Source organism: Archocentrus centrarchus, chromosome 16 (assembly GCF_007364275.1).
Source record: "Archocentrus centrarchus isolate MPI-CPG fArcCen1 chromosome 16, fArcCen1, whole genome shotgun sequence".
In the NCBI taxonomy this organism is placed as follows: Eukaryota; Metazoa; Chordata; class Actinopteri; order Cichliformes; family Cichlidae; genus Archocentrus; species Archocentrus centrarchus.
In genome coordinates, this window is record NC_044361.1 from 29,840,881 (window position 1) to 29,911,026 (window position 70,146).

A 70,146-nucleotide genomic window follows, 5' to 3' on the forward strand; every position below is an offset into this window, starting at 1 on the left:
ACAATCATAAACATCTGCTTAAAATTTATGAATCGTAATTAAGCAATATATTTACATTGTTTCTTATTCCAAAAATAAGTAAATATTAGTTACCTATAATCAAAATTTGTTGACAAACATTATAATAGAAGGATTTTATTTAACCAAGCCAGTGGTTAATTGCAATAGTTTAGTATTCACGTAATTGTCTCTGGAGCTTGAAAAAGGCGACTGGACTTGTTTTTGTTTCTTGAAGACGTTTCACCTCTCATCCGAAAGGCTTCTTCAGTTCTCAACCCAATGGTGGAGAGACCCAGGTATTTAAACCCCTGTGGGCGTAGTCCCCTGGAGGTGGTTATGACCCTGTATTGATCATGTGCGTGAACACATGTGCCCAGGTGTGAAGGGGGCGTGGGTCATATTTAATCAGTGGTTTCAGTTGAAACCAATTTAGGACTCCGCTCCATTGTTTCCTGTGGCCTATTGAGGTCACGGGAACAAAGGTGTGAATGGGGGTTGAGATGTCTGGGAAGGGAGCTCAGGACAGCACTGTAAGCGGGGGAAAGTTGGTGACGTAATCCACCTCCTCTGTTCAATGATGGTTGTTCACAGTGGACATAGATGGCTTCTTTCACTCCTCTTTCAAACCATCTGTTTTCCCTGTCCAAAATGTGAACATTGGCATCCTCAAAAGAGTGCCCTTTTTCCTTCAGATGCAGATGTACTGCTGAATCTTGTCCTGTCGAGGTGGCTCTTCTATGTTGTGCCATTCGTTTGTGAAGAGGCTGTTTGGTTTCACCAATGTAGAGGTCCGAGCACTCTTCACTGCACTGAACAGCATACACTACTTCGCTGATCTTGTGTTTGGCGGGTTTGTCCTTGGGATGAACCAGTTTTTGTCTTAGGGTGTGACTTGGTTTGAAGTATACTGAGATGTCATGCTTGGAGAAAATTCTTCTGAGTTTCTCTGACAAGCCTGACACATATGGGATGACAGTGTTGTTCCTCTTGTCCTTCCTATTCTCTGTAGTTTGTGTTTGGCCTTCATTCCTGTGCATCTTAGCTGATTTGATGAAGGCCCAGTTGGGGTAACCGCATGTTTTGAGGGCTTTCTCAATGTGTGTGTGTTCCTTATGCTTCCCTTCTGCCTTAGAGGGAACACTTTCCACACGGTGTTGTAGGGTCCTGATCACCCCAAGTTTGTGTTCCAGAGGGTGGTGGGAGTCAAAGAGGAGATACTGGTCTGTGTGTGTGGGCTTCCGGTAAACTTCAATGTTGAGGCTTCCATCTTCCTCGATAAGCACCGCACAGTCCAGGAATGGTAACTTGTTATCTCTGGTGTCCTCCCTGGTAAAACGTATGTATTTATCCACTGAGTTAATGTGACGAGTGAAGGCTTCTACTTCTTGGGTTTTGATTTTGACCCAGGTGTCATCTACGTATCTGTACCAGTGGCTAGGTGCCATCCCTTTGAAAGAACCAAGAGCTTTACTTTCCACTTCCTCCATGTAAAGGCTGGCTACAATGGGAGACACTGGGGAGCCCATGGCACATCCATGCTTCTGTCTGTAGAATCCATCATTGTATTTAAAATATGTTGTGGTAAGGCAGAGATCTAAAAGTGCACAAATCTGATCTGGGGTGAAGCTGGTTCTGTTCAGTAAGGAATCGTCTTCCTGTAGTCGTCTTCTGACGGTCTCCACTGCCTCAGTTGTGGGTATGCAAGTGAAAAGTGAAACCACATCAAAGGACACCATGGTTTCATCTGGATCCAGTACAAGATTCTGGACCTTGTTAGTAAAATCTATAGAGTTTTCAATGTGGTGGGGTGTGATGCCAACAAGCGGTGATAAGATGGTGGCGAGGTGTTTGGAAATGTTGTAGGTGACCGAGTTTATACTGCTGGTAATGGGTCGAAGTGGGACTCCTTCTTTGTGGATCTTTGGGAGTCCATAAATGCATGGAGTGGCTTCTCCAGGGTACAGGCGGTAGTAAGTGGGGCGGTCAATGGCTTTTTCCTTTTCAAGTTGTTGCAGGCAGCAAACAACTTTTTTCTTGTAGTTGTTTGTGGGATCACGTCTCAAGACCTCATAAGTATTGTTGTCACTGAGGAGTGTAGTAATTTTGTTGTGGTAATCCGATGAATTCAGCACAACCGTGCACCTCCCCTTGTCGGCTGGCAGTATGGTGATGTTTTGATCCTTGCTTAGGGCTGTGATGGCCTTCTTCTCCTGAATGGTGAGGTTGGATGGAGGAAGTCTTGCACTGGAGAGAGTGGCTGAAACTTTCATCCTGATCTGTTCTGCTTCAGGATGAGAAAGTTTGTTATTTCTTATAGCGGTTTCTGTTGCTGTGATGAGGTCTACTATAGGAAGCTGTTGTGGGGCTATGGCAAAGTTGAGTCCTTTGGCTAGCACATTTTCTTCTGGTTTGGTGAGGACCCTGTCTGATAGGTTCTTCACCCACTTTCCTTGGTTTCCATTGCTTATCGTGTCGTCCTGTTTGTTAACAGATGAATGGTATGCCTTGGTTTGCAGAGTTTGAAATTTACGTAGTTGTCTTTCCTTGCCTTTGATGTGTTGTGCGAGCTGGGCTTTGTCCACAAATGTAAAAACTTCTTCTGCGATGGTGTGAGGTAAGAGTGATGAGAGTTTCTGCTGAGTCTGGTGGATTTTGTTCTGGAGTGCATCTATGGTGAAATGGACCTGTCTTATCCTTTCACTCAAAAGATGGTTCTGTGCTCTCCATAGAATTTGGTCAGCTCTATGTCCTTTTACTGTGGACCCAAGGTGCAAACTCTTGGGAACCAGTCTGGACTGTCTGCATCTCAAGTTGAAACGAAGGTGGTTCCTGTAGTCCGCTAGCTTTCTTGAGTCCCTTTCATACTCCCGCACCAATTGGTTTCAACTGAAACCACTGATTAAATATGACCCACGCCCCCTTCACACCTGGGCACATGTGTTCACGCACATGATCAATACAGGGTCATAACCACCTCCAGGGGACTACGCCCACAGGGGTTTAAATACCTGGGTCTCTCCACCATTGGGTTGAGAACTGAAGAAGCCTTTCGGATGAGAGGTGAAACGTCTTCAAGAAACAAAAAGAAGTCCAGTCGCCTTTTTCAAGCTCCAGAGACTACTATGACCTGGATGACTGAGAATCTACACAGACCTATTCACGTAATTCATATGCACTTCGTTTAATTAACTTAAGACCATTAACAGCAATGAAGTTATAGTTATTTGTAATAGCTAAAACAATAAATGGAAACCGAACTTGTAAATAAAAACAAATGTTCCATTAAGATATCGGATTCAATAAATCAGTTATTTGTTAGAAAGGACATATTTAAGGCAAGACAGGAAAGTAAAACCTAGAACTCCAAAATCATGTATGTACAATCCCTCCTGATGTCATTCCTGATGACGATTGACTTTTTTTTTTTTTTTTTTATTCTGGGGTAATTTGAAATGCTTTATCATACAGTGACTGCCAAAGTGGCAGCTGTGATTAGGCTCCACTCTACAGCATCATACGGTGTTCACTTAGCAATCAAGGTCTCCTGCCTGTCTTTGATGCTTTTTTTTTTTTTTCACTTTTTCCCCCTCGGTCTCTTTTGTTTGTTTCTACAAAAACAAGCCCGTGTAGGGCGAATTTCTCTGTGAGTTTCTGACTTTCTCATTTGTCATCTTTGTCGTTTACCACAACAAATAGCCTGATTATAAATGTGATACACGTGTGAGTTTTGTATTTGGTTTCATTGTTTTAACTGATGTTATTTTTGCGAGCAGTTAAATTAGAAATCTTTAAAGTTTGTTTTGCATGTTTACCACTTGGTGTGTTCATTTTTACTTTAAAATATTCAATATATTTTTACTGTAAAGCAAAGCAACTAGCTCCTTTTTGATGAAATGGATTTGTAGCAGTAAGGAAGTCTTTTTCTTCTGCAGGCCTTAATCACCTGATCCCTCCCATAACTCTATATCTTGTCTGCTGATTGGCTCCCACTGTTGCGTCACCTAACTGAATATTGGTTTTCCCTGCCTTCTGGCACATTTTTAGGATAGAGTGAGCATTAGCATAATAATGAAATATAATTTTAAAACTATATAATGTAATTTAAAAACAATCTAATTAAAACCAAAAAGATCTAAAACAAAATCAACATGATGCAAAATATTTAAGGATACTGCAAGTGATAAATATCCAAATGAAAATTAAACCCCAAATATCCTGACTTGCATGCATGCATTGTGGTTGGTAGGTGTAACTTGTAAGTTAATGAAATGCTTCAGTGAACAATATAGAATAAACAATATAAAATAAGTCTGTATGACACTGGTTTAAAATGTTCTCATATTAAAGAAGGCCCAAACTAGCGTATTGTGACTATAGAAATATGAGCATAAGTATGAACACTATCACCAGTATCAAAATTTGCTTTCACTTGACCAGCCACTCTCATGGGACTTACTATGACTGGCTGTCTAAAGCATTTTTACTAAGTAAGGCCTTTGCATCTGTATGGCATTAGGGAATTGCATATTCCTTTGTTTAGATGACCTCAGTGGCAGCTTTCCTGAACAGTCCATGTTTCACACATTGTTGTTGACCTTGAAACGCCTGGAGGGGAGCTCCCCATGCCAGTAGACATTATACCAAGGTAGGCGTGGAGCTGAACTCTGCTATACAAAGGTCAGAGGCAGCAAAAAGTCAATTGTCAATCTTCAGGTTCACAAACCTAAAGTTGCATTGTTGCAACTTCCTGTTTTACCTGTCACTCTGAAACAGACAGCATACGAAACAGATGCCAATTTTATCAACTCTTTGTGTTACGTTTTTAAGAACATCAGTCCATTAGTGTCTTTTAGTAAAGGTCTTACAGCAGCATTGACATTTCCTGACAGTAGATAAGGCATTGCCCCCATGAAGCTGTGCTTGTTCCTGGAGTAGATTTCCGCTGCATTTGCAATACAGTCTCCCTTCACCACAAGGATGCTGGCCAATTAAAATCTCAAAATCTGTGTTATTCAGCACAACCAAATGGCTGTTGACTGCTGTGCAGGAGCCTACAGCGTGGAGGACAGAACTTCCTCTGAAAAGTTTAGCGGGTTGGCTTCCAGATGGTAGACAGATCTGTTTAATGCACCACAGGGGATGATGGGAATACTGCTGCAATAAAATTAGACAAGTCACATATTACACTTTCTAGGCATAAATAATCTTTGGTAAAGAAGAAGAAACTGCCTGAATTATAACTCATTTCTCATGTGGTGTCTGTTAGTGGGGGGGGGGGGGGGGGGGGGGGGGGGGGGGGGTGAACAGAAATAAGCTTATCAGACCTCATCAGTAAACTTTTAGCCTGAGGCTACAATAGCTGCTACTAGCACAGCTCACCTAAATCTAAATTTAAGTTGTATTGAATACAAGATATTGCTCATTACCTGAATGATCAAAGAACTCCAAGGCACTCTCTTTTCAAAATTTTAAATTTAAAACACTTTTATTGTCTTTTATTCTCATGATATGGTCGTGTTTAACTTGAAAACTCTGAAGCATTTCATCATAAAATCTACATCAGGGAGTTAAACAGTTAAACAGAGTTCATGAAAAAAATCTTTTCTCATGGTGTTGCACCAATAGGAACCTTCCATTTGTAGTGTCCGAGCAATGGCAAGCCTGAACATGAGCCCTATTCCAGGAAGTAGGTTTAGCTATTAACTCTGTGTTTGTTAACCCTGACATGAGAGAAACTCTGGGTTTTCTGTTCCAGAAAGAGAGTTAACTTCAGTTCGACAGGGTACGTTACTGTAGCAGCTACTGTTAAAATAAAACTTTTCTGTATAGAGCTTTATATGCATAACACACTGATCAATGATCAGTGTTGTGTTGCAAAAGGTCACAGCAGTTTTGAAATGCAGCTGCAAACAGTCTGTGTTCAGAACATTTTGCTGAAATTTATTAATAGATTGCGATTCATTAAATGCTGTCAACATTTTGAAAGTTATGGTGTCTAAAATTCAGAGTATGAATGTCAACATTTTTTCCACTGAAAATCATGTAAATCATTCTCAGTAGGCCCAGAACCAGATCCATTAAAAAGGAATCATAGGCTCTGTAACGGATCAGCAAACCACATCTGAGTCCACTTGCACAGCAGTGGATAAGGATCACAGATTCGGAGAAGATGAGGCCCAGATCCAGTTCTTACTCCAGTCATTTCCCAGCTCATCCCAACCGGATCGTTTACACAATGGCTTAATTTTTTCTGACATGATCTGCGTCCTTTATTTAAAATGGCTCATCCTCCCAAAACTGTACTGAAATATTTAAATCTATAAAAGTTGGGACATTTCTTATAACATGTTTGCCTTTGTTGATAAAACTTCATTAAAGACCTGGAAAACTGCCCTGCATTTTTTTTTCAGTTAAATGTGAAACTATTACTGAACTCTGACCTTTAACAGTAACTCAGGAAAACATCGCTGCTGTGGCTGTAAGAGAGCCATCATCAGTCACTGAAGCTGAGATTAGATCAGATTAGAAATGGTTAAACCAGGGATCATTAAAGCAGAGTTTTTCTGAAAATCTCATTATGCATTTGTATCCAGTAATGGCAGAAATAATGAAATTCTCTGTAATAATAATTTTAAAAAAGTAAGGTTGCTAAATTCCATCAGTAGATTACATTTTCACTGAATAATTATCCAAACAATGAAATTGTCATGAACTGTAGCAAAAACAGTTTTTATTTAATGAAAAAAAATTACTTGAGGGCAGATCCGCCCCGGGCTCTATTGCTGTCTGGGTAGTTTACAGGTCCATCAGTAAACTGTGTCTCATCTGTTTCTCCAGATTTTTATCTTCAGTTTCTGCCTCCTGCATTTTGTCCCTGTCAGGTTACAGCTGAATAAGTACATCTAAAAAAAAGATTTTAAAAATCAATTGCAAAATTAGGATTCCAGCTTCATTTAATGAAAATTCAAGTTAGGCAAATGATGACAGCAGATATTATAAAAGAAATTATATATTTTATATCAAACTGTTATTCTGTCTATGATGATGACAAAGTGGACCAAGCTTCCCCTCCCTATATGTTGTCTTCATATACAAGATCTTGCTGCATTCAATGTGAGATGACAACAGCCCTCTAGAAAATCACAGCCTGTACTAGTAATTATATAGAATACTTAGTGTAAAACATAGAAAGTGTAGTAATGAAAATATGCAAATTGTCAAATTGATTGTGATCCTGCTGATATGCACTGTGAGTGTATTGCATTTATAATTTTGTTGGGAAATCCAGTTGATTTTACTTTCATTTCGATTTACTTTCATGTTGTCTAGGAGGTAAAACATTGTGCCGTGCCAGGTCTAGAGGCAGAAGGGCAGGTGGGTGCTGACAGAGACGGGTGCACAGACACCATGAACAGAGAAAAAGGAGCCAAGACTTGCCAAGCATACACAGACACCAGCAAGCCCCCAAATGACACAACATATGGAGTACAGCTGAAAAATCCCTCCACCCTTCTCCACCCACCATCATCTCAGCGTCTTTTCCTGCCACACAGCAGCTCTGTGAAAAACAGGCACTGAAGCTGTGATTGCAAGTGGAGAATCTGAATATTTTTGCAACAATGGCAACAGTGTTAGGCATCCTCCGAAGACAGGCTAAATCATATCCCGATTCATACAGAGAGAAGCTCTGTTGAAAACATTTAATTTGTATAATAAGTGAATCAGTGAAGCTTGTTACCAATAACATTTTTTCCCTGCAGTGTCAGAGAAGGTGAGACGCCGTCTTAAGAAGATCGAGGGTATGCATGAATAGCAGAAAGTGAGTGTTGTAAGATTTATTTGTGATGTGTGTTACTCTTGGTATAATCAATATAGTCAATTTGCTGTCCTCTACAGCAGCTGTCCACCTCTCAATAATGAGTCAGAGGCCAGTTACCATCTAGATGACTATCCACCCGTTCATTAAAGGTGCACTCCTTGTCTACAGGCCAAAAAGGAAACAAGGGAAAGAGGGCTTGACCTTGACTTGGGATTACTCCATTTTTATCAAGGCAGATTTAACTGGAGGGTGAAAAAAGCTTTCTAAATCCTGTCTTTGTCAAAAAAATAAATAAACAAAAAAATGTATAACATTTTCAATAATTCAGAGAGAAAGTTGATCATGGCACAGAAGCAGTCTTGCAGATCAACTATCACAGCTCTACTAAAGAGCTCTCTGTCTTTTTAGTTCTCTCCATTCCTTTCCAGCCTTATTCCTCCCATCCCCACCTCCTTCTCCTACCATCACAGTTCTACTTAGTGGAACTCTGTGGTAAAAGCCTCCAAAACTTTACCACCAACCACGCAGCAGAATAGCTATGACTGCAGGACACATCCAGTTGTGCAATGTGCAGCACTGGTGCTACCAACAGACTCTGTGCCCACAGTCATTCAGCTGACTCACATGCTCTCACAATTATGAAGCACTCAAAGCTGAACCACGTTGAAGCAACTTCCTTCCTGCTGGCTTCCTCTCAGGAGTTCATTGTTGCTTCTGCAGAACAAAACAACAAATTCATCCTCAGATTTTTAAAACTAAGTTATATATCTCTAGAACCCTCAGTCGGCAGCTGATGCATTCAGTGACACCATTATGACCAAATATAGTTGCTCATACTGCTGTATACACACTTCTATGTGCTTCATCACTGATGGGGGTTTTTTGTGCAAGAGAAATGCTTGTCACCATCTGTCATCTCACACAAACACATGGACAAAATGGCTTATGGTGGGTACAACAAGAACATGGAAACAGCAAAGGTTTAACTATTTCATCATAAAGATCGGGATTCCCCCACAAGGTTTGCAGGCTGTTAGTTAAATTAAAATTAAATTAAATTAAATTAAACTGTACGAGTGTAATATAAATGCACTGGCTGAACACTAACTGGGAGTGAACTTGTATGCTTACTGCTAACTAATGAGAGTTTGATAAAGTCATGGCATGGCAAGAGTGGATTGATCATTATGAATTCATACATGATTTTGTGCAAGAAGAAGCATTAATCCATTAATGTAAAACCACAGGAACCTATCTGAATTAAGAGTATTTCAACATTTCAGTCCTCATGAATAATGAGTTATTAATCATGTTCATGTCCTGTTGAAGAGCGGCAATATGAAAAATATAAGAAAAATGTGCAGTACGTAAAAGCAGTAAGATGTGGTAAAATACACATCTATCATTTTAACTAACTTAAGTATTCAGTGGGGAATTATTTTAAAATTTACCTACAGTTAGACATGAGAGTAGTTTGTTTTTGCTGATGCACTTCATCTTTTCAGTATAAATGGTGTAATGGATGTGTTTAGCTTGCTTGAATAGCAAAAACAATGTGAAGAAGACAACTGTGGATTCATTACTCCTTTTTTACTTTCTTTCACTTGATGGCCAAACTTTGGTTTCTTGGCCTGTGTAGACCCAGACATACTGTGGCTAATTAATCCCAGACGCTGAGCCAACCATAGAGGGATAGTTTGGGACAGTACTATGCAAAGTAGAATCCACAGCACTGAGATTAATCCTGACAGGTGACTGGGCCCCCAATACAAACCACTGTATGCCCACTGAAAGCAGCCACAAGTCACATTTGTTTGGAATATCACAAGCAATATTTGCTGAGTGCTCCCTTTTCCTAATTGGTATATAATTTAAAGGAGCTATCGCAGTGGTGTCATTAGTATTTATACTTTAGGCCTTACAGCATCTTCTCATCGCATTTTTTCTCATTTTGGAAAGCCTGGAGAGAGGGACAGATTGCATGTAACAGTCAATGTTCAATTAGTTAAAAGATGAAAAAAGCCAGGCCCCCAAAAAAAGCCAAAATGAATCAAATCGCAGGCTCAGCATGCATGGTGAAGGCAAGTCTCTATAATGAATGTTGCATGAACAGGAGATGGATTGGAGGGCTTGCTAATTTAGTAATGTAGAAACTAATGGCTTGCTTCCTCTTGTATACTCTGCCATTTCTGTGGTTACCTCACTCAGCAGTGTTTTATATTTTGACCATTACTTTTTTGGAGGAAACTGTGTGTGTGTGTGTGTGTGTGTGTGTGTGTGTGTGTGTGTGTGTGTGTGTGTGTGTGTGTGTGTGTGTGTGTGTGTGTGTGTGTGTCTTCTTTCCCCTCGCTCCCTCTGCTGATTGTTATTCGTGTTTCGGAGGCAGCCTGAGCCCTAGAGCTCAAAGAGTTCAGTATCCACACAGTTATGAGAGAACAAATGAGGAGGTAGCAAGAAAAGAGTAGAAATGGGATGGACAAAAAAAAACAGGAATTCATTGAAATAATTACTAAGTCAATGAATACCAGTTTATTAATCTAAACAAGGCTCATGTAAATTTGCATAAAAGTTGACACAGTGCATCCATCTGGAACCTGAAGTTGCTGTAACAAAAGAAAAAAGCCGCTTCAATCACTCTATTTTTAGCCTTTATGACATTCAAACTTATATAATTTCTCTCAGACACTATTATGTGTACATGTGTGGTTTTGTCTGCTATCACAGCCTCAAGTTTAAATAGTGTGCTTCTTAGTTATTCAAGCTCTTTATCCTCTGGCTATCCACCTGCAACACATTTAAAAGGGATTTGTTTTTTGGTTTTTTTGGCTTTACACCTTTTTTTATAAACAATAATAATAAAAAAAACACTTTGATATTGTTTGTACACTGCCTTCAGCTGTCTTTATCTACATTTTTTTTCACTGTAATGCTACCATGTTTTAAAATAATAAAATGTAATTCCCAACCACCAATTCTCATGTGGTCTGCAACATCAGGTTTATGGTTGAATTCTTTAAGATATAAACATGCAAAACAAATGCTCGAAACCATACTGAAGATTACAAGGCTGCATATATTCTCACTCTTTATCTCCCTCTCAACTCATACATGCGAACATGCCGGCACACACACAAACACATGCGCACCTACACCTACACACAACCACTGGAATATCCACTCTGGCAAATACTGTTTACTGATATGCGGATTGGGTTTAAGAGCGGAACAGTGAGCATTTCAATCTAAACAGTAAACACTCTTAATTGGATTGTGTGCTTATGTGCTTTGATGTGAATCCTCTAAGGACTGTATATTATTAGGCCTAATTGATTCTGATACATATTTACACGAGTTTAGAAAATCACCCCCTCCCCTCCCAAATATGAATTTAAAAAAAAAATTGTGGTTTCATCAGGAGTCTAATTGGTTTTCAACCATTTGGCTGAAACTACCATTACTCAAACATTGTGTTTCCGGTGTCAGAGTTCACTTGACAGTCCAGTGAGGCTGCAATTACACTGCAGACCTCCTGTTTGTCACAAATGAGGGTCAGTGGAGGTGATTTGAGCCAAGCAAGAGGGCTCACCATCAACCTGAGGTTGAGAAGTGGTGCACTGGACCTCTTTTGCTGACCTTGAATACCATCACTTGCCTACAGAGAGCGTGTGTCAAGTAAGCCAACCTTTTACACCAGATATAAGTCTTTAAAGTCCCTAGAAATGTCAGCCAACACAAGGCCAATGCAGTCACTTTGGTGATGGATAAGACATCGCCACCAAAGTGTGTATTAGACAGTTTGAATGTCTGGCTGTGTGTGTGTGTATTGGGGCCTGTGAGCACTACAGAAATCCACAGGTCAGACAGCAAAGTTCAAGACCAGTCTAGCCCATATTTAACACTAGACAGATGGTCTTCCAAGTGCAGGCGCAAAGGATTAGGTCTGTAGGTTGATTGAGGGTTTGTGCCACTTTTTGGCACTGCTCTCCTCTGGGTGACACTGCGATGGAGGAAATAACACAAGCTTCTTGGCCAAGCAGGCATTCACATCTTTGGTTTCACATCACCTGCAATTTGAATTCCATTACTTGCCGTGCCACACATCAAATAAAGCTCGGTCCTATTAATTACCAAAGTATGGGTTCAGGGTAAAGGTGAACGTGCAATTACAGAATTAAATCAAGGCCCTGTTTAGCTTGTCAGTCCTGACAGAAATAATTTGGGTGAATTATTAAATGCTTCCACCGCTCTCAGCTGCTTCATTGCCACCTCAGACATATCAAGCAGCGGGAATCCAACCTCTGCTCTTTCTTCTCTAAATTAAAAATATTAATTGCGCTTATTTTAAAGCACAATTAATAGATTGTTGCGGCTGCATGTACACTGTGTACACTTTTATGTGTTGTCTATGCTCTTTGAACCTTTTAATGAACAAGGTCAAGTTTAATGAGATCATTCTAAATCAGTGGTGTTATAGTGATCCTGCAGACACTGTATATAATTAACATTCTTTTAGGTCCAGTGAATTAGAAGTTTTAATTAGCTACTGTTCAGATAATATTAAATTCTGAGGTTATGCTATAATTGGCATGCTGGAATTGCAAGAAGGTTTAAAACTTACATTTTACGATTCAAGCTTATGTTGCTGTGTGATAATAAAAGTCTACCAAATGTAGCTAATCTATGGTGTCAGAATGACCCCCACTCTTTCTTTAAAGTATGTGTTCCTTTTCCCTTAAATGTAAAATGTCAAAATGTTTTTGTAGAGTTCTGCTGCAAGCAAGCGTTTTAACTAATTTTCTATAATGAAGCAATTTCCCAGTGGCTGACTAGATTCAGTGGCTGAGTTTTGGTCTCTATGACAACCAGCTGTCTGTAATTAGTAAATCAAGCCAGGGTGAGGCTTTAGGCAGTCCGAGTGGCTACAAAAGAAGTCAAGTGGCAACTGTTTCAGTAATTGTGCTGTCATGAAGGTTATGTGGAAATAACTGCAGGAATGAGTGTGCTTCTCGTGGTTTTTCTCAGGTATTTAAAGCTTAAGGTTTTCTGTGGTTAAAAAAAAAACAATTATAGCTGCTCTGAGCTGTGCTATTTGGCTTACTGTGTTTTTGTTTTTTTTTGTGTGTGTGTCTTTTCCAGCACCATTGTTCTCCACTCTGTGTCAGCTGGTGGTGCCTATTGTGCTAAAACAGCAAGAGGTATGTAGTGCACTTCAATGGATGTTACTGCTTTTTATATAATTACCAATTAGTGGGTATATTTGACATTTCACAACAGTGAAGCAGAAAACACAGAATTGCTTTTTTTTTCCTTTTCCTTCTTGTTTCTGCTGTAGCTCGTGCAGCTGCCTTGGGTTTGGATTATCCCGGGGTTCATGGAGCCCCTGATCTCTCTGGACCAGCTCACCATGGAATTCCCCCTCACAGCCATGAATGGGTTGAGACTGAACCAAACATGGTCTCCTCTCAACAAAATTGGCCAACTTTTGATAACATGATGCACAAAGAAGCTAACCTCGGGATATCTGACGGAGTCATACTGAGCCACAGCCCTCACAGACCAGTTCAAAGCAGACACAGCACCAACTTGGTGCACAGCTTTCCCAGAGGACAGTCGGTTAGTAACCGCGAGTCCAGTTTTAAGGAGGTCAAACACTTTGCCCTACCAAGACTGGCTGAAGCCCCTGGCCAGTTTGCCTTTGTGAATGGGGATCCTGAAGGTCACTCATTTGTCTATAGTGAGCGTGATGTTGTCGTTGATGACTCTGTCCCAAATAGGCATGGCACTTCTCTCCATGCACTCCCCGTGCCCCAAAGCTGGGGTCATGGTGCTTACCAGAGAGGTCTAACTGCATATGGGCTAGGAAGAAACGTTCCTGTTCTTGGTTCAAATCGCTTTCTTAACAAAGGCCATGGAGCAGCAATGACTAGCTGGGGTTCTCCTGTGTTTGGTAGTTGGCGATATAGATTTCCTGGCCTCAATGTCAAACAGTTTGTTCAAGGTAACCCAACCCCTTGGTGGTCTTACAGAAGCAAAATCAGATCCCGTTAGACTTATTCAAATGAAAGGGTCTGACATGAAAGGGCCTGGCATATAGCTTTGCTGTCTTGTCAGATAGTGTCCCTTTGACAATTTCTTAAAGTTAAGAGGCAGGCATTTTGTGCAGGGGGGGGATCAGTACTTTGACTGGAGAGAGAGGATGTCCAATTTATCTGCACAAGCTCCTACACTGTAGCTTTTTCACCTGTAACTCCAAAACAAGTAGCATTACATTCCCTATTGAATATAAAATTTAAAAATGGTTGATTCTCTGCATCTTTTTTTCCTTTCCCTGCCCCCCCTTCATAAGCCATTAACTCAATGTGACCTGGATGTTACCAGAGTGCCATCTGTTGGTTCTAATGGGTAGAGATTCTTTTGCTCACATTGTTGTACACAGGTGCTGCTTAATAGAGGGTCAGCCTCTGACAAATCCATAATCTGTTTACAATCTGTTTGCAAGTACAACTAGTGACTATGCTAATTTCTTCAAATAGCCTTGGTGTTTCAGTGACATCTTACACTAGTGATCTGGCATCCCTAATAACAGTTAAAATTCAGTTTCAGATCTTGACATTTGATATTCTAAAAACTGCGCATTTATCTTTGTAATGATTCTTTCACCAATGCAGAACATGATCTGGAAGTGCAAATAGTCTACACGTGAGTAATTAAAAGCTTCACATTTCAGACCCTTGTCTTTATTTATTCACTGAAAGGGAGTTTGTGACGTGGCAGGGTGAGTAAGGTGATCCACTGATTGACCCCTAAATCAATCAAGAGCCTGAGAGTGAGTTGGGTATGAGTACTCAACCTGAATGTAAATAAGAAAATGAATGGCATAACACAATTAAGCAATTCACTGTTTATGGGAAGCAGGGAGGACGATGATCAAGAGTGTCTATATCATAAGGACCTCACACTGGCTGGAAGAAGAGGACCTTTCAGCAGCTGCAGAGAGTGAGTTTGAAGCCCATCTGGAAACCTGACATTTGCTGATGTTGGGCTAAATTCAAAGCCTACAAGTGATAACTAAATCTTGCAGAAAATATTTTCGATGACAAGGAAAGAGGACAAAAAACATGCTCTGATATCCTGTAATCATTTGCTTCCTTAACCTTGATCAATGGCTTAATGACCCATTCTACAGCTTTAAAAAGGAGGGAAAAGGTGAGAGGAGGTGCAGGAATTAGCTATGTATAAGACTGTGGACAGTAAGGACCCACTGCCAGCAGCTCGCTGTCATTAAAGTAATATGGCTTTCTGAATCTCTTGACAGAACTTTCATGCAATACAGTTTCATTTAGCTTTTGTAATAAACACAAGCTCTTGTTTAAATTAAACATGTCAAATTTATGACCGGTTATAGTTTGTGGTGTTCTATTTATTCTTACATGTTCCAGGAAATCACTGAAATGCCAATTTTTTTATTTTTATTTTTCTCCCCATATTTCTAAAAATTCTGCTGGTCTACACTGTGAGGAGTGAAGGCTCCAAGGGAGACTTAAGTCAACACCACCTTGACAGTCTCAAACACAACTAAATAGGCTCTTACTGCCAGGCTCTTACATCAAAATATATTTTACACATTTTCATTTGTACACACTGTAAATATTTGCACTATTGAATTCATACACTCCAACACTCCATTCCTTACTGACTAGACCACTATTGTGCAGGAAGATTTGTCTGCAAACCAGGCTAGACCAGCCTTGTCGGGCTCTTCATCATGTCTGCTAGAGAAAGCATTTCTGCTGGCCTGAAAAATGTACAAACGCTAAGGCACCGCATTTTCCCTCAGAATCCTAAACAGTACCTACAAAATGAAACAAAACTTCAGGACAGTTTTGTATAATCATCTTAGCAACTATAGTACCAGTCATGTTTTGACTGGTACTGTAAATTGGCACATTTTGGATTTTAAATCATCTGTTTGTAATTAATAGCTTGTGTATAAATTGAGGATATTGTAACTTTCACAATATACTTTCACTATATAAACATTACACCAATGTACCAAAATGCAAAGAGCTTTATAAATTAACTACATCACTCTGTGGTGAAGGCCACTTCATTTTAGGACCCAAGACCTAAAGTGATCAATAATTTTTTCTTAACCTTACTTAAATACACTTTTGAGTTAAATAAGCACTGCTTTGAGAATTGTTCTTTATGCTGTTTTCTACTTCTACTCCTCTGTTTGAGAAAATGATACTTTTACTCAACAAAATTTATTCAGCAGATGTTAATGCTAAGATTTAGTATTCCTTCTTTCATAATCATCTCTTGAACCCTCAGATTTATCTTCAGACTGCAGTGAAATCTACAGGCTAAATAGACATTTTATATAGAAAGGAGTACCCTAGTAATACCCTATGAGTAAGCACTTGGTAACAGCAAGAACCCTTCGGCAGAACCAGGCTCGGGGAGGGACGACCATATGCTGTAACTGGTTGGGGGTGAGAGCAAAGAGAAGAAAGCAAAGGGGGAACAGGACAAGAGACAGACTATGAGAGAGAGAGTTTAAAAATTACTAATTAAATGCAGTAGTGGTGTATACTGGGGAGCTGGTTCCACAGGAGAGGTGCATGATATAGCTGGAGGTTCTGCCTCCCATTCTACTTTTAGAAACTCTAGGAACCACAAGCAAGCCTGCAGCCTGAGAGCGAAGTGCTCTATTCGGACAATATGGCACTATGTGGGCTTTGAAAGATATGATGGGGCCTGATTATTCAAGATTTTTTATGTGAGAAGACTTAAGATAGCCAATGAAGAGAAGCTAATGTAGGAGAGATATTGTGTGTGTCACTCTCTAGTCCCTGTCAGTATTCTTTCTGCAGTGTTTTGGACTGAAGGCTTTTCAAGGAGCTTTTAAAGCAGCAGCCTGATAATAATGAATTTTGATATTCCAAACTAGACGTAACAAATGCATGAACTAATTTTTCAGCATCATTCTGAGGCAGGATGTTTCTAAATTGAGCAATATTGCACAGATGAAAGAAAATTACTCCAAGACTTCTCACAATGTTACTGTAAGCAAAGGCAGTGCCATCCACAGTATTACCAAGATTTTTAGGATCATGTACAGTAATTGATTTGTTTCATCTGGCTTCATAGGAAAATATAGCTTGGTATCCTCTAGATAATAATCAAAATGTTTGTAGAGGAGGAAACGTGTATAACAGAAAAAGTATTGGTTCCAGCACAGAACCCTGTGGAACTCCATAACTTTGTGTGTGAGGAAGGCTCTAGGAAGGTGATATCCTCCCAGACACTCTTTATTTAAAAGAGCCAAAGAAGTCTAAACAATTAGGTGTCATTGCCCTATTTTAATTTAGCGTTATCTTAAAATATTTCAAATATTTCCCTTTGTTGAACTACTTTGTTCTGCCTTTTAAGTCCCACCACTGGTTTATCTAGGTCTGGCAGGTTTGCCAGGTCCTGAGTGTGTTCTACTGCACGTTGTGACACACCTCCTTTAAAGCAATGCTGACTGTCTTCTGTTACAAAGGTTCAGTAAATAAGAACGTGTATGCGCTTGTGTGTTTTGAAATGTGTGTATTTCCTTTTCGTGTTTCTTCCTCTCCTCTTGTTGTCTCACACAAGGTTCTCACTGAGCTCACTATAGCCTGTCGGCACAACTGACCTGTGGTAAGGGGGAAATCAATAGTCAATTCCATTTTGCAGCCAGCGTGTGACAGGTACTAGATAGGAGTGGATTGGGTGCATGTAAGGAGCAGGAGCGTGAGTTGGAGCTTGTCTGACCCTCTCCTTTCTCTATCTTTCTCTCTCACACACACAGTGTCTCACAGGCTCACTCAACCAGCCCACAAGGTCGACAAAGCAGTGTAGTGCCAGAGGCCACGCTCAATAGTGTAACACAACTCAGGTGTGTATACACACATTAAACAGTGTGAATGCTGAATGTGATTATGTTATGAGTGAAATACGTAATAAGTACCATGAATGTGCAGAAAACATAACTACAAATTTATGGAGGCACATTCAAATTAGTGGGGATGCACCAATTTTAAAACTGGTGGGAGCAATATCATTGCTGAAGACTAAAATAATTTAGTTGATAGCCAATACTGACAATTTTTTTTTTGTTTATTGTTACTGTAACACATTTTAATATAATACAGTAACAGTCAAAGGTTTAGACACTCACCCATTCATATGAATGAGTGAATGACTGTAATGTTTATGAATATTTTTTTTTTCAAATTGTTAAAATTTTATTTGTGAACAAATTCATGAAGTCATTACTAGTTGAAGTGAAAGGAATACTCGGCTCAACAGAGCTCTGACTCTTGCTCAGCCTGGCTACAGTGCTGAAAAGAAACTTGGGGTGGTTCTTATTTTCTTCAATTAGTGATGAATAGTAAGATGCCTTTGCTTAACCGAGGGCTAAATGAAGATCTTCTAAATTAGTCAGACACTATTTCCTCTCCTGCTTACAGGTTATCTGCTTTAAACTGCACGTTTGTGAGTTATACCACAGAGTCAGGCACTTCTGATTTGAGGCTTTCCTTTTTAGAGGAGCCACAGTATCCTTTGACTTGAATGCCTAAGTTGAGCCTCAGACCAGCAGCTTGGCTGCTGTATTTTGAAGATATTTATTTTGAATGTCCATTCATTAATTCTTTGCACTGGTTCTTTCCACTTCCATTAGTTCTCTTTCAGCCTCTTCCTCAGAAAATGAAGGGCACTTAGCTTTTCTGGAGGTTGATATTTTAATGGTTTGAATTTTTCAAATGAACTGGAGGTAAGTTCACTTTGAAATATATTTATAATAGACCCTTTAATAAATAATAAAAAAAAAGAATGAGAACCATTTTATGGATTTTTTTTTTTAATTCATGGTGTTGTGATTCAGTTCAAAAGCAGATCAAAATATGGAAGACAAAACAGGCAGATGTAAGGGTAACAAAAAAATAAGCTTAAATAACAGAAGCAGTTACAAAGAACACACACACACACACATATCCATATATAAATAATCAGTAAATCCCGCATTAACACAGGTTCACAAAAAAGTTTAAAACACACAGAGAGTGACAGAAAACAACCAGAGCCCAAACCAGTAAACTGGGAAATAGAAATCAATACGACAGTGGAGAATAAAACAAAATCAGGACAAGACACAGACTCACACCAACTTACAGCAAAAAGATGAGGACTTTAAATAACAGAGAAAAAAGAAAAGAAAAGAAAAAAAAACAGGAAGTAAAACCAAAAACTACAAGAAAAATAGAGAACATAATGAAAGATTAAAACCCCCACCAAAACCAAAACCATAACAAAAAAACTTGTCTTGGTTCTTAAATTATTTTTCACATATTTGTTTTCAAGATAATTTACAGATAATAGTGGTATCTTGAAAACAACAAGGAAAATTAGCTTTTTCAGCCAATTATCAAACAAGTCTCTTAAATTTTTTGACCAGTTTTTTGTGCATATATTACTGTTAAAAAAAATATATAATTTATATACATTAAAGGAACACTTTTTAATCAGTGCACTCTTCTGGACAGAGATCTCGGCTGTTGTTCCAGGAATCTGCTGGAGCCATTCTCCCAGTTTGGGGGTCACTGCTCCGAGTGTTTCGATTACCACGAGGACCAGTGTTACCTTCACCTTCCACATCCTCTCTAGCTCTTCTCTCAGCACTTGATATTTATTGAGCTTCTTGTGTTCCTTCTTCTTGATGCTAAATGGGCCGGTTCTTATATAACGTTAGAGGACTCGAGCTTGGAGGACAAAGACCGCCCGCATGCTTTCATTCTGTTTCACTGTGAGCCTGAATTGTACCCGTTGTCAGCTGTACCCGCATTGTGCACAGATTACTTTCATTTGTATAACAAATTGTTAAAAATGAGAAGGTGAGTGTATCTTAATCGTAAGAGTTTTCATTGTTAAACTAAATTTCATCATTCTACATTTTTTCTCATTCGACTACAGTGTTACTATCTTGTTTTTTTACACTGAAGATATTTGAATATTTCATGTTACTTTTTGTTTCTTGCATGTACTTCCCATTTGAAATCCCCGTACAACATTTCCTTGAGATCTAGACCTGGGCTTAGACTAAGCAATTCCAATTTCTTCTTTCAGAGGTTCACTTCCCATTCAACTTGTCTGTGTAGGTTCTCAGTAATCAAGGTCCCTGGAGCTTGAAAGATCCAGAGACTCCCATTCAACTTCAAATTTGATTTGAGTGACTGTAAGCTTCCTCATCCTTAGGGCAGGACAGCAGTCCACCATGATGATTATCGCCCTCAATTATTATTATTATAATTGGACCAAACAACCCAGTCTTGAATTTGTTTGTCCAGAGCACATTATTCTGAAAAGCCAAGTCATTTTCTTTATGTTCACTATGATTTTGTTGACAAAAAACAGTATGTCAGGTATTTTTTTGTATATTTTGGCAATAGAAAATCTTAATCAATGCAATCACTAGATTGCTTAACTGGTATGTTGAATTTGACTTACTGGGCTGACTGTAGTGCTGGGATGTTGTTTGAACACAGGGTAGTTCAGTATTTCTATATTTGAATGTGAGCATTCATGATGAGCAGAAGTCGTGATTACAGCAGTTGTTATTGCAGTTAACTACAGTAATTCACTGTATAGAAACAGATAGCTGTGAGATCATATTTCCAGCAATGACTAATTTGAGCTTAGTCACATCTCTAATGTGAATAAGAATCTAAAGACGAGTACAGTACAAAACCTGTAATCAAACTTAGCAAAGCTTCATCGGTTCAATTTAACTTCAGGGCCCTCAGCTAATTTTACTGCTCACTGAAACATAGCATGTAATACCCAGTGGATGGAAACACTTCGTTCATTATTGCTGATTAGGGGGAAAAAAAAAGATCAAGCAAAATATGTCAACTCATGATAACCAGTTAATGTATTTTTAATTAATGCCTGCTTTTCTTTTCTCCGGTTGAGTCCTACCCTAAAACCTACCGCTGCATGCATTTAATTCCTCCTCCAGTGGCCTCGTGATTAACAGTTAGCTTACATTGTGCTTTTGAGGGCAGCAGAGTGACTGTGCAGGGATGCAGCTGTTGGATTAAAAGCTGAGTGAGTGAGCTTGCTGGGTCACATTGTGCACAATTTGAAATGAGACCTAAGTCGCAAATTCATTTTATAATTTAATAAGCTAAAAATCATGATATGGCAGCTAGTTTCAAGTGCCCTTCGGGGCAATCAGGGCACAGTTTACAATTCCATTTAAGAGCTTGTTCTATTACCATGCTTGCAAAGTCTTAGACGGGCTCAGAGAGGGAGACGACTGCATTTTGACACTACTTCAAAGGTCACACTCAACCTAGAGGGGTCAGCCTGAACCAGAATTATCACATTCTTCTTGCAAGAAGGCTCCCTGGAGTCCTACTGAAGGACATTTGACAGTTGCTGTATTAATGTCTTCGAGGAAAAGTACTGAAAATTCAATTCACTTGACATTTAACAAGTTTAACAACTATGAGTCGAGGTATAATGACTGTCCTTTTAACTCCATTAACAAACACAATGCAATATGGTAATGTGACAGAAATTAAACGGCCGAAATCACCTGTAAAGAATTTTGCTCTTTAAAAAAAAAAAGAAAAAGAATTTGAGCAATGTCAACTCCCTGCTCTTCCGTTCTATAACTGGGCCCCATCAGTCACATGTTTCTTCTTGGAAAATAGCACAGTTTCACAAATGCAAAACAAGGATGTTGCTGCCTCTGCTGCTTCTTGGCCGAGACACACACACACACGCACGCACACACGTCCTCCAATTTGAGCTGCTTTGAGCCACACTGTTTCATCTGGTGCTATCAGGGCTGATAAGAGCCTCTTGTCTTTCTGGGTCTGCTGCAGCTGCTGTGTGGTGAGTGGCAAGCCTCTCTGATGGCTCTCCTTTATCTTCACATCAAGCAATTTGCTGCTTCTTTCATTTTGATACTTGTGCCAGACTGAAAAGGAAAACTTTGCTAAACTTGTTTCTGAATGAGGTTAAAGCTAGGTAGCTGCATCCTCATCTAAGTTATGGGCCACTCAATTTATAAAAAAAAAAAAAAAAAAAAAAATTAAGTCATCTTTAATCCATGTTTAATCTGATTTTCTGGTCTCTCAGTATTGTAGATGAGACATTTATCATCCTTTGTAGTTTAATACCTAATAATTCCAGTTCACACCCTTTATACATTTAGGATTAAATAAGCAATACTAAGATAAGATGGTGCTTTATAGTCCTTGAAGCTTATTGTTTGAAACGTTTAAAAATAAGTTATTGGACCCTTGCATAATGCTCTTTGTTAAACATTTGTGCAAGGGCCTTTGTTAGATTTAGTACAGTATATGGCAATAATTTTCACATTTTTTATGATTGTAATTTTCTTCTGACCACCAGGGAAACAGTCTTAGTATTTTATTGTATGGAAAACATGTTCATGTTCTGACCATTTAAAAACAGGAACTGAAAAAGATTGGTCTGGGATTTTGGATACTGTTTACACAAAAGGTCACTATGTCTTAACCTCCACGGTTAATTAAGTTCAGGGGAAAAAAGTAAATCAATTCCTTAACTCCTCTTTAAAATAAATTTTTAAAACACAGTACATAGTGTGAGAAATAAAACCAAAAAGGGGAAATAGTGGTGAGTCTGTCATTGCATACTTTGTGAAGGATATTGCCAAATCCTTAAAGTGGGTGTTCAGTAAATCTGAACAGCAACAGGAAAAAGAAATCTACAGAAGTTGTAGCAAAACATTTCTTTTAACATGGAGACGGGGCTCACTGAAACACAACACTAAATCTACATAATGTATTCGCATCTATATGTTTGCAACATAATTGGCCAAAACACAAAGAATAGCCAGACTTCATTTATGCTGCCTTTATTTTAAGTATGTCATATTTTGTTGTTGACAAAATATACTCCAAGTCTAATATGGTTTTCTGCTCTCCACCAGCTCTCTCTCTCATTCTCTCTGTCTTTCCTTCAATTGCCTTTTGTCAGAGCCACAGGCAATTACCTATTAGTAGTAAGCAGAAATTCTAAAAGGGAAAGCACAGGAAAATGGGGGCCTTTTTGCACGATGCTGATAAGAAAAAGGGGAGAAAATTCCATTTCTCTCTCACTGCAAAACGCAGACTTCACCAAATTGTTATTTTGGACTGAGGGCAGTGATCGAACAGTTTGAGTGATAGCTGCAAATTATACAAATTTTAGGTTCTACTTCCTCATCTTATCGAGTTGTTACAATTTGACACTCTAGACGTAACATTTCTGGCCAAAGGCTGAATGTTATTCTATACCAGAAATGCCTAGGATAATGGAAATCTAATACATAATTTAATGTTGTCTTTAGCCTACAGAACAAATTGAATTGGACTCTGAACAGTCACTTGTTGTTGCCAGCGTACCACATGTTAACCTGAGGAACTGTGAATTTCTCAGTTTATTCCCAGAATCAGGCAGGTTGAGTGTTGTGAGACCACAGGAAGTTTCTCAATGTTGTGCCACTTAGTGGTTCTGGGTACATGTCTGTATGTTGGTGAGTCACGCACGCTCACACATAAAATGTCTTGAGCCACCACTCATTTCCTTGTATTTCACTAGGAAAATGGCTGTAGTGATTTACTGAAATGTGCAATCGTACATGTAAATACAGTATATAAGGCACAAAACTAACAAGCTTGAAAGTCAGTATTTTGTATGAGCACCTTTATTCTTCAACACAGCCTGAACTCACTTAGGCAGCTTTCTTTAAGTAGTCTTCAGGAATAGTTCTCCGGGCTTCTTGGAGGATATTCCAAAACTTTTCTTTGGATATCAGCTGCCTGGTGTTTCATTTTCTGTAAAGATGATCCAACACTGGGGTCCAGGCTCTGGGGAGGCCAGTCCATGACTGATAGTGTTCCACTGTGTTTTTCCAGGTATGTTTTTGCTGCGTTGGCAGTGTGCTTGGGATAATTTTCATGCTGAAAAATGAATCACACCACTGGCTGAAATGCAGCCCCAAACCATGACAGAGCCTTCACTGTGTTTCACAAATGGCTGTAAGCACTCTCTCCTGACCTCCTCAGTACATAAGGATGATGATTTGAAGCAAAAATATCAAATTTGGATCCATCACTCCATAAGACCTGTTCCCACTGATTTTCAGTCCAGTTCTTGTGTAATGTGGCATACCTCAGCCATTTCTCCTGTTTCCCTTCCTTAAGAATGGCTTCTTGATAGCCACCCTTTCACTGAGACCATTTCTGATAAGGCCTCAGCAAACAGTAGATGGATCAACTGAAAGGCCAGAGACATGTCTCAGGTCCTGTGTCAGCTCTTTGCTGGATTTCCCCAATTTCTAAAGGACTTTCAGATACTGCTCATCTGCTATAGTCCAATTTTCTCATTTTTATTTTTTTTTTAAGGACAAACTACACATACTGTTGAGACATGCTAAGTTTTCAGCTAATAGCTGTTAGAAATCTCCTTGTTGGTGCAAAAATAGTATGTTTTCCTTGTCAAACTGTGTTATCGTTGGCATTTTTCATAGGTCAAACTAAAGAAATGGGAACAAATTTTGTGGGTTTTTTGCAACAGGCTGCTATCAAAAAAATGCCTAAAGATACAGTTTAAAATTGGTTCTCTGCTAAATTGTCTGGTATGTGTAGACAGAACACTGGTTCATCCCATGAGTTAGGTGACTTTTTATGCTTGAATAGTCCACTGGTCAGTGTCAATTGTCGTATCAGACAAAATAGCATTCCTCTTAAAATGGCCATCACTGGACTGAAAAAGCAGCCAATGTCCAAAGAAGACTATTGTTGTAGACCATACAAAAAAAAGTCTGGCTGCTTTGAAGCAAAATCATTTTCAAAAATGAGGGGTGGCTCAAGACTTTTGCATGGTTCTCTATCTCTGTGAGAAATGTCCTTCTTATGAAGAAATAAGGGTAATCTGGCATACTTTTAGATAATATACAAGAGTTTTTGTTTTTATGTTGGTTCTAGTATTTAATGAATATGAATTTAGCATGTGCTGATATCATTTAGAATTACTATTAGAACTAAATAATAAATTGAAAACTTTCAACAATGTCTTAACATGCTGAACAGTACTTTGATCTTGCAGTAACAAAATCACCTTTCCTATGTGAAACATTATTTTGAATGTGTTTTAAGGCACATATGCGTGGCTTGATACATTAAATGCTGTAAAATACATAATCACATGAATATGTTTCACAAATTTTAAAATTGTTTGTATTGTATGGTGCTCAGTATGTGAGTCAATTATATGTGCATTCAATGTCAAGGAAAGACTGTATTCCATTGCTTTCTGTTACTCAGGTAAACAATGCTTTAGTACTCTAAATTATTTGTATTTCCTTCCATACAGTTACTGTACAGTTACAGAGAGACACATTCAGACTGTGATGGCATGTCTGGGTCTTGTTGGTGAAGCTTTGTGAACCAGAACGAAGATTTCCATGAATTTTAAACTTCCACGAATGTAATGGTGAGATCCTTAACTTATTCTGCAATTTAAGAACCAGACTGTAGACTTAATATGTTGCAGTATGTTGGAGAAAGTAAACAGAAAACAGACTCTAAAGAAAAATGTTTTTGTAGACCGTTGCAGAAACAAAATTATTTGTTTGTCGCTGCAATCAGTTGCTTGTGATCAATCTCCGTTTCAGTCACGCAGGCCTACAGATCGGTCAGTGACCATCTGGCAAACAGCGGTCACAATTGGAAAAATGTGAATTCCCTGATGAGCTGTGAGTGATTGCTGGAGGTTGCTGGCAGTTGCTGTGATTGGTAAAGCCCCATTTACGCAGGCCTAGAGACTGGTCAATGACCCCCTGGTAACCATCACTCACTCTAGAAATATTTCTGTTCCAGTTGCTTGAAATTTGTTGCAAAGAGGTGTAGATTGCAGCACCCTCTTTGCAACAAATTTCATCTGATGACAGCCAGCAACCACTTGCCAACCAGTTGGGGAATGCATGTCCTGAGACCCAAAAGAAAAAATGTTTTGATATTTAGATTTTTTTTTTTTTTTAGATAATTTAAGTACAGCTCGTCAGGAAGAAATATCAATTTTTTTTTCAGAATTGTTATTTATTTTTGTCTTCTGTCCCTTGCAGCATCAGGTCTTGTTTGATCACTGAATGATGAGCTGTAATGTAATGATATTCTTTCCATTTTTTTTTTTGTGGATTTCTGGTAAATATTTATTTTTATTTCATGAATATTAAAACAGCTAGATGACAGAAATTTTAACAAATAATCACAAACAAATTATTATTTAACAAATAAATCTAAAAATCTAAATAAACAAATAATCTCATAGTCTAGCTTTTTTTTTATTAAACTTCATTCAGTGCAGATAAAACTCACCTAAAACTGGTTTGTTAGGTCATGTCATGTCAATAACAATGATCATGATCATGTTCTGACAGAGCGCTGAGTGAGGCAGACAAGATTTTACTCAGAACTGTGGAAGTGGAGTGATACTTAGTGCTGTCAGGAGATGAGGTGGAAGAGGGCCAGGCATTAGAGCAAGAAGGTGAGAGCTCAGAGGAGGGCATACTGGCTTTTGAGGAGCCTGAAAAGGAGCAAAATGATTCAGTTCAATTCAATTATATTTATATAGTGCAACAAACAGTCGCCTCAAAGTGACTGTTTTTTTGTCATTTTGCTGTGAGACTTGACACCAAAAGTTCATTATGGTTAGGAAGTATTGTGTAAGGCAGAGCTCTGAAGTTGTGGGCTCTGGTTTCTCAACTGTCATACAAGACACCGGCGTGTGGAGGGAATCATCTTTCCATGGCAGCCTTGTTGCATTCTGTTTAAGAGAATTAGTACTTTTCAAAGGGATTTATTCCTTTTTTCCCCCTTATCAGAGACATTTGCTACTTTGATGGACTGCCTAATCTTGAAGAATCTGTCTCAACTTATTGAATTGGCTATAACTAGGAACCAGTAAATTCAGATCCTAGGTTATCTGAATCATGCAGTGAACACTGATAAGCTGAAGAACATTTTGGTTCCAGAATGCTTTCGGTTTTAATGCTGACTTCAGAGATGAGCACCTCCCTCTGGTTTGTGTGCCCAGAATTTTCCTTTTTCCTGAATCCTTGTTGCTTATTTTCTGTTTGATGTAATCAGAGAACTGCCCGTTTGGTGGTTGTGGGTAACGTTGTCCTGGTTTCATATTTTGTGCAAAAACACAATTTCAACCCAATATGAACGTGGTAATAATGCTGGCTTCCCTTGCAAGATGAGCACCTCCCTCTGGTTTGTGCACTCTGACATTTTTTTTTCTAAAATCTGGTTCCCTATTTTGTGTTAGATGTAATCAGAGGACCACTCAGTTGGTGGTTGCGGTCAGCATTGCCCTGCTTTCATGTTTCATGCTAAAAAGAAAAAAATAAACAAAATTTCAGTATGATTGAAACTGAAGTGTGTGTGTGTGTGTGTGTGTGTGTGTGTGTGTGTGTGTGTGTGTGTGTGGTGTGTGTGTGTGTGTGTGTGTGTGTGTGTTCATTGAACTGAGAAGGTTCTTAGTTCCCCCTCTAGATATCTTAATGTCTAAAAACCTCAGAGCCCTACATTAAACAATACTGGACAGTAGGTGCTGTCACATTTTCCCTGCTCAGGCTCCTCAAAAGCTGATGTGTCTTCCTCTGATTTTTTACTTTTCTGCTCTAATGTCCGGCCTTCTTCCACCCCTAACAGCAGTAACACTGACTCCGCTTCTATAATTTTGTCCAAACTTCTTCCTGAAGTATGGACATAGGTTGAAAATGTGAGATAGCAAGTCCTGTGGTCCATTACAAAGGGCACTGAATAAACATCTCGATTTGGAAGGGGTAAAATTACACACACACACACACACACACATATATCAGGCCATAAAATGTCGAGGCTGCAATTCCCATGATATTGAAAAGTTTATGTGCTCTGTTAGTCCAACCCTGACAAATGTGGCATCATTAGCAAGTCCAGGATCTCCCCTTTACAGTAGGACCCATATGGATTCCATAAATGGTGCTTGATGTAGATGTCTGACTCCTGTTCCCAGCAGAGGACAAAAATGTGTTTCTGGGTCTTAGGAGAACATTTTTCCCTGGTGTCCAGTGTTGTTGCCAATCAGTCTCTAGGCCTGTGTGACTGAGGTCTTATTATTCATGACCATTAAACTGTGAATTGCAAGCTCAAAAAAGTCCAGCTATGTTGTAACAACCAGCAATCAATATTTCCCTCATTATTTAGAATAGTTTCAGCCCTTTTATTTAACAGGGTAACAATGTAAACATTTTAAAGACATTTACTGGCGATATCTGTTTTGTTTTTCAGCAAGCAGAGCTTTAAATGTCACTTCCCCCATGTAATGTTGCATAAATGTGAACCCAAGCTGCCATGAGCGTTGACTTTTATTTTTCCTGAGTGTGTCAAGTGTCAGCGTTCAGTTTTGTTCTGTGCTCCACAAACGCAGACAGCTCTGCAAATTTTTTTCACTGCTAGAGATCTGGGAGGCAGCAAATGCACAGTGTGTATTCTAAAATATTATGCATTATGGAGATCACATTCAAACCCTTGAAACACCGTGCTGATGATGTCTTTGAAGCGGCAAACGTTATCAGTCTCAATTCCTCCCTCACACAATGCACCTTGGGAAGAAATAGCAATTCAAATATTGTTTTGACTAAGCATGAAAGTTGGTAATTTACCAATAATGCATTTCATTTTGGCTGCCTAACAGGTTTTATCATCATGATATCCACATGGGTGTCAGCGATTGTCACGCTGATGACATTTGTGAACGGAGTGAAAAATGGTAAGAGTTGGTGTCAGGATAAAATGGAAATACCTAACCAGCAATTACAAAGACATTTTCTTACAACTATTTTGTACCCTTTGCCTGGAATATTTTACCTTTTAAAAGACTAAGCATTTATAATAAACATCTTCACAATCTCCACATTTTTTTGTGTGATTTTTAGAGGATGGCATACAGGCCTGTGCAAAGGTCCACACATCTAGCTCAGTGGTACCTTTGGGATCCCCCGTGACAGCTACTTGTGTCATCAAAGAGGATTGCCCTCTCGTCACTGGACAAGCTTTTCATATAGAGTGGCGCCTTGATGATAGACTTATTCTCAGCAGTTCTGAGACCAATGAGAGCAGCAGGGTTTCCAAGGCTGTTATATCAAGCTTCAATGAAACCCGAGCAATCCTCACTTGCTGTATCCAGACCTCTCCTCCTCAAGTAGTCGCAGGCGTGGAGATCCGAGCTGGATGTGAGAAACATTGATGGTTCTTTTACATAATTTGTACATTGACCAGATTAACTTCCCTTCCCTAACAGCTCCATTTAAAAAAAAAAAAAAAAAAAAAAGCATAATTTTTTTCTTTTCATCTTTAGATCCACCAGAAGTACCACAAAACCTCAGCTGTCAGACAAACCTCACCACCCCTCTTACCATCACCTGTAGATGGGACCCTGGGCAGCGGGAAACCCACCTGCCCACACAGTATTCCATCCATACTGAAATATGGTAACAATATGGAAAATATGGAAAACAAATACAGACAAACACAGATATGAAATACAATGAAAGGCATGCGAAACAGCAAAAAAATCGCATTGGTGTCGGGAATGCCTTAAGTGTCATTTACGCTTTGTCTTTGTGGTTGCACAACTGTGTTTCCTGCAATGTGATTTCATCATTTCAGGGATGCAAATAAAAAGCGTTCTTATGAACTGCCAAAAGGAGTCCATCACTATACCATCCCTCGCCCTGAGTTTGTGTTGTACTCTGACATGAAAATATATGTGAAAGCTGTGAATGAACTTGGAGAGACAACCTCAGCACCGCTCATTCTAGAACCCATTAGTTCAGGTGAGAAATATATGAATAAACCACTGAAATGCTATTTATTTTCTCCTTTATTAGCATCAGGCAAGGTTTATTTGTTTGGGGGGGGGGGGGGGGGGGTTGTTTGTTTGTTTGCTTTTTTGTTTAAATTCAAGGTCTTCAATTTCCTTTCACAGGCTATAATCCTAACGACTTAATGCTTTTTTAATGGAAAATGTGCTCTTTAAACATTACCATTTCGGATGAAAAAACAATTGCATTTATTGCACAATTAAAAGAAGATTAATTTTCCTGAGTTGCAACATATATATTTTCTCTAAACATAGCTAGAAATGACATACCACTTGGCAGTTTTGGGGAGGTATGATACACACGGCCGTATTTTTGGCATATAGTCAGTGTTTACAATGCAACCATTTTTGTGGAATAACTTGAGAAAGGGTTAAAAAAAAATAAGCTTTTTATTTGGGTTTTTTTTTTTATTTCTTTTTTTTTCATTCAGGTTGTTAGAATAGTACATGAGGGTTATGGTAAGACCTTCAGGACTACAAGAAAGTAATGTATAGGAGGCAATGAGGTCTGGTTAATATGTTTTTCTGCACATATTAGTGAAGCTGAAATCAGTGGGAAAAAAATGTGTGATTTTGTTTTCTTCACTATTTCAGCTAAGTTTGACCCACCCAAGATTTTTCAAGTGATGTCTGAAAGGCATCGCTGCCTGAGGCTGAGATGGAATTTGTCCCCACACCAGCTCTGGGTGGGGAGTAACAACATGAACCTGGAAATCCGACTTAAGTCTGCTGACAGCTCCCAATGGAATGACCCAGTGAGTTCAAATCAACCTCCTGTTTATATGAAGTGAAGATTTATCTTGCCTAACATTTGATCCAGTAGCAATGGACTTCCATATGCTAACATTCCCTGTTTAAAGTTTACATTGTATATGTCAAGACTCCAATTTGTGTCCCTGGAACACGTGCCAGGTCTTCGCGCGAAATGCTAAACCATCAAGGCCTGTTGACATATGTGGCCTCCTGCACTGGACTCAGTACTTTGCTCAGATTAGAGTCAGATACCAGCAGAGCCCCTGGAGTGAATGGAGCAGCAGCCAGTCTGGTGTCACCTTGGAAAGCGGTAGGCCTGAGATCAATTCAGACTGACACAATCACTCACTCTAACACTTTCCAATCTGTTTCCTTTTCTTCCATTTCCTGGTCTTTTCAGTATATGCTAATGTCATGTTCTGCATCTGCCATTACTTTTTTTTTTCTATAGCACAGGTTGTATCGAGCTTTGTCGCAGTGAATCCATAAACCTGTCTTTTATGGAAAAGTTTTACTTTCTAAAGAGTGAAAGGAGAAGTGCAGGCTTTTGGCATGCAACATGCTGACAGGCGTCTCTTTCTTTTTAGCTCCCACTGGAAGCCTAGACTCATGGATGAAGATATCTGGGGATCATATGCCCAAACAACTCAACATAAGCTTGTTTTGGAAGGTACACACATCACACACATTGCTTGACATCTGTCACAAATTGATCTGTTTTGTCTTATAGTTCAGGTGGAGTGTGTGAGGTCTTCTTTTAAAATACCTTCTTGCATTTTTTTTTTCTTCTGTTTCAGCCATCAAAACAATTTCGTGCCAACGGCCAAAATGTGTTATATATCGTCTCAGTGCGAAAACTGCCAGGTGAAAAGGGACAGGTGTGCTCTACAAGGGAGAATTACTGTACTTTCCAGCTTTCTGGGAGAGCAAAGAAAGTGTATGTGAGAGCTGTAAATGCAGCAGGGATATCTCCTCCCACTGAAGTTTGGATTTACAAACCTAAAGGTAACTCAGTTAAAGAAACAAAAACTTGAACATTTTTAGAAAATGATTCAGATGAGATATAATATATAATATGCATTATGTATTTTTCTCCATAGCTCATCCTGCGGTATTAGATGTCACAGCAGTCCCTTATGGAAACAGTTCATTTCTTGTCCAGTGGGAGAGCATGGTTTCTTTAGGACTCACTGATCATGTGGTGGAATGGAGACCTTTGTTAAAAACAGACCTCTCCCTCATCCGGTTTGAAATTGCTCAGCAAAACCTATCCAGCATCGTTATAACAGGTATGTTTTATAGTACTTGTGTTTGGCTTTGCTAATCAGATTATTATCCTCTACAACAAGAATTCAAACAATCACGCTTGTGCAAGAGCTTCTTTTTCCCGTACTTAACCTGCCTCTACATACTGTTAGACACTTGCGGGCACTGATCCACTATAACCTCTTCTCTCTCATCAATAGGCAGCTTTGAGCCCTACAAGCCTTATGGGATCTCTGTATATCCAAGGTTTACGGATGGGATAGGCCTTCCTAAGACTGTTAATGCCTACTTGAGACAAAAGGGTAAGTCACCCAAGACACAAAGAGGCTCACACAAGCAAGCAGAGGTGTGAACCGGACCGCCTCAACTTTGAAGAAGTCAGAAGAGTGTTGAGTTACAAAATATATATTGTGTAATCTTTCAGAGAACAGCTGATACATGATGAAATAATGCCCTCTTGTGGAAAGAAATGAATAATTATTTTTACTGTCCTATTGGACCTGGGCTCTATTAATAATAATAATAATAATAATAATAATAATAATAATAATAATAATATAATGATGATGATGATAATGATAATACATCTTATTTGTAAGCACCTTTCAAACACCCAAGGACACTTTACAGAATTAAAAATAAATAACTAAATAAAATAATGTCTAATAGCTATCTCTGTTTCTGCTAATCACTCATGATTTTATTCTTTTTAAAGCTCCATCCATGGTTCCAAAAATACATGTTCAAAAGACCTGGAATTCACGTATTGAGCTTACCTGGGATCAGATACCATTAGACCAAAGAAATGGAATTATCCAAAACTACACAGTCTTCTACTGGGATCAGAAGGGACCCATTAACAGTAGGTTAAATAACTTAATTCTACTATAGTACATGGGATATTTTAACTACTCGATCCCCTCTGATGTCTGACTCTTCTTCAGTTGTGAATGTAGACCCAGAAGAAAGAAGCGTGATCCTCAAAGACCTCAACGTGTATGATGCTTTCTTAATGGTTAGAACACTCGGTGGGAGCTTGAATGGGTCAATAATTCATTTTGAATTTGAACCCTTTGGTTAGTATCATCATTTTTTTTCTTTACAGAAAGTTGACATGAACAGAACACGTTCTCTCAGATCAGATGTGACGTGTTTTTCTTTTCTTAGATGCAGTCGCTGTTGTGATGATTGTAATTGCATCTGGTTTGGGACTGTCATTGTTGATTATTTTCATAGTCCTGACTTGTTTCTCCAAACAAAAAAGGTAAGATAATGCCCGCACTATTTTAAGCTGTAATATTGTTCATTCTTAAAACTTTTATTTATTTTTTTATTTATTTACTTCAAGGTTAAAGGGGTTTTTCTGGCCAACTGTTCCAGATCCAGTTAACAGCAGTATCCTAAGATGGGCATCAGAATCAACACAGGTGCAGAAAGTGGACATCCACCAGAGCAAGAAATGAAACAGAAATGATTTTATACGTTCTATCATGCAAAGTTTTTGGTTAAAGCTGCAAAAATCTGTAGTTTTATTAAAACCAATATGTAGAATATAAAGAGGATTAGTGGTTTCCATTTCATTAAAAAAACATAATACAGTGTGTTATTCTTCACTTGCAGTATACTCATCCATCATTTGACAGCGAGGAACCCAATCCAATATACTTGTCCCACCTCAGCTTCTTGGACCTCCCTATGAAATTAAGCAAAGAGGAGGATGACCTTTGGATAAAGAGTGCAGAGGAGACCAGTGACCTGGGAGAGTCCATTTGTGGTTCGCCGTTCATCACCGAATACTCTGGCTCAAACAGTGACTCGGTCCCCTATGCTACTGTGATGTTCTCTGGTCTGTGTAACAGCCCACCACCCAAAGAGCCTCACGTCTACCTGCGCTCTGAATCTACACAGCCCCTCTTAGAGACAGAGGAACCTTTCACTCCAAAGTGTTACCAGAATCTGGTGAATGATGGGATGACAGGGAAACAGTGTTTTTTTGGGCCAAGCCACGACTGTGCACCCAAAGAAGAGACAGACCCAAGCGGCCTTTGGGAAGACTTTCCTTTTCTGCGAGCATTAACCATGAATGATACTCAAAATGACTAAAACAGCATTGTAATTGTAAGTGTAACTGCTTTGTTAGAGGCTTACGAGAATCTATGAGAAGTGAATTTAATGCGATAACTTAGCACAGAACATGGCTGTAAATGTCATAGCTTCTAGCAAAATTTATTAGATTGAAATAAATCATGTGGATATTTAATGATTATAATGGCAAAGCTTTAATATGCTTTGTAAATATGCCACCTTTGCAGAAAGTCTTTTTTTTGTTGTTGTTTTTTTCACCTTAAACTATGTTGTAGAGATTATATTCATGTGGATTATATGTGAACTCTGATTAAATGTCTTACATCTTGTACCATTATTTGAAACATATAAAAATGCAGAAAATGACTGTCATTGATTTACTCAATATTAAACTCCACATTTGCTACCCCCCGTCCCGCAAAAAAAAAAAAAAAAAAACAAACTAAAATGCTTTATTTGGGATCCTCAAATCCAGGCCTTGAGGGCCGGTGTCCTGCAGGTTTTAGATGTGTCCCTGATCCAACACACCTGAATCAAATGGCTGAATTACCTCCTCAGTATGCAGTCAAGTTCTCCAGAGTCCTGCTAATGACTTCTATATTTGACTCAGGTGTGTTGAAGCAGAGACACAGCTAAAACCTGCAGGACACCGGACCTCGAGGCCTGGATTTGAGGATCCCTGATTTAGATGATACATGTGATATAAATCTTAAAGCCTGCATTACACCCAATCATCACTGCAAAGGACCTTGGTTTAGGTAATGTGGCTTTTTTGGAGCGGGAGGGGTTGTCAGAACATTCAGCCCAACTGTTTCTTTATTTCACCCATTTGTCTACAGTGAACTTTAAAACCCCACATTAATCTGAGGTTAGACATATTTGCTGGTATACTGAAGGCTCTTCAAAAATGTCACAGCTACCTAAACTGATTTATGCATCCATTTAGTTGTACAAAGGAAATGGATTGTTAAACTTCACATTTGATTTAACCCCTTAACTGGCAGCAAATAAAATCACCTGAAACAACTACATAACACCCTCTGGTTATTATTGGCTCTGAACAACCCATTTCATAGCCTATTAATCGGCTGCGTCTGGTCCGCGGGCCGAATGAAGTGCATTTATATGGCAGGCTAGACCCGCCCATTTTGACTGACACCTCATTCGGACAATCATGTTAAGAAATGGGTTTCCCAGAGCCAATAATACTCAGAGGGCGTCACGTAGCTTTGTCAGGTGATTTGGTGCAGCCAGTTACATGATTGGCCGAATGACGTGTCAATAAAAATGGGAGGGTCTAGCCTGCCATATAAAAGGGACTACAAACGGCCCGTCACCGGGCCCTTGCCAGTTAAGGGGCTACAATTTACAAAAATAAAAGCTCAGATGTAAATATTTACTTGAACCATAGTCGTGGTCTTTAGCAATAATAGTCCTCCAGGCTTTCTGAAGGTTTTTCAAAGAATTTCTTTGGACATTGGAAGCTTTTCACTCATTTTCAGTCCAGTCCATGCACCTCTCAAGGGATGAACGGTCTTATATCTTCAGATAACAGACAACTTAGGAGAAATTGTATTTTTAGGAATTTTGTTCCTACCCTGTTGCAAAAACATATAATTTGTTTCCTTCTCTTTAGTTAAATCTTTAAAAAAATGTGAAACACTGTTTGGCAGGCATAAAATGGTATTTTTGCACCAACAAGATGATTCCCAAAGAGCTATCAACCAAAAACTTATCTGTGTGCAGTGTGGCCTTAGAAAAATCTGAAGTTGGACAAGCAGAGGACAAAAGAAGAAATGTCAGGTCTAAAAAACTAGCCAGAGCAGATAAACAGTATTTGAATGTCTTGTCCTGAAGAAATAGGAAAATAAACAAACAAAACAGCAAAGATCTGACCTGTGAGATGCATCGGGCCTTTGAGTTGATCCATCGAATGTTTGTGAAGCCACATTAGAAATGTTTTCAGTGGAAGGGTGGCTGTCAAGAAGCCATTCTGAAGGAAGTGAAACTAAGAGAAAAGGCTGAGGTTTGGCAAATTACACAAGAACTGGACTGAAAATCGGTGGGAACAGTCCTTATGGAGTGATGAACCCAAATTTGAAATCTTTGGTTCAAATCATCATCAGTAGGAGGTCAGGAAAGAAGTACAACAGTGCATGTCTGCAGCCATATGTAAAACATGGTGATGGCTCTGTTATGTTTTGGCGCTGCGTTTCAGCCAGTGGTGTTGGGGATCTTGTCAAAACTTATAGAATTGTGAGTGCTGAAAAATACCATCAGATTTTGAGCCATCATGCAATACCATGTGGACAGTATCTGATTAGCAACAGCTTCATTTTTCAGCATGATAATAATTCCAAACACACTGCCAATACAGTAAAAGCATACCTGGATAGAAGAATGCACAATGGGACACTATCAATCATGAACTGGCCTCCCCAGAGCCCGGGCCTCAATATTACTGAAGTAGCGTGGGATCATCTTAACAGAGAATGCAACAAAAAGCAGCCATCATCCAAAGAAGAGTTTTGAATGTGCTGAAGCCTGAAGAACTATTCCTGAAGACTACTTAAAGAAATTATAAGAAAGCTTGCACAACAGAGTCCAGGTTGTGTTGAGCAAATAAAGGTGGTCATACTTTCAAGTTAATTTCATAAACTCTGGGTTTGCCTTCTCTACTGTATTTCCTTGTTTCCATATTTCAATAATTTGCTAAATCTGTTTCCCATTTTCCTCAAAAAGCATAAAGAAATGAACGATGTCTTGCACAGTGCTGTATGTCAGTAGTTTTAAACTGACAAATCATCACCATCATTATGCTTTTTACTGTTTTGAGTTGTTTTTAATAGTAATAATTAGGGTGAAAAACTTCTCATTAACAGTGAATGCTTCAGTTATTAAATCCAAAATCCACCCTATCCAAAGTCAACAGTTTCTCCTTCACAATTGGCAGCTCCTTAGTTTTCCCCTCCCCTCAGGTTAAGAGTCTGGGTGTCATCCTTGGCAGCACTTTATCTTTTCACTCTCATATCAATAATATTACCCGGACTGCATACTTCCATCTACGAAACATTAATCGTCCCGCTCTTGTTACCTCCCGTATTGATTACTGTAATTCTCTTCTATTTGGCTTTCCCCTCAAATCCCTCAAGAAGCTTCAAATGCTTCAAAATTCAGCCGCTCGCATCACCACATCGCCCCAGTCTTACATCAACCCCACTGGCTCCCAGTTAAATTTAGAATTAATATCAAACTCCTCCTGTACACATTCAAGGCCATCCACAGCTTAGCCCCTCCTTATCTATCCAATCTTCTTCACATCACCTCCTCGTCCCGCTTCCTCTGTTCTTCCCCTGCCTGCCTCAGCACCATGTGGAAGCGAGCTTTCTCCCGCTCTGCTCCCCAACTATGGAACTCTCTCCCACCAGACATCGGTAATACTGACATCTGACTCAAAACTTACCTGTTTAAGATAGTATACTCACTTTAGTTCCTTTGGCCATTTAATTTCTTATTCTGTGCTTTTATGCTTCCTCTGGAATTTGTTTTGTTCTTACCTGTCGTTGGTTTTTTTAAAAGGCACTTAAAAATCAAATTTATTATTATTACTAATCAAACTGGCACTACTGCAAATAATAATAATAATAATAACAATGATGATAATAAAACGTAGCGTTAAAAGACTTTAAAACCTGTCTGTTGTTTTTAATCGATGTGCTCTGGGATTGTTATTGTAGCCTAGCAAAGCATCCCTCTATCGTTACTTGGCTAGTTTAGTCTGAAAACATGGCGAGCCTTGCGTAGGGGTCGAGTGTGGTTACTTGATACATTTTTCAACCGTTTTTATTTTCTTCCTTGTTATCCATACTGTGAGCCATGTTCACAAACACAGGCCTGAGAGCAGTCCTTAAGTTACCAGCTGCTGTTTTGCGGGAAAGCTCGGCAGCTCTGTGCTCTGCAGCATCTGTCAAGCTGTGGACGAACAGGCCGAGTTTGCTGTCCGGACCAAAAGCGAGAAGTGGTAAGTGTGGGGAACACAAAACCAGGGGGTGCTACTCTGCTTTGAAGGTAAATATCAGTCCAGAAAAATGCGTTTCTGAGAGCAGTTCGTATTTTCCTTGGGTTCTTGGACGGTTGCCTACACGAACAGCAGGCGACGCTGTTGGCACAGATGCGCACCAGACCGCAGGCTGCATGTTCATTTAAATAAGCGGAAAACCCGCATACCTCACGTCTCAAATTCTTTTCCACCATAATATTAAGTACAGTAGTTGGAGGCTTTGCACGGCTTCCATGTGCATCTGTCATAGTGCTCTCTCCACAACAACACTATGACAATTTCATGTTACATTTCTGGAAGCTGCTCTGCCGCTGCTATCTGTCACTGACAGTCATAAAAAGATAAGTGTAGCATAGGATTGTTAGTATTCAGTCAGTTGTACAACACCCCTAAACCCTCCCGGAAAAGAAAATGTATGGTAACCAGTTTGTCACTCATTTGCAGAGGTGGCAAAAGTACTGACATTCTGTACTTAAGTAGAAGTACAAGTGCTTGTGTTAAAAACACTTTGGTAAAAGTCGAAGTGCTGGTTCAACTTCTTTACTTAAGTAAAAGTAAAAAAGTACAGGCTCTGAAATGTACTCAAAGAAAGTAAAAGTAGTTCTTTGGAGGACGTTTCCACCTGCTATTTTCCTGTAAAGCTAACTGAACCTCATTATATATTATTGTAATAATATAAAATAATATTACATGAGAACACAAACGTTATTCCAATCTAAATTTTAATCCTAATGAATGCACTCAGCTTGAATCAGTTATGTAGGACACAAACTGTGAAAGGGAATTTAAACACAGCTGTATTCTGTGTCCTCCATAGTAGAGGGTGACTGTGCCTCCACCTAAACACAAACATAAGGATACTCAGGGGTTACAGTGGGATTCAGAAGGTGGAGGAACCTTAAGATCAGCTGTAGTGGCTCTGCATGGGGAGAAGAATCACAACTTTCCATTGTGAGCTGCAGTAAATGATGTTGGTGTGCAGGCTGTGATCAGCTGACCTGCTGCTGCTGCTGCTGCTCTGAGGTTTACTGCTCTGTGTGGATGAACTGAATTCACAGAGATGTAACCCAGTATTTCACAGCTGAGCTGATCTCCATCCCCTACACTGACAGCATACAGGCTGTAGAAATGTTGGATTCAGTGAATGAATCTCAGCATCAGCAGCTTTGATTCAAACTCATCTCTGCTGCACTGATGTAACCTGTAACTCTGACCATGAACACAGCCTCTGTGCACCAACACAGAGCTTTACTGTAAATACAGTAAAGCAAACTGAGCCATTTATTGCACGATAAACTGCAGTATTTTCATGCAATCTTTGAATAACACAAAGTCAGCATACTTCAGTTTGTTTTGCAGTCCTTACCTTTAATTCTAACCTCTTCTTCCTCTTTCTCCATCTCTGAGTGAACTTCTCTCTCTCTTTGCTCTCCCTGAAATACAGCAGCAATTCTTTTAGCTAGCAGACACACTGTGTGACAAACTGCACAAACTTTGTGTGTTTGCTGATATTTGTTGAGCATTTAGAAACGTTGCATTAACCTGCCACGTTACTCCCTTTATGCTCGCTCCTCTTCGGTAGCGCTAGCTAAGCTGTTTATGTCCCGCGAGCACAACCTGCGGACTCGGTCCGGCCCGCTGTAACCCGTGATTATAGTGCTATAAATGATACATTAATTATATGGGTTTGCATATTTAATCCCTGATACGCCAGTACGATTGTCTCTTATGTGTTATTATTCAGATCGTTTGATGTTTGACGGTGCGGTGACCAGAAACGCAAACCTCTCTCTGATGTGTTAAAAAGTAACGAGTCTGTTTTGAAAATGTAAGAAGTAGAAAGTACAGATACTCATGTAAAAATGTAGGGAGTAAAAGTAAAAAGTAGTCAGAAAAATAAATATTCAAGTGAAGTACAGATACCTGAAAAATCTACTTAAGTACAGTAACCAAGTATTTGTACAGGGTGGGCCATTTATATGGATACCCCTTAATAAAATGGGAATGGTTGGTGATATTAACTTCCTGTTTGTGGCACATTAGTATGTGGGAGGGAAAACTTTTCAAGATGGGTGGTGACCGTGGTGGCCATTTTGAAGTTGGCCATTGTGGATCCAACTTTTGTTTTTTCAATGGGAAGAGGGTCATGTGACACATCAAACTTATTGGGAATTTCACAAGAAAAACAATGGTGTGCTTGTTTTAACGTAACTTTATTCTTTCATGAGTTATTTACAAGTTTCTGACCACTTAAAAAAGGTGTTCAAAGCGCTGCCCATTGTGTTGGATTGTCAGTGCAACCCTCTTCTCCCACTCTTCACACACTGATAGCAACACCGCAGGAGAAATGCTAGCACAGGCTTCCAGTATCCGTAGTTTCAGGTGCTGCGCATCTCGTATCTTCACAATTGCCTTCAGATGACCCCAAAGATAAAAGTCTAGGAGGGTCTGATCACGAGACCCACAGCCCTGTAGCATGTAGCATGGCCCACGACAACCAATCCACTTTGCAGGAAACTGTTCATCTAGGAATGCTCAGACCTGACACCCATAATGTGGTGGTGCACCATCTTGCTGGAAAAACTCAGGGAACTTGCCAGCTTCAGTGCATAAAGAGGGAAACACATAATCATGTAGCAATTTCGCATATCCAGTGGCCTTGAGGTTTCCATTCATGCAGAATGGCCCCCACTATCTTTGTACCCCATATACCACACCATACCATCAATTTTTTTTGTTCCAACAGTCTTGGAGGGATCTATCCAATGTGGGTTAGTGTCAGACCAATAGCGGTGGTTTTGTTTGTTAACTTCACCATTCACATAAAAGTTTGCCTCATCACTGAACAAAATCTTCTGTGTAAACTGAGAGTCCTATTCCAATTTTTGTTTTGCCCATTCTGCAAATTCAGTGCGCCGATCTGGGTCATCCTCATTGAGATGCTGCAGCATCTCAATGAGGATGCCATTTGTGAGTAGCTAATATCCGCCGAAGGGATGTTCGACTGATGCCACTCTCCAGTGACATGCGGCGAGTGCTACGCTGTGGGCTCTTGCTGAATGAAGCTAGGACAGCCACTGATGTTTCTTCATTAGTGGCAGTTTTCATGCGTCCACATTTTGGCAAATCCAACACTGAACCAGTTTCGCGAAACTTGGCAAGCAGTTTGCTAACTGTAGCATGGGAGATGGGTGGTCTCGTAGGGTGTCTTGCATTGAAATCTGCTGCAATGACCCGGTTACTGCGTTCACCAAACATTAACACAATTTCTATCCGCTCCTCACGTGTTAACCTCTGCGACATGTCAATGGCTGTGAATAAAGAGAAACTTGTAAATAACTCATGAAAGAAATAACTCATGAAAGAAGTTACGTTAAAACCAAGCACACCATTGTTTTTCTTGTGAAATTCCCAATAAGTTTGATGTGTCACATGACCGTCTTCCCATTGAAAAAACAAAAGTTGGATCCACAATGGCCAACTTCAAAATGGCCATCATGGTCACCACCCATCTTGAACAGTTTTCCCCCTCCCACATACTAATGTGCCACAATCAGGAAGTTAATATCACCAACCATTCCCATTTTATTAAGGTGTATTCATATAAATGGCCCCCCCTGTACTTCGTCACTTCCCACCTCTGCTCATTTGCAGTCCAGTCCTGGTACTCCCCTCAAGAGATGAACAGTGTTGTGTCTACAGACAACAAAGAACCTGATTTGAATTGTATTTAGACAGCCTAGCAGACTTTCACAATAATGCATAATTTGTTCCACTTTCTTTAGTTGAATCTATATAAAAAAAATGCCAGATGCTGGATTTTTGTATTTTCAGAGTTTCAAATGTGTATAACTAGTTGTGCCTGATTTGGGTTGGGAAATAACACTGCCCACAAAACCGAGCAGTGTAAACACAGGACAATTTTACAATCTGAATAAATATGAAAGTACTGCTTCCAGTGTCACAGATCTGCTCATCTTCACTTCCAAGAAGTTCCTGTGCACACAGCAGTCTAAAAATATTAAAATGTGCAAGGATCTCCTGATGTGCACGAATCAGGTTACATCTGCATGCGGAGCCTTGAGTCTCTTTTCATACTTTTTGCGGCGTCTCGGCTCCCACACAGATCAATAAATGCGTGCTGTGTGGAAAACTAGGACATCTGGGGTTTATTTGGGTTGATTCGTGTGTAATTTCTAAGTAGACAGGATTGCTTGTCAAGCCTCAGATAGAGGGACTGTGAAGAGATTCTCACAACTTTTTTCACACCCTCCGTGTGCAAAATTGATGTCTGCTAATCAGAAGGTTCTTGCACACAATATGCGAAATAAACAAAAAGAATATCAGAAATATTTTTAAACCTTCCATGCTTCCCTAATAAGAAACAGTGTTATGGGGTGACATGAAACCTCTAAAAGAGGTCTGGGTAACAGTGTGATGATTTCGCAACTTGAAACTTTTCTCCTCTAAATGTTTGTGTGGTGCCCACCCCACCCCCAGCATTTCTTTGTCTGCTAAATCTGATGCAATATATTGCTTTGCTATCATAATATCTAGAGCATCTACAGAAGCTCTGCTTTCATTTTCCCCCTCAAGTCTACTACACTATGACAGCTTTTTTTTTTTTTTTTCTTTTCTCACTGTTGCAACCTGTGCACTGAGTCACAGGTCTGCCAGCCCTTCATTGGCTGGCTCAAATAAGAATCGTTTGGCTTGCAGACCACACTCCACTGCACCATTACAAACGTAGCGATGAAATACTTTTAACCCAGTGTTTGTGCATTGCACACCGCTGTCTGACAGAAATGAAATCATTAGCAACATGTCAAGGAAAATGTATGCTGCCTTTAAATATTTGACTTTTGTTTCTGCTCTACACGATAACAGTCAAATAAGGTAAAACACTCATAATAAAGTATTCTCATCAGCAAAGCACGCTGCCATGTGAAAACATCTCAGTGATCTTTGATGATGAGCTTCCATCAGTGGATGGCAGTCTTGGTGGATTTTTGAAGGAGGGATAAACTATCAGTGTACTGAGGAAGTGACATAATTTGTTGTTTTGATGATATTGAAAACCGGCCTTATCACAAACTGATATGTGTGAAATTGCATTTTAGATCATGTGACAACCATTTTTTTTTTTTTTTTTGGAGAGATTATCTTAGTTATACTCTATAAGTCATTCGATCAGTCACGCAGATTTAACCTCATGAGACATGTTATCATCCTGGTGTTTTAGCCGAAAAGAAATGCTTTTCAAGAGCCTTTTTACTTTTTATCATTTTGTTTTTCTTTTGAGAACTCTTTAGGTACCAGCTGTCTGATCTCTTCTAAGCAATGAGTCTCTTGTTACCTCTGCCAAGGGAGTCATGTTTTTGGTAGCGTATCATTCATGCACGTCATTCTGTCTGTAAACAAGAGCTCAAAAACTTTTGAATGAATTCTGATCAAACTTTGTAGGGGTGTAGAGTGGAGTCATGTTAACAATCCATTAAAATTTGGCTTACATCACCAAGGTTTTCAGGTGGATCTCTGACCTTTAGTTCAAGGTCAAATAAGGTCTGTTCTCACTTTTACATTTCACATCTGCCTTAAACCTTCGCCTCTGTCTGTTTTACGGTGCATGTGACACGTTCTGTCTTCAGGACTTTGCTGCGTGTTTCCTGGTGTGTGATGCAGTGATGCACTGTCAGCTCACCTGTGCAGGCCTCCCTCTGCATCTTCTCCCACATCCGCCCCACCAATCCACTCTTTTCCTCACACATCGCAGGCGGGGAAAAGAGACACATGGGTTTAACTCTGACGTCGGCGAGCATGTCCTCTGCGTCCCACCTGTTCTGAAAATCCCTGTTTTCAAAGTCCAGTTTGAGGGCTATATGTAATTATATCAGTGGCTCCATAGTGTAGTGTTTACACATTCTCCTGACAAGGGAACAATCCCCAATTCGATCATGAAGGGTACCTGATCTAAAAATCTGCCAAACCAAACATATGGTATGGCTACCTGCTGTGGTAAACCTTTGCGAATAAAGGAGAAGCTGAAAGTAGCGTTTTTAATCTGCTTAACATGAATGTGCACAATCATTCATTTTGCATATGTTTTTTTTCAGTTACTGGAAGCTTTGCTGTTCCACAACCAGTGAGACAGTATGCCCGGGCTCCAAAGATAAAGAAGACAGGTATTTTATGAGGGACTATCATCACCAGAGTGTGTGTGTGTGTGTGTGCGCATGCTTTTGGACATTATTAAATGAGTATTTGGTTTCCTCCAGGACCTGAGAGCCAGCTCAGTGATCTTCCTCCAACAATGCTGAAGATGGATTATGCAGCTGTTCCTCTTGCTCAAACGTAAACATATAAATGTTCCATACCATTAAAAAAAAAGTCAAAATTCCTACTAACATTTACTTCATAAAAGTGCGTCCACATATTTATTGCTCATCTACTGTTCTAACACTATTTTATTTTCTACTAACAGAACTGATGATATTGTCAGACGGCTTCTTTCTTTGGAGCTGGCCAGTCATGTAAGTTTGTCTCTTCATGTACGTTGATTATGCTTTTGTGGGAAAGTAGAGGCATAAACAACTAGTTCAGCACTAGTAACTAATAGTAATAATGCTGTTCTTGTCCTCAGACTGAAAAGCTACAGCTGAAAAAGGAACAGCTGATTGCAAAGGTCCAGAGGGATGAGAATGACCGCAGCTCAGAGGAAGTCAAGGGTGAGGTGCAATTCTTTATAAAGCTGCACATACAAACGAAGCAGACGTAGATTATATGATAAAATTCTCCCTCTGTTCTTTCTCCCTCAGTGGCTATATTGACTGCTAGAATCCGAAATTATCAGGAACATTTACAGAAACATCACAAGGTGAGTTAATAAAGTGCACATTGATTAGCAAATTTGGTATGTTGGCAGGTTTTATAAAGATGACGTAACACGTTTAGAGCAGTTGACTAATATCACAGGGACTTTCATGTTTGAAGACGTCTCTCCACATTTCCTCTCTGTCTTTGTGAGGTTTGCATGTGCTACAGGATATCCTGTATACTCCCCCACATTAAATAAAAACATGCGTAGCTTGGCCAAGGTCGGAAGTTTCCATGTTAGATCACACCCTAAGCATTTTTATTAAAATTAACTATTTTTGGTGTTGCATTAGGAAGTAAGTGTAAACAGGTGAGATAGTAACTGTGCCTCAGTAGGTGTCCTGATTTCCAGCTCATTTGGGCCTGTTTGAATTCACAATCAATATTATGTGTTATTTGATGCCAGGATAAAGCTAACAAGAGGCGGATGCTCATGGCCATTGACCAAAGGAAAAAGCTTTTGAAACACCTTCGGTTAATTCGCTATGATGCCTTTGAGAAAGTGTGTGAGCAGCTGGGCATCGCCTACACCTTTCCCCCAGAGTACTACAGGAGGGCCACTCGCCGCTGGCTGGCCAAGAAAGAATTCTGCATTAAGGTAGCAAACAAATGGGCCTGTTATTCTCTTTACATCTACATTATCTCTGTACATTAATGTGTTCTCATATCTGTTGGTCAGATCCTTAAACTTTCCATTACACACAAGTGTTATGGAAGTGTACTACATGAAGTGTCTAAGGCATTACTCAAGCTTTCTGTAAACTCATCTGACATGTTGAAGGTGTTATTTTATACCCCCCACTAACACTTGGTCGTGTGTGTGTGTGTGTGTGTGTGTGTGTGTGTGTGTGTGTGTGTGTGTGTGTGTGTGTGTGTGTGTGTGTGTGTATATGTGTCACCTCAGGTCTTCAAAGCAGTGCAGAAACAAAAAGCGGAGCAGAGGCTGAAGATGAAGAATTTAGGCTCCACAGAATCAAAGGCAGCCGAGACAAATGCAGCTGAGATCCAATGAGACAAAATACTGTTTATTGCAAATAAACAATATCTTTACATCTTCAGATGTAGTAATTATTATGTAGATAGATAAATGTTTTTTTTATTTGCCATGCTGCCATCACGCAATAGTGCTTTCTCTTTGTGTTCATTTTGACACCAGAACTGCCTGTAAATGTCAAAGTTTAATGGGAATAAAATATCTTAATAAATGTTACACTGAAAGAAGTGTGATTGAGCTAAAACATGACTACCAGTTATATGAATTTAAGATTTCATTTTAGAAAAACCAGGAAGCCAGACAGTGTCATCAAGTGCAGGACTAATATGACCAGAAAATGAGAGCAAGCGATAAGCGTGCTAATTAGAGTTAAACCTAACACAAAATAGCCACACTGCAAATTATTCATCATATCTGAAAAAGATAAGTCTATTTTAAACCACATGGTAGAGAACTGGTGCTGAACTGCTATCAGTAGGGTGACACTGTCCTCTATGACGGCTTCATATCACAACTGGTGTTTTTCCATTGGTGGTCAGTGGCATTTATGCAAGTTATGGCATATTAGACAAGCACTTGGAAGACACTCGCTGGAACAGTACTGTTTGGGCAGTGTGCAGGCTTTGTGGAAGTCATGGGATTTTCTTATTCCAGGTTTCTGTGCTGTAATTAAAAGCTTGTTAGCAATGCAATGTAATTCATCTTTTTGAGTGCGGTTAATGTATAGATTTAGTTCAAGTTAGAGAGAAAATGCTAAAAACATAAAGTATGTTAAATTTAACAGGTATTGGTAAAACTGGTCAAATAAAGCTGTACAGGTGGGGTTCACTAAAGGATCTGATTTAAATGTGATGCTGCGCAACATCGCAACAAAATGAAGCTCATTTTAATTCTCAGATGTGGTATAACAAGGGCATCAAATATTAAAAGCAATTTATCATTGGCTTTATCTAATCTGAAGACACAGCTTTGCAGCTTCATGTAGTTTTGTGTTGGTTCAAATCCTGAGTAAACCCATCCTTTCTTTTACCTACTACATCAGTGACAGTGACAGTAGATTAAAACCTCAAGACAAGACACGTTGCATTTGTGGGTGTCATATGAAAGTGTGGTCTTAACAATTCTAACTGCATGAGTTCCCTGAAGTGTGCTGATCTGTTTTGAGATCAGACAACTCCCAATCAGATACATGTGCCATTGACCTAGCTATCTGAGGCTGTACCCTTTATCAGCCTCAAATAAAAGCAGCAGTTCCTGTTAATGGACTGATTTTTTTTTTTTTTTTTTTTTTTTTTTGCCATCGAATCACCACAGATCTTTTATCATCCCCAGAAAGAGCAGGTTGTTGGCGCACCAGCATTTCGCAGCTCAAGCTCGTCACAGTTTCCTGTGTGGTGTGCAACTTTTCATTTTGAGCAGGAGGAGCTCATACTCACAGACTCTTCTGGTAAGTGACACGGTTTTTTTTTTTTTCCTTTCACAGCAAATTAACTTAAAAGTTAACTATTATTTAGTTAAACTCAGATTTCTCATAAGCTGTATTTGCAATTCATGCACTTTTTGTAGTTTAAAGTTTTGCTTTCAGCTATGGCTGCATCGATACAAAATAACATGGCCTTTCATTTGTTCTTTGGGTTAAAAATAAATAATTTATTTATGTCACCACGTACGTGAGTATAACATTCATACAATACTGTGATAACAGCCCATGCTACACTAACATACTGCTGTACAAGTATCTACAGGTTATATTCAGAAGCATAAATACATTTTAAAGGGAAATTCCAAAAGTATTTTGCAAATCAAAACTTTTTACATCGAATGAGAGCGTAAACTGTTGCATGCTGTTTTAAGAAGGGCTTTCTGTATAATTCTGATTAAGAACTATATAAAAGTTAATTAGTGTGTAACTCTCTAATGCTCTCTGTGTTATTAACTAGGTAGCTAAAGCTAAACAAGCAAGCAAGCAAATGTCAAACCCAGTGGTCACAAATCAACCAGGTGCTGGCGGCTATGGGACAAATGTCCAAACAGGAGAGTGGAGCACAGGCTTGTGTTCCTGCTGCAGTGACTGTTTGGTCTGTAAGTGCAATTCACACAATTAGTCCATACACGTCTTTTGCTATTTTCTTTTTCAGAAAGACATCGTTTTCTTTGTCAGAAATTCACAACAGAATGCGCTTGTCTTTGTTTAGGTGCTGTTGGTTGTTTCTGTCCAATTGCACTGAGCTGCTACACCGCAAATAAGTATGGAGAAAACTGCTGTTTGGGTTGCGTGCCTGGTGGCTTAACAGCCATGAGGACTCATATGAGATTAACCTATGGTATTCAGGTATGTTACCCATGCAGATCAACAGAGTTATAGACTCCAAACTTCAGTATGCCCTACCTTGTGCCATTAGTTGTGCTTTAAGTCTGTATGTAACAAGTATAACAGCTTCATTATGGCTTTTATGAAAGAGAGATTTTGCAAACACTGAAAATTTTGTGTTCCCCACAATTGAGAAATCTGAAACACTTCTCTCTTCTTCTTTTTTTTGCAATTTCTGCAACCTTTTAACCACAGGGAACAATATGCAACGACGCCTTAATGACCTTCTTCTGTGGGCTTTGTGAAGTGTGCAGGATGGCAAGAGAAATCCGCATCAGGAATGGAGAAATTTCACCCTAAAAAGAGTTTTTCATGATGTCCATCTGGAAGTAATTTGTTTATTCTGTAAGCTTTCATCCAGACACAGCAGCTAATAAAATATTATTTTTAATGTATAAAATCCCCCCTTTTTAACTTTATCCTCTTCACTACTGCTGTTGTAACCTGTTTCAATTCAAATAATCTGTTGATTTTGCTCCTTGGCTCACGCTGATGTTTTAGCACTCCTGTATTGATCAAGTTGATTGAATAATAAACTCAGCAGTAATTTTGTCAAGACGTTTTTGTGGCTGCTTGGGTCTTGGAAGTAGATTTCTAACTCGTGTTGTGTCACGGCCCCTAGACAGGACGTAATAAGTGTGCAGTACTGTAAATAAACAAAAATTTTATGGCTCGCCTTATTTCATTTACTTCTCAATGTAAGAAATTGGTATCAAAAGCCCTGTTGGTTTTTGATCATTTGTGCTAAAGGTTGTGAGCAGCTGGATAAAAGGATAATCTAATTATAATTTAGGTTAATTATACTGGTTTGAAAGGCTTACACTAGCCTGGAAAGTCCTGGTTTAAATTAAATTATTATATAATCTGTATGATTATATAGTGAAAAATTATCTATCTATTCAATGAGCTCCTTTTTATTTACAACGCGGTTTTAACCCGCCCCTTTCTAGTGCGTCAGTACCCCATAGCGCCTTGATTGGCTATTACCGTCGTGGCCTGGCAACCAGAAGCGGCTTTACCAAATAGACAGACCCCTGCCAGCTAAACCATTTGAGCTAGCTGCATTTCCTAGCTATCTACAATTTATTTATTTATTTTTTTCCTGGAGAAATTCAGCTTCCGTCATGTCTTCAAGGACTCTTCCACTGCTTTTTATTAATCTCGGCGGGGAAATGCTGTACATCCTAGATCAACGTCTCCGAGCTCAGAACATACCTGCTGACAAAGCTAAGAAAGGTAGCTAATTACGCAGCTTTACAGCTAACAACACAAATGTTACGCTGTTCCAGCATAATGTTGATGGTGTACATGCATCTCTTTCGTTTACTGTTTCGTGTATTGGTAAGTGTTGATGAATCACAAAGTCAAAAAGAATTTTCGCACGAGAGTGTAATTAGAAGGTCTGAGGAAATTTTAGTGCAATACCCATGGTGATCCATTTTGTATCATTAGATAAAAGCTACATCATTTGTACCGTAAACGCATTTAAAAGAGAGCACGACTTCTATAAAATACAATTATGATGGTAAGCATTAATCCAAATTTAGCCACGTGTTTAGCCATCTGGTTTTTAAAATATCCTTTAATTTATGTATCTCCCTTTGAATTCATAAAGTTTCCACAATACCTGGCTGGATAGAGGCGGACAGAAAGAGAGGTATTATTACAAGATGCAATAATGCGCTGATGCATTAGTAGCTCTTTTGCTCTGCTTTGGCTTAGCCTGAACTCATGCCATGCATAGACAATAGTATTTGATGAATGAACAACAGATGAGACTTAATAAACACATGAGCTCACAGACAACGTCCTGTAATTGTGGCAGGGTCACTTAAACACAGGCACCCTAGCTACAAGATTTATTGGTTCTAAGTAGCTTTCTTGTATATATGTCGATATTCTGATACTCAAATTTCCAAGCTTCCCGGCTGGCTTTTGTCCTATTTGTTTCCAGGGATGTGCTGGTCATATGACTTCAGTTTATGAACCAAAGTGACCTTTTTTAAGCCATATACTTAGAACTTCCTGTGAGTTAGCCATACAGTAATATTAGTTTTCCTAAATTTGAGTGCTCTAAATTTTATGTACTTTTTAACTGAACTTTTATGGGTAAGTATAGCTGCTTTAATTAATATAAAAAGAAGAATCTGGTGATTAGTAATTGTAATCAGTTGCAACAGAGATGCAAATCCCATTTAAAAAAAATATATATATATATATTTCCAGTCTGCAGGATTTCTAATAAATAGGTTTGGCAAACTGTGCTGCTGCTTTGTTAGGGTCTTTGGGTTTCAGCTCTGGATAAAATTCGGGCAATGTAGAATAGAGAGTGCTCATGTGCCTGCTTCTGAGCCTACAGTATGGGAAGTGCATTTGTCTAAAATCAATTAACATTTTGTGTCCTTTTGTTTTTAACTCTTTGCCTGAATAGTTATGAATGATATCATCACCACTATGTTCAACAAAAAGTTCCTGGAAGAGCTTTTCAAGCCGCAGGAGCTTTATTCCAAGAAGGCCCTGCGGACTGTATTTGACAGGTTGGCCCACGCGTCCATAATGAGACTCAATCAAGCTAGTATGGATAAAGTAAGTCATGTATCTGCATTAGATTAATCCACATGTCAGTAAATACAACATCTAATCAGTGTATAATTAATGTACAAGTTTTGTTGTCTTCCAGCAACAAAACATTCATACTGTGTCTCCCTCTGCTGTTTATTAGCCAGCAACAGCAAGCATTTATTTTTGATGGCTGAGACAATATGGTGATGAATGTGTACCTCTTCATAGCTCTATGACTTGATGACCATGGCTTTCAAGTATCAGGTGCTTCTCTGTCCACGACCTAAAGACCTCCTCCTTGTCTCCTTCAACCACATGGATGCAATCAAAGACTTCGTGAAAGATACTCCCAGCATTCTCAGCCAGGTTGATGAGACTTATCGACAGCTTATAGAGGTACTACATGGGGGGGCTGTGCTGTCTTCACATATGTTAAAAGCAGATACATGCAAAGAGGCTCCCAGCTAGGGTAACTAAACAAAGAAAAATGATGAAGACAGTGAAACCTCAAAGGAAGAAAAATAAATTTTTGAGTTTAGTCAGGGTTAACACTCATATATTGTAGCTGGTGATACACTGGGAGTCAATACTTTTACTTCAGGCAGGATTTAAGGAAATGCAGTATAGTAAGGTGGCTGAGAGAGAAAACTCACATCTGTGTTAGAAGTGTGGAAGTCTTATGACCAAGCAAACTATGAAGGCTCACTTAAGACAAAGAAGGCCATCTAAACCAATACATACAAGATATTACATCAACAATAGACACTGGTAGGAGCCTTTTATGTGCCAGCCCCTTAAAAAGTTATTTTTCTGATTAGCATACAGTAGCTAATACTTAGGTATGTGGTGACTTGTTTAAAAAAAAAAAAAAAAAATCAGTGGTGGATTGCTTGAATGCCAAATTCCACTAATGTGTAACACAAATGAAGTAAAAACCAAATTTACAATTAATATTTATTATACCTGCATTCTTTTTTTTTTTCAAGTTTATTTCTTTCAGGGACCATGTACTAAAAACTTTAATCACATAAAAGGAAAAGATGCTTTGTACCAGATTTAGCTATCAGCCAGTTTCCATCTGCAGTCCCTGGGCAGATAAAAAAAATTTCATAACTAATATAAAATCAATCAGCAGAGCACAAATACGCATGCTCATATTATCCATATACCGTACCAGGCAAAAGATAGGACACACTCACAGTGAGTGTGTCCAATCTTTTGACTATTACTGTGTGTACACATACCCACATACAAAGAAACTTTATAGATCATATATTTTAACAAATTATCTACTGTCTGTCTAGTTATGTCTCCCATGTCACATAATTAGACAGACACTACCTGCACTCAACTGCACTCCTGTCCCAGTTACATAAACTGGGACTCGAGTGCATCTTTCCGTTTATTTTTATTTTTATTTCCTTTTCCATCTTGCAACTGCCAGTACCACTAGCATAAATAATTTTTTTCACCAGTTTAATTTTTTTTTTAATTTAATTTTATTTTAGATGTACACACCTTTGTCCAGTGGTGAATTCCAGCTAATTAGACAAACACTTCTAATCTTCTTTCAAGACATGCATATAAGGGTGAGTTATCATTTGTAACATTTAACCACGAAGATGGTGTAACTGAACTTTTCCTGCTCATTCAATTTACGTTTACTTTCTGCATGTGTCTGTGTCTTCTTCTGTGCCAGGTGTCTATTTTCCTCAAGGACAAAGTGCAGAATTCAAATGGCCGCTTTGTACTTCCCACCAGTGGTCCTGTGCCCCATGGCACACAAGTCCCTGGCTTGATAAGGTACCACAGTAAACAGCTCTTATTCCTCGCATGCAACCACTCTTACGTTTAAAGAATAATGATGAAGACTAAATAAGTGGGTTTGATATTAGACTTTTGCTCTGGTCCTTGCAGTGAACTTTCATGTCTGCCCCTTTGTCTTTCATATTGTCTCTTTGCTATCTTACTCAGACACTGTAATCTGATTTTAAGTAAGCCTACCTGTAGCTAATTGCATTACAGAGGTTTTGTTCAAGAAGTGTTTGACTTCTAATTTTAGATACCTTGTATGTTGAGCTTGAATCAACTTTCTTAAGGATTTTCCCAGTGAAATATTTTAAGCAGGAAACAAAGACTCATATGCAACACATGCATAGCCTTTTATTTAAAAGCAGTGTGTTTATCATATACGTTCATGTCCGTAAGTGCACGTGGGGCCAGGACACCCTATGTCGCAGGTCTGTGATCGATTTTTGGAATCGTATCATCATCTGCAGCTATATCTTCTGGACACTCGGGTGAAGAGAGGGGTTGAGCTGTCAACTGATCACCACCTGGAGTTCAGGTGCTGGGGGAGGATGCTGGACAGACCTGGTGCACCTCAATGTATAGTGAAAGTGCGCTGGGAATGCCTGACAGAGGCCCCAGTCCATAAGATCTTCGACTCCCACTTCTGGCAGAACTTCGACAACATTCCGAGGGAAGCTGATGACGTTGAGTCCGAATGGACCATGTCCCCCACCTCCATTGTCGAGGGTGCCACACAGAGCTGCAGCTGTAGCGTAGTTAGTCCCTGTCATGGCAGTAATCCCTGAATCAGATGTTGGAGACAGGAGGTGAAGGGAGCCATCAAACTGAAGAATGAGTCCTATCAAGCTTGGTTAGCCTTTAGGACATCAGAGGCAGCTGATGGGTATCGGCAGGCCGAGCGGAACACAGCCCGGGCGGTGGCTGAAGCAAGGCTGAGGATGTAGTCAGGGGGTGGAAGGAATAGTTTGAGGACCTCATTAATTCCACTGACACGTCTTCTGTAGAGGAAGCAAAGTCTGGGGACGAGGGGGACAACTCGCTGGGGCGTGAGGTTAGTGAGGTAGTTAAACTGAGGAACTACCTTGGTGGCAGGCCCCCTGGGGAGGATGAGATTCACCCTGATTTCCTGAAGGCTCTGAATGTTGTAGGGTAGTCTTAGCTGACACACCTCTGCAGCATTGTATGGAGATCTTCGGTGATGCGTCTGGATTGGCAGACTGGGGTAGTGGTTTCCATCTTCAAGAAGGGTGATGGGAGGGTGTGCTTCAACTATAGGGGGATCACACTCCTCAGCCTCCCCAGGAAGGTCTATGCCAGGAAAGGAGAGTTTGTCTGTTAGTTGAACCTCAGATTCAGGAGGTATCCTGTGGGGGTTGCTGCAGGAGTATCGGGTGTCTGGCCCGTTGTTGCGGGCCATTCAGTCCCTGTACAACTGCAGTGAGAGTTCTGAGTGAGAGGTCCGTTGTGGTGAAGAGAGAGCTGAGCGTAACAGCGAAGCTGTCAGTTTACTGGTCAGTCTACTTCCCTACCCTCACCTATGATCACAAGCTTTGGGTAGTGACCAAAAGAACAAGATACAAGCAGCGGAAATGAGCTTTCTCCGAAGGATGGCTGGCCTCTCCCTTAGAGATAAGGTGAACAGTGGAGTCATTTGAGAGGGACTCGGAGTAGAGCTGCTACTCCTCCACATCAAGAGATTATATCTCTCGGCTGGCCTGGGAATACCTCGGTGTTCCCGTGGATAAACTGGGAGACGGCGGTCTGGGTTACTCTGCTTAAGCTGCTGCCCCCACGACCTGGCCCCAGATAAGCGGAAGAAGGTGGATGGATGTTTGTCACATGTACTAAATGATTTGACTGTATTTTTCTGTTTTGTATCGGTTTTGTTTTGTTTTGGTTTTTTTAGGATATTTAGCTGTACAGGTGAGGAGATCACTAGGCTGAAGTTCAATAATGGAGGGAACTACGCCGCTGCGCTCCGCGAAGGATCCTATGACATTTTTGGAGATAGAGTCACAAAATTGGGCACAAACATGTAAGATGCTGGGATCTTCTCTTATATAAACATGCCTTTGTGTTTTTATGCAGTTTGAATTTTTAGTGACAGTTATCCACAATGACAGATATCTGAAAGCACAAAAGAAAAGAAAAAGAGAGAAAGTGGTGCCTGATATTGTAGACATGGTGTACCTGATTTCCAAAAGATGTGACCTGGAAAATGACAGTTTTCTTGTTTGTTTTTTTTAATTATTTTGGACAAGTTAACATTTAATGTCCCTCTAAAAATAATAATAACAATAAGGCTCCAAATCACAAGTGTGAGCACCCTGCATGGTCAGTACATAGAAACATCACCTCACTTAGAGCTTGTACGCAGCTGACACACTTAAACTTCTTTTTTGCATGAATTTTTGACCATCATTCCTTCTGTAAGGCTTTTGGATCTGTGAAATTCTTAGGCAGTCTTGCATGCAGTGGTTTGTATGTCTGCCCAAGAGTTTTTTTTTGTTGTTTTTTTTTGATACTGTATAGGTTGAAGGATAGTGAAAGTTATGGGAAAATCTCTCACTGTTTGAGGTAATGTAGTGTACTAAGGATCATTATCTTGTTGAGGATGGCATCTTTTTTTATCTTTAGCTTTTTTTTTTTTTGACCACTGCTTTATTGTTTGTAGAATTTGCTTAAGTGAATTCATACTTGTTTGTATAAGTGGCACTGGCTGCTGCAGAAGCCCAAAGCATAATAAATTCAGCCTATGTCTTATAGCTGGGAAGGTGTTCTTTTCATTAGACTCACCACCCTTTTTCCCTCCAAATTTACCTTTTCTCAATATTTTAGCAGTCCTACAGGCAGTTTTCTCTGAAAGTAGTAGTCTTCCAGACCCCAGCATAACCTCAATTGTAGCTATTAATGGTTGTTTTTCAGTGTGACAGGCAGCTGCTTTGGTTGTTTAGGCTCTTAATTGTTCAATGAGTCACAGCTTTTAAATTTTCACCTGACCTTTGCTGGTCATGCTTGTGAACAAGCCAAAGTCTTTTTAAAAGCTCATTTGGGTCTGATACCAGTGAATGTTACCAAAGAGCACAAATGGCTTCGGGTGCTCAAACGTTCACATTGCATTGTTTCCTTTTTCACCCTAAAATTGTCCAATACATTCTTTTTGTGTACAATGTTGAAAACAATGATCATCAACATTCGCACACCACTGTATTGCACATATTTTCTCTTTCTCTTTTATTTAGGTACAGCATAAGCCGCCCAGTGGAAACTCACATGTCTGGCACATCTAAAAATTCTGCTCAGCACACAAAGGTGAAAAAATGACAATTTCATTAACATGCAAAACAATGATAAACTTAATGCACACAAGTCCACTTTTAAAGGTCATGATTTAACTCTGTGTAGTGTTTAAACTATATAAACTGTGAAAGACTATGGTGAAGCTTCAGCATTAACAGAGTAAATTTAACAGACTGTTGTGCGTCACCAGGTCAGTGCTGCACCAAACCCTCTGGCCAAAGAAGAACTGAACCTGCTGGCCAGGTTAATGGGAGGGTTAGAAGTTCAGAAACCAGGAAACGCAGACACTGGCTTCCGAATTAACCTCTTTGCCACTGATGAAGAAGAAGAGTGAGTGTTAATGTATTCTGATGTGCTATTTAATCAGAGGCTTTTTTTTTTTTTTTTTACTATTCCAAATGAGCAAAAGAAAACTAGCATTTTGACTCTTCATTACAGAGAGGCATTAATATCAAGACCGGATGAGCTTTCTTATGGAGTCATAAACATCCAAGCAACCAAGGTAAAACTAAGTCATCTTAACTTGTAACCACTTTCTGTAGGAAAACTACATGTTTTGTTTTTGTTTTTGTATAATTATCTAATTTTAATAGCACAGTTATTTACAGAAAAACATGGCAATTTGCCATCTAAGGGCAAAAACAGACTATAAATTGGAAATCTCAGACTTGCTGTCCTCTTCAATCCTTGGGCAGTTTTATCGTTGTCGCTGCAGAAACTACACAGCTGATCTCAGATCAGGAAAACTGATTCCCTTCTATGCTGAGTGTGTACCACTTTCCTCCCATTTTACCCTCAGATCCAAAGTACCCCAAATACAATCATCTTGTTTTAACAGGCATGAGCACAGATATCGCGATGGTTCTAGACTTTAGACTCAGTCATATAGCAGGTGACTATTTCAGATCAGCTCAAATGCCCCATTCCCAACTCTTCCAAGCCCCAAAACAAGAGTTAACTTCCTAAAGACTGATTCACAGCTTGTTATCTCAGAAAGAACAAATCTTGGCAAAAACTCAGTCGTACCGCTGATGGGCTATTTTTTTTTCTACCTCTGATAAAAAACTTAGATTATTGCACTGAAGGCCAAATGGTCCTTATCTCAATGTTGTGGCTTTAAGATTGTAAAGTCATTGATTCAAGATGTGAGGCTTTTACAGTCCAACCAGATTTACGGTGATAAGGCACAAATCCCTGTAATGCCCCATCCAACACTGTGATTGGTGGATAACACTGTCTTTCAGGACCAGCAGGCCAATGCAGAGTTGGCAAAGATCATGGGTGAGTTCACAGAGTCAGGAGATCAGTCTCCCACTGCCTGCAGTAAAGGAGATGACCTTCTGGCCATGATGGACGGTTTGTGACATGGTCACAGCGACAGGAACACCCAGGAACTGGGAATCATGCGTCATCAACAGTCTGCACCAGTAAAGACCAGTCTGCTTTTTATACCTGCAAATGTACTGCAGCAGCATGACATGCAGCCAGAAAACCTGCATGCTGGAGCGCATTTAAAAAGCAGATGTGAGAAGGTGTTTTCTTTTAGTTGTCACATGATCAGCTGCATTGATTGATTGATTGATTGCATATTTGCATTTAAAAACACAGAATGTGTGGTGAGGCAGGCTTTAAGCTGTAATAGTAAACTCACAGGAGTTTCAGTTCAGCACGATATTCAGTTGGTTTATATTAGTTTATTGACCGTGTGGTAATAGCAAAGCAAGTGTTTATGCAGTGCAATATATTGCAGTTTTTATTCTGTTGTATATAATAGTCACATTCATTTAATTAAATTTAGTGTTAAGTCATTACAATGACCTAACAGTCGATTTTCAGATTGAGTCCACAATTTTGTTATTCTTTATTTCTCATTATTCCCCTTTTGAATTGTATCTTATCTTTACACCCCGCAGAGAAGAAGTTTGTGAACTTCTTATTTTATTCTAATGAACAAGTGATTAAGTGTTGGGAGAACTGGAGGAAACCCAAGTGCTCTTTTTCATCGTGATTTGAACACTTTAAAGTCTTTATTTTGGTAACTGTACTGTTCTTCTTTAAAACAGTGTAAGACATATTCCACTATCCTGTGATGTTTATGTGTGTTAATGTGAACTATCGAAATGTGCTTATTCATGAGAACATTGTTATAGTATACCTTATTGCAATATAACTTTGTAATATGTAAATATGTTTATTGCATATACTTTATTTTCTGTGTAGGGGAGTCCATATTGCTGCAGTTGTTGAATGTGCAGTGTAGTATTTTTAATTAAAAAAATGAAAACTAATAAACAGATTATTGCATTAAATGCATTATTAGCCTGGGTTCTGATGCAGTAAAGTGTTTATACTGCCCTGAACCTTGATACGGTTTGTTGTAATTTACTATTTCAAGCAGTAGATGGCGTAATCTGACCTTTCTAAACAATTCGCATGGTGTGACACATTGCAGCAATGTGTCTTATTGCAACACTTTTTAGTTGAAATGTTGCAAAAAAAAAAAAGTGACATGTAATCTTTAGACCAAGTTTGGTTGTTTTTTTTTTTTCAAATCATCCTTCTTCATTGTGCAGAACTCACTGAAATGTATTTTAAAAGTCAGGTTTATTATATTTATATATACTTAAACATTTACAAGCAAATCAAAGCATTCAAATCAGCAAGCTTCAGTATAACCATAAAACGTGTTTCATACATTACAGACTTGCAATTAGAGTTACTACAGAAATACTTATCTCCTGTACACATTATGTCTGCAGTCTGCCTACAGTTGAAAGTAAGACTGTGATTGTCTGCACTGCCCCCCCACACACACACACATACACATACACACACACACGAAAATGGAGCATACCATGCAAGCAAAACATGCTGAGACACTTCTCCAAATTGATCTGGGGGAGGAGGATTCTAGTGAGGTCTTCCCAATAATCTTGGCAAAAGAGAGACAAGAAACACTACATACCCTAAGGAGACAGCCTACTTCCAAAACAAACAGAAACCAAGTCTCATACCAGTCATGCTGCAAGAATCTTTATTAGAATCAGCAGTACTTCTGAAGAGACAATCTTTCACCATAAAGCTTTGCAAACTTGCCTAATTATAAACAGAAATCATAATTTCAGCAGCATATCAACAAAATTTGTATGATAATCATATATATCTTGAAAAGGGAATAACTGCACTACTGGTTCAGTTGATGCACGCAGTAACATAAAAAAAAGGGGAGTTTTAAAATAAAGTCCATGCAGCCTTTCCCTAAGCATGCCAACAGCCCTCTTAACATGTTTTTCCCATAGACTCTGTATTCGAGTTATGATTCAGTTTCCTCTTTAAAAACTGTGGGCAGGACACTGTAAAGCCACAGGCTGACATGCGTTTCATGTGGCTGGGGGTATATGCTCCGCTGAGTCAAGGCAGGAAGACTGGTGCAACTCAAATAAGGATCTGATCTTTAGGTTGCCCTCTATGTCTGTCACATCTTCCCACTGGTTTGAAACTGTTACCTGTGGGTGGAATTTAAGGTTAAGGTAAGTCTAAATTGGGATAGGTGGGCTCTCCTAAATGCCACTGTCATTTAAAACTGTGTTTACTGAGTAAATGACTAAGACACATTTGAGTGGGCTTTACTGGCTGGTTGTGTGCTGAATGACATGAAATCCTGCCAAACTGCAGTTCTAGCTTACAGACAACCCTTGTTAAGAAACTTCATGAGGAGATATTTGATCTGGAGAAGGAGGATCACATATTGTAAATATTTTATGTATTTATCAGATGAAAAACTGAATTAATTCAGTGATACACAGTTTCACTGAGTCATATGGTTAACCTAAATTAAGTGCAGTGTGAATGTCATTACAAAGCATCTGCAAGATGAAGCTTTATGGAGGAAATTTTCATAGATCTCTTATGCGATTGCACACAAAACTGTTAACTGAAAAGTAAATTGGGTAAAATTAAAGACCTCTGTTTATTGTAATATTATAAATTATGTCAAATTGACTTTCAGAAGAAGACTGAGCATATGCAATTTGGTTAATGTATTAAGCTTTCTCCTACCAATTCCCATTCTATATGACTGCAATCTTGCTTAAATAAAAAAAAAAAAAAGGAAAAACGTATCGATTATCATATTTATCTGTAATTAAGTAACCAGCAGACCAGGACATTGCAAGCAGCATGCATCAATATGATTTACAATAAGAGTCTTCAACTCTGATGTAATAACTTTCATTTAGCAACTTTTATCATGCAAAGATAATTATATAAAAAATGCGAGGAAAGAACGTTAATCAAATCTTTATGTTGTCTGGCAGACAGCCTTGCAGGCAAACTTCTCCCATTTGCATAGCATTTCATCATCACTGTGAAACCACTATGAAAGAGCTGTCAGCATTGGTCGAGTACGGCTGTCAATCAAATGAATATTGTGCGTCATTTCCGTTGTCAGGTGGTGTTGTCGCTGTGGAAAGATGCAATCAGCGAGGAGCGGAGGCTTTTCCTTAATTGCTCATTTCGGTAATAGAGGCTAAATAAGCCGAAAGCAAACCTCTGTGGTTTCTCCTGTTTAAAGCGAGAAGCGCTTCACATCTACCACAGCGTTCACCGAAGAAATGTCCATGTTTTAGGGAGGCAACTCAGATTTAACCCGGCGGTTTTGGCTCGAGGTAAGCGAGATGGTGGCTACGTTGCTATCTAGCTTTCTGGCACGGCTAGCCAGCTGTAATGTTACCTACTTTGTTTAAATGGCCTCCCGGCTGCTCTGTAGCCTCCAGCTTGGTGTTAGCTAACATCGCTCGCCAGCAGCAACCATATTTAAACCCCTCGGGTACGCTAGAACACACACAAAAGTAGTCATAGTTGAGCTAACAACTGTTCCATGTAGTTGTCACAGAAAGACTAACTCCTTGTTGTGCTGTGTACCCCCTTTGTGTGGCCGGTAGATCCGTATTTAGCCGAGTAAATCAGTCAGTTTCGCTGTCGTACTAAGTTTGTATGCGCGCCCAGGCTTCGTTTTATGTCGCTGTACGTAATGCACAAGGTAAAAATAACGTGCCTGGTGGTATTTAAGCAATCGCCACAATTAAACGTCCAATTACTCGCGTTTTGCAGTCTGGTCTAGGTGCGTGTATTTAAACGGTTTAACTCGGTCAGACTCAGAGTTTTTGTTGTTGTTGTTGGTGGTGGGGTGATGTAGAAGAGCCAGACATCAGCGTCTGGCTGCTCGAGTACTGAGCTGCCTGTAGAGTGAATTTGTCCAAGTTGCAAAGCATAACGTCAGCGCTTACTCTACGCCCGGTCTCGTTTACAGCGCTCGCTGCCAGGACTAAGCGGTGTCCAGTCCAGTCCTTGTAGTTGCAAAATGGCACCAAACGACGTGTAGCAGTCTCACCGTGTGTGTTTTTACTTATTTTCGTCAGGTGATTTGCAATGTGACCTTGCGTCCACGGCGTTGGTGTATGGTCAAGGGCGTTGTTTTTGTCATAATCTAGTCAGCTGCAGTAAGTAACAAGGCAGATATTAATGGCATTTCATTTAAGACTGGAGGGCTGTGACCTTGGAGCTGCTTTGTCTTTCACTGCCTTTTCATGTGTAGATCCATTGATTTGTAGCATATCTTCTCCATGGCTTTGCTATGTAATACAGTCATGTTTACTTTTTAAGTGCTATTTTGTTTTCTTTCTCGATTATCTATGCTACCTTGGCTTTGCAGTTCCACTTTTCTTGCAGGCCAGACAAGTGGCTTGGAGTCTGGGCGGGTGGATCTTGAGACACCTACGTGGTTGTTTTGTTCTGATACTATTTAAGGAGCCCACATTTCTCGTGGGCACTGGCAGCGTGTCTCTCCTTTTGTGTGATATGATTCAGAGGCTGTATCTGTTCTTGTCCTCCCTCTGATACAGGCAGAGGCAGTCTTGCTTACTAGATCATAGGCTGTGCAGAGAAGCACAGCAGTGGCAGAAAAGGAACCGTGTGTGGTGTCATCATGCTGATGTAATTTGGGCCAGTATGGATTAGCTGGTTAAATTAACCTTTGCTTTTTTTTTTGATTTCTCAGGTTGGCTCCACAGCAAGTAAGTAGATGAATAGCCTTGGGTTCATTTGGTGCTGTGTGTGCGTGTAGTAGTATCTGCCAGTGAGTCATTTTAGTGTTGTAGTTCAAGGTGCATAAGCATTTCAACTTATTGGGCTGAAAGAAAATGCACATGTTTCTGCTCAGCAAGCTTATTTAACTTGAGCACTCATCCACAATTTAAAATGTATTTATCTGGCAGCACTGGGTGCCCTTTGTACACCGTTCATTCTGCCAGCCTCTTTGGCAGCTGCCTGAGAGAGAAATTAATTTCCTGCACAGAAGACTCACAAATTGTAGTGGTGAACTAGCCACTGCTTTGTGTTCTCTAGACTAAGATGCTTTCTTACTACTGGCAGCGTGACTTGGTGTCACTCTGGCTTGTGCCATAAATGCAGTCAGAAAACCTCAGCTCATCAGACTCAGTGGGTGATGACTAGTGGAGATGGAGACAGATGGGCGAGAGACATGATGATGACACTGTCTGCTGTCTGGGATCACAAAAAGCCTCATGGAAGTGAGAATTCATATCAGCCCTATTGACTGCCAACTGTCCTGCCTCCTCCCTGCCCAAAAAACACCCAACTGGCAGTGGTGCACGATTAGTTTTGAAACAGAAAGATGGTCAGATTCATTAAATTTTCTGGAGTTTGACATGCTGAACTGAAGCACGTATGGTGCCTTTTGTGTGTGTGTGTGTGTGTGTGTGTGTGTGTGTGTGTGTGTGTGTGTGTGTGTGTGTGTGTGTGTGTGTGTGTGTGTGTGTGTGTGTGTGTGTGTGTGTGTGTGTGTGTGAGAATCATTGCTGTGGCTAAAATATGCACACTAGTTATCAGTGACAGTTAATGTAGATGCCACGCTCAGATATTTCACTTGTATGTGGACATTTTTTGTGAGCTTTTTCTGTCTGCAAGCTGCACCTGCCAGAGGCTTGTGCAGACTCTTATAGGTGTCATCACCTAGACTTTAAAGGCTCTGTGGACGACAGCTGGGTGAATCATTCCTCTTGGTTCAGGGCACTACTTCCCTGTTATGGGAAACGGATGGGGTTTCATTACATAGGAACTTGGTTTCAGTAAACAAAGCATGCTGCATACCTCTTGCTCTCTGAATTCTGGGCCTCAGATCAGATCTGCTGGAGCAGTTAATGTAGTTTGTAATGATGTGTCACTGTCACTGGTTTTCTGGCATGTGAATCCAGTTCTTATCAGTGCATTTTTTTTCTCTTGTTAGAACATGTATGTTCTTTTTAGATGAACTCTTGGCTGTACAGATTTGGAGGAGGGGGGGAAAAAAAATGCAGATTAAGCGCTAAAGGATTTTCTGAATCAAGTCCACTGCAGCAGGAAAAGCTAAAGATTAAAGTATTAATTGAAAATGCTTCAATTTTAAACACTCTTGCGCAAGTGTCTTTGATTTGTATGAAAGTGCTAGCTGTTTAAATTGCTGATTTTTGGGCACATTAACATGGGCTGTCAGAGATTGAATCTGAGGTGTTACCCTTGCCACGAGTAGCTATTAGTCTGAATGGAGCTGTAATGGCATCACATTGACACTGAGGTGTCAGTAACTGAGAAAGGGATGCTTAAAATGGGATGGGTAGAGGTGCTACAAAGCTTCCCCCTCCATTGTACTCTCTACCAGTCTGCAGGACTATTGCTAAACCTCTAAGTATATACTTTAAACATATATCACTACTTATGAAAACACTGACTTGTTTATAGATGACTAATTCTTGATATCCATTGAGTTCATTTTTTTTAGTCAGACATATGTATGTTCCCTGTCTCTATCTCATGTACTAATCAGATTTATTCCCCCGTAGAGCTCCAGTATGTCTAAGCGGCGCTCGTCAGAGAGGGGGGCTGGTGAGACATCAGGCAGGGCCAGCAAGCTGCAGTGTCCTGGGATATCTGGTAGTAATGCCAAAAGAGCTGGGCCTTTCATCCTTGGTAAGAAAACTACTAGTGTTTACTCGGTTAAGTCTGAAAAAGGCTGGCTAACATTTCACCTAGTGCACATTGTAAATATGCTTAACATGAGTACAGGAAATTGGGGGTAGGCATGTGTAAGTTGTGGAATGTCTGTGTGTATGAAGGGCCTGAGACAAGAATGTGAAGAATTTTTGCTGATCGCCATGACATTGACTTGAAAGGTCTGAGTCTGTTGGAGCGACTTGATTTTCTCCCACTGGAAAATGCATTTCTTTCCCGTATTCAAAAATGGACATTTAACCCGACTCATCCTCTATTTGCAATACCGACTGCCAAAGAAAACATTACACTTGGGGTGTTAATGGGTACACGCAGCCTTTTAATGAGTGGCAGTGAGCGCACACACACTCCAGCATGTAGCCTGCCTTTTGGTCATGCAGCTGTTCCCTTTCATGTCCTTGCAGGGCCTCGCCTGGGCAACTCACCAGTGCCGAGCATAGTGCAGTGTCTGGCCAGAAAAGACGGCACCGATGATTTCTATCAGCTCAAAGTAAGTCTGCCTGGGTTGGCACGCTGGTTGTTTTTGTGTTGTCTTTTGAGTTTCTTTGTTATAAACACAGCTCAATTAAAATTGAGCATCTCATTCAAAGCAAAGCTATGTCTTCACCTGTAGACATCTGAACTTTTGACTTTCCCTTTGTTGGTGTCCGTTTTATTGCCCTGCTTAAGTCTGGCAGTCTGTTTACTGGGACTGTTCAGTGTTTGTTAAACAAGTGGGGAGCTTTACAGTTATAAGGGGAATGTCAACTTTTAACCCTCACCATGTAGTGAGTGCACGACCCTTCTACATATGACCCACACAGATTGTTTACTTTTTTATGAGCTACCCTTAAATGGCAACAGTCTGTTTCTACCCTATTCACCCCAGAATTTAGTGATTTAAGTTATTAAAGGTTTTTGTTTTGCGACTTATGAGTAAGTGGTTAAAGTGGCTTTTTGCTATCTGTTCACATATAAACTCTTGCCTTGTGACCCTGTCTTTTCTGTGCTTGTTTGTGGTTACTGCAGATCTTGACGCTGGAGGAACGAGTAGACTCTGCCAAGGAGACTCAGGAGGAGAGGCAGGGGAAGATGCTGTTGCACACAGAATACTCACTCCTTTCCCTGTTGCACAACCAAGATGGTGTGGTCCACCACCATGGCCTCTCCAGGTAGACTGAGACTTGCAACATTTTGAAACTTTGTTTTCATTAGAGGAAAAATGGTTTCTTAGTCGGTAGGAATACAAAGATTTTTCAGTCATTATTTGCTTTGACTGCCATTGGCAAATGTCATCACATTTGCCAATGGCAGTAACCTGTGTCATCTGGTTGTGCTATTTATTCAGGTTATGTCTGAATTTGCCCTTATTATGAAGAGCTCAAGAATGTAAAACATTTGGGTTGTTTATCTACAGTAAAGGTTGCCTGGCAAAGAAGTGTCAGATGGTCAAAACTATCATATTGGCGAAAACTTTCTGCCAAGATTTTATTTTTAAACATCACACTGGCCTGGAATTTTGCATTCAGTGAATTACTCAGCACACTGTGGGCAGGCCTTCTATATAACTGGGCATGATAAATGCAGATGCATCACTGTGGAGTGGTTTGTCACTTTCTGTTCAGGTTAGAATATGGTTTCATTTTGCAAGTACAATCAGCACATATCAGCACAATAGCAGTAAGCTTGTCAGCCAGCTGCTGTTATTTTCTTACCCAAGTAGTTTCAAAAGAGAAGTGGGAGTGTCATTAAAACTATATTTATCTGAAGTCATCTTTTTGTTTACAGTCCCATTTAGTCATAATGACCCCCCCCCCTTTTCACCTGTCTTCCTGTCTGCATCCCCCTCTAACTTTATTATATCTCTCTGTCTCCGTTTCCCCTTCTCTCTTTCACATCCTGTCTGTTTCATCCTGCTCGTGTTCTCAGAATAGCTGCATTGAGCCATGCTCTGATTCATTTAGGCCTGCAATATTGATTGGCTTATTATAGTGCATCTGTACTGACAGGTTTAATGTGAGTTGCTGACTGAATCTTAAAAGCACACACAACCTGATGCAGAAATCAATGAAGCACTGGCTCTGCTAGGTGGAGTTGGTAGAAGGGAATCACCCTTGCTGTTCTCTACCACCCACTGTGTCAGGGTAGATCTCTTATTCATATTGGGTACATGCAGGCTGTTGATGGTTTCGACTCTGCAAACTTTATTTCCAAGCTAAATCAGTTTGCTGATTAAATGCAGAAAGACGTCCTGTTTGCTTTTGGTTTATTTTGACTGTATACTGGTGGATACTGCATATAAAATGCATCAACTTCTATCTGCTTGCAGAGTAAGCACCCTCCTCTCACTCTTCTTCTTCTCAGGATCGAGCCTATGAAATAGTAGAAGACACGGATCCCTACAAATGCGTAAGATGAAGAAGCGACTCTGCCTCGTGCTGGACTGCTTGTGTGCACATGACTTCAGTGACAAGACAGCAGATCTAATAAATCTCCAGCATTATGTCATAAAGGAGAAGCGGCAAAGTGAACGGGAGGCCATTGTCATCTTCTATGATGTAGTGCGTGTGGTGGAGGCTCTTCACAAGGTAAACCTAGATGGAAATTCCTGTTGCACCACCCCAGTGTGTGTAAATGAAATGCAGGTTTCTAAGCTAACAAAGTATGGATACTGAAATGTTTTTGTCAACCGTTTAGAAGCTAGACTTTTTTTTCTTTACTTCTTCTAGTTGCACATTTCTGATTACTCATTTCCCATTCTCCTATGCCACTCCTAGAACAGATTGTTGTGATACCAGTGATTCACAGAGCACAACAAAACTTTTTTTTTTTTTTTTTTCTTTTTTCCCTACTCTTTCCTGCTTGCAGAAAACATTGTTCACAGAGACCTCAAGCTGGGAAACATGGTGCTGAACAAGCGGTAAGAGTCTCATTCATTGCTTTTCTTTTGACCCAATATGTTAGCTGGCCAGTAACTCCTCCCTTTATACTGGGTCAGTCACTTTAGCCTGCCAGGCTTCATTCTCCCAGCTCACATGTGCATTAGGCCTGAGCTGGCTCCAGCAGCCTGTCTCCAGCATGTATGAACATCAACACAACCAGGTCACATAGTTAGATTAAGGGCGAGATCAGTCTAAAGAACCTAAGCCTCACTCTTTGTGCTGAACACTTCACCCATGTGTGTGTGGCTGATTCATTCCCCATGGCTGGATTTTCTTTTTTTTTTTCTTTTCTTCTTTCTTCTTAGGAATACAGGACAAACTGGGCACTGGTAGAAAACAGGGAAAAGAAAAAACAACAAAAAAAAAACGATGCCACTGTTGCAGTGGGGTATGGGCAATATTATGTACCATGCAGGACCTACATGACATGAGTGCTGCAGATCATATGGGCGATGGAGAAAACGGGTTCAGAAAAAATAAGTTATGCAATAATGGAGTCTTTTTATTAGGACTAAATGACTACAGTTGACACACTACACTTGTACACTCGCACACATCACTCCTAAACATCAGGCATGTCATGTCCTGTGAACTATTCAGAATCCTCTTGTCCACAAATGTAGGTACTGTTATTGAGATGTCATATACTTGAATTATCTTTTTTACTGCAACCCCCCCCCCCCCTCAAATCTTCTACACCAGCACCCATAGCACAACCTGCAGTAGTAGTGATGAAACAGTGTTTAGGCCAGGGGAGGAGGGTGGTGGGGGGAGAGAAGCAGACGAGTGGAACAGTCCGTCCCATCTGGAGACAAAGGAGAGGCCTGCCAAAGGGCCCATAGCTCAGAGCTGACTCACCACCATGTACTGCACACACAGTCATCATTTATTTCATTATTTACACTACAATCCATTTCCTGCTTCTATTGTTTGATCTATCCCTTTTTATTTATTTATTTATTTTTTAATCCATCAGTTTCCCCTATTTTAGGTTAAGGTTCCTCTTTAATTCTATCTAAATTTTATTTATTTATTTATTTATTTTTTTTGTGTTATTGTCATCCACATACTTGCATATTTACAAACAATAGACTGCGTAACATACATGTGCATCCTACTTGTTGGTTCACATGCTTCCTTGTGACCCCCACCCTGAATGTGTATGAATGTGAAGTCAGTGTGTGATTATTTTCCTCTTTCAGTAAAATCTTTAGGAAAGCAGGATATAAATAAAATGAACTGTCAAATATAATTGTATTAGACATGGAGTACCTATGGTGAATAAAAGGCATCTGTTACACAAAAGCCTGGAACTTGTTAATACCAAGTTCAGTGGTTCCTGTAACCTGAGAAACGAAAGTTGCTGGTCTCTGTAGAAGTTGCCCAGCATTTAACCTCTCTTCTCGTCAGCTGGTGTATTATGATCAGAATATTGTGGGGAAGGAGAAGTCATGGGAGTTATTTAGGTTTCTGGTTTCCTGACTTGCCCTGGGTCACATGACCAGGAAGCGGCGATGATGTGGTGTCTCTCGCGTCCTCAGGGACCCTTGCCTCACGAAGCAAACATGCAATTTCATTTAACCAATCTCCGGTACAAGAATAGAAGCCTGTGTCGTGATGCACGCAGACAAAAGGACAGATCTCTCCATGAAGAAAGCCTTTATGTTGAGGGTCCTTGAAGCATTGCCCTGTGTTCCTTGTGGCCCATCCTTGTGCAAATCACAAGGCAGCTGTGTGGTTATAGTGGCTTGAATTACAGAAGCTTGTTGAAGGGTATTGATCACACACAAATCTGAAAGTTATGTTGCAAATGTTCCATGGGAAGATTGAGATTGGAGCATTTGGTTTGAAAATTGAGTGTTTAGCCGGAATTGCCTCCAAATGCTGTAATGGAATAGCGAATGAAAGATGAGGCAGGCTGTGAAAGTGAGAGAGAATAGGGGAAGCTGTTGACCTTAGACTATTTAAAAAGCAGATGTGGGTGAAGAGCATGATCCAGAGGACCCAAGCTGTAGACGATGGCTGGCTGTGTGTCCTTTTATTATTTATTTATATATATATATATATATATATATATATATATATATATATATATATATATATATATTATATATATATATATATATTATAGATATAATATATATATATATATATATATATATATATATATATATATATATATATATATATATATATTTTTTTTTTCCCCCACTACTTCTTACCACGTTAAGTATGGAAGTGATCGTGTGGGTTTGCAGTTGTTTGTGTACACTTTTTTTCTTTTTTGTGTGCTTGAGCTGTATGTATTCATTTGCCAGTCCATCACCATTGAGGCTTAGTCATCGAAACAATTATTCTAAGCCACAGGTTGACTCATGTTTGTCAAAGTGCAGTTTTTTTTGTTTTGTTTTTTCCCTCTCTGTGCTAAAGGAACATGCTGCATAGTCTCTGAGCTTCAGTGCATGCATGAGATGTCAGTGTTCAGTGCTGTATGTATATAATTTAGAACATTTCTTCTTGATACCAACCTGCAAAAACTTTTGCACAGTCTACATTGAAGAGCTAGACTGTGCAAGAGCTGAACGTGCTTGATGTAAAAAATAGACTATGCCAGCTGTCACGGGGGATTAGTCTACCAGATAACATTAATGGGTCTACACAGCCAATGCCATTTGAGGAAACTGTGGACATCAAGAATCTTGTACAGCATTCTGTAATGCTGTAAACAAAGTGTACATATGTGGCATTCTGCTCTTTAATTCAAGGGCCTGGAAGACTTCTGATATTTGGGGCATTTTGTTTTGTCTAATGTGTAGATGCTAAAGTGTATTAAGACCCAGTGAAGCACTGAATAGTGAAAACAAGAATGCATGCTTGCAAGTTGTGTACTGCATTATGCCTTCAACTGAATGTGTGGTATTTAAGTTTGAATTGTTTTGACCGAGACTGTTTACAAGAGTTAACTGTGGGGATATTTTGGTCACCATTTGATTCAAAGCATTAAGTTTGTCTTATGTACTCACAGAACTCACCGAATCACCATCACCAACTTCTGCCTGGGAAAGCACCTCGTGAGTGAGGATGACCTGCTGAAAGACCAGAGAGGAAGTCCAGCATACATCAGTCCTGACGTACTAAGTGGTACATGAAGGTTTTATACGTGCATCCTTTTTTTTTTTTTTTTTTTTTTTTTTCCTCCTTTGTCCACTTGTACACAGTTGTGTAAACCTTCATCGCAAGTGTTTGGATTAAAATGGGCTGGCT

General features: G+C 39.6%; 5 protein-coding genes across 9 annotated transcripts in view; all 5 read left to right on the top strand.

Moving 5' to 3' along the window:
* The first annotated feature begins 7,790 nt into the window (after positions 1–7,790).
* LOC115794939 (uncharacterized) lies at positions 7,791–14,558 on the top strand. Of its 2 annotated transcripts, none has more exons than XM_030750651.1 (3): positions 7,791–7,819; positions 12,956–13,014; positions 13,152–14,557. In XM_030750651.1, exons 1-3 carry the CDS (start codon positions 7,806–7,808, stop codon positions 13,865–13,867), a joined length of 789 nt encoding a protein of 262 aa, XP_030606511.1. In that variant the 5' UTR covers positions 7,791–7,805; the 3' UTR covers positions 13,868–14,557. The 2 variants fall into 2 exon arrangements, with proteins under 2 accessions (XP_030606511.1, XP_030606510.1); XM_030750650.1 differs by lacking the exon at positions 7,791–7,819 and adding an exon at positions 12,798–12,841 and having other exon boundaries at positions 13,152–14,558.
* A 7,060-nt stretch (positions 14,559–21,618) lies between these two features.
* On the top strand, positions 21,619–34,205 carry LOC115794546 (colony stimulating factor 3 receptor). Of its 2 annotated transcripts, none has more exons than XM_030750112.1 (17): positions 21,619–21,748; positions 25,259–25,378; positions 28,631–28,705; positions 28,872–29,168; positions 29,294–29,426; positions 29,605–29,771; positions 30,413–30,573; positions 30,731–30,881; positions 31,159–31,241; positions 31,369–31,576; positions 31,672–31,860; positions 32,038–32,139; positions 32,553–32,699; positions 32,782–32,913; positions 33,005–33,101; positions 33,186–33,264; positions 33,458–34,205. In XM_030750112.1, the coding sequence occupies exons 3-17, from the start codon at positions 28,642–28,644 to the stop codon at positions 33,938–33,940; spliced, it is 2,493 nt and encodes an 830-aa protein (XP_030605972.1). In that variant the 5' UTR covers positions 21,619–21,748; positions 25,259–25,378; positions 28,631–28,641; the 3' UTR covers positions 33,941–34,205. The 2 variants fall into 2 exon arrangements, with proteins under 2 accessions (XP_030605972.1, XP_030605973.1); XM_030750113.1 differs by having other exon boundaries at positions 33,218–33,264; positions 33,458–33,506.
* Positions 34,206–37,291: 3,086 nt separating this feature from the next.
* Positions 37,292–47,017, top strand: mrps15 (mitochondrial ribosomal protein S15). Of its 2 annotated transcripts, XM_030750168.1 has the most exons (9): positions 37,292–37,356; positions 37,815–37,943; positions 44,096–44,164; positions 44,258–44,333; positions 44,464–44,512; positions 44,623–44,707; positions 44,798–44,856; positions 45,262–45,453; positions 45,760–47,017. In XM_030750168.1, exons 1-9 carry the CDS (start codon positions 37,293–37,295, stop codon positions 45,865–45,867), a joined length of 831 nt encoding a protein of 276 aa, XP_030606028.1. In that variant the 5' UTR covers position 37,292; the 3' UTR covers positions 45,868–47,017. The 2 variants fall into 2 exon arrangements, with proteins under 2 accessions (XP_030606028.1, XP_030606029.1); XM_030750169.1 differs by lacking the exon at positions 37,292–37,356 and having other exon boundaries at positions 37,676–37,943; positions 45,760–47,009.
* A 2,206-nt stretch (positions 47,018–49,223) lies between these two features.
* On the top strand, positions 49,224–58,163 carry oscp1b (organic solute carrier partner 1b). Of its 2 annotated transcripts, XM_030750847.1 has the most exons (11): positions 49,224–49,456; positions 49,836–49,877; positions 50,652–50,806; positions 51,011–51,178; positions 52,291–52,371; positions 52,482–52,585; positions 54,501–54,629; positions 55,837–55,906; positions 56,085–56,224; positions 56,333–56,396; positions 57,139–58,163. In XM_030750847.1, exons 1-11 carry the CDS (start codon positions 49,345–49,347, stop codon positions 57,256–57,258), a joined length of 1,185 nt encoding a protein of 394 aa, XP_030606707.1. In that variant the 5' UTR covers positions 49,224–49,344; the 3' UTR covers positions 57,259–58,163. The 2 variants fall into 2 exon arrangements, with proteins under 2 accessions (XP_030606707.1, XP_030606708.1); XM_030750848.1 differs by lacking the exon at positions 49,836–49,877.
* A 2,381-nt stretch (positions 58,164–60,544) lies between these two features.
* The window catches only part of stk40 (serine/threonine kinase 40), a 13,883-nt gene continuing 4,281 nt past the window's right edge, over positions 60,545–70,146 (top strand). Inside the window, 9 exon segments of the mRNA XM_030749787.1 lie at positions 60,545–60,561; positions 63,793–63,919; positions 64,366–64,451; positions 64,970–65,106; positions 66,298–66,338; positions 66,341–66,528; position 66,749; positions 66,809–66,860; positions 69,908–70,023. Coding sequence (XP_030605647.1) covers positions 63,802–63,919; positions 64,366–64,451; positions 64,970–65,106; positions 66,298–66,338; positions 66,341–66,528; position 66,749; positions 66,809–66,860; positions 69,908–70,023 — 739 coding nt within the window. The 5' untranslated portion in view covers positions 60,545–60,561; positions 63,793–63,801.

Bases quoted from the DNA above. Each gene is read 5' to 3' on its own strand.
- LOC115794939 (XM_030750650.1), top strand. From the start codon at position 12,813: ATGAGTGTGCTTCTCGTGGTTTTTCTCAG. The intron at 12,842-12,955 runs GTATTTAAAGCT...TGTCTTTTCCAG, and splicing joins CTTCTCGTGGTTTTTCTCAG to CACCATTGTTCTCCACTCTG. The intron at 13,015-13,151 runs GTATGTAGTGCA...TTTCTGCTGTAG, and splicing joins TTGTGCTAAAACAGCAAGAG to CTCGTGCAGCTGCCTTGGGT.
- LOC115794546 (XM_030750112.1), top strand. From the start codon at position 28,642: ATGATATCCACATGGGTGTCAGCGATTGTCACGCTGATGACATTTGTG. The intron at 29,169-29,293 runs GTGAGAAACATT...TTTCATCTTTAG, and splicing joins CGTGGAGATCCGAGCTGGAT to ATCCACCAGAAGTACCACAA. The intron at 30,574-30,730 runs GTGAGTTCAAAT...AACACGTGCCAG, and splicing joins GCTCCCAATGGAATGACCCA to GTCTTCGCGCGAAATGCTAA.
- mrps15 (XM_030750168.1), top strand. From the start codon at position 37,293: ATGTGGAAGCGAGCTTTCTCCCGCTCTGCTCCCCAACTATGGAACTCT. The intron at 37,357-37,814 runs GTAATACTGACA...TCACAAACACAG, and splicing joins CTCTCTCCCACCAGACATCG to GCCTGAGAGCAGTCCTTAAG. The intron at 44,513-44,622 runs GTAAGTTTGTCT...TCTTGTCCTCAG, and splicing joins CTTTGGAGCTGGCCAGTCAT to ACTGAAAAGCTACAGCTGAA.
- oscp1b (XM_030750847.1), top strand. From the start codon at position 49,345: ATGTCTTCAAGGACTCTTCCACTGCTTTTTATTAATCTCGGCGGGGAA. The intron at 54,630-55,836 runs GTAAGATGCTGG...TCTTTTATTTAG, and splicing joins ACAAAATTGGGCACAAACAT to GTACAGCATAAGCCGCCCAG. The intron at 56,397-57,138 runs GTAAAACTAAGT...ACTGTCTTTCAG, and splicing joins TAAACATCCAAGCAACCAAG to GACCAGCAGGCCAATGCAGA.